General features: G+C 47.2%; 4 pseudogenes; all 4 read left to right on the top strand.

Annotated features, from left to right (window-relative positions):
• The first annotated feature begins 34,495 nt into the window (after nucleotides 1-34,495).
• LOC144133814 (uncharacterized) lies at nucleotides 34,496-35,111 on the top strand (annotated as a pseudogene).
• Nucleotides 35,112-35,370: 259 nt separating this feature from the next.
• On the top strand, nucleotides 35,371-42,735 carry LOC144133815 (uncharacterized; annotated as a pseudogene).
• Nucleotides 42,736-49,034: 6,299 nt separating this feature from the next.
• Nucleotides 49,035-49,650, top strand: LOC144133816 (uncharacterized; annotated as a pseudogene).
• Nucleotides 49,651-49,909: 259 nt separating this feature from the next.
• LOC144133817 (uncharacterized) lies at nucleotides 49,910-52,904 on the top strand (annotated as a pseudogene).
• Nucleotides 52,905-72,089: the final 19,185 nt, after the last annotated feature.

The following is a 72,089-nucleotide window of genomic DNA, read 5'->3' on the forward strand; positions in this document are numbered from 1 at the left end:
CATAGCAGCGCTTATAGCGTTCGCGCGCCCTTTCCAGGCCTTGATGGGCAAGCCTGCATGTTTCTTCCAACTTGTCCCGCAACTCAAGAAAGTAGGTGTAAGTTGTCTTGAGATCTGATGCAATCTCCTTATTAGCCCACAGCTCCTTGAGTATTCTAAGTGGACCTCTAACGGTTCTTCCATACAACATCTCAAAGGGCGAGAAACCAAGATTCGTTTGTGGTACTTCGCGGTAAGCGAACAAAAGAGCTGGGAGATATCTATCCCAATCAGTAGGTCTCTCCTGGCACATTTTCTTGATCATATTTTTGAGAGTGCCGTTAAACCGCTCTACAAGCCCATTACACATAGGATAGTAAGGCGTCGTCAGTAACGGTCTTACTGACAAAAGGCGGTTAACCTCCTTCATTAGCTCCGATGTGAAGTTCGAGCCCCGGTCACTCAAAATTTCCCTCGGGAACCCATAGCGCGAAAACATTTCCACAAGACCCTCCGCCACTTGGATACTGTCAATAGTTCTCAGTGGAACAGCGTCAGGATAACGAGTGGCCACGTCAACCAGTGTAAGCACATATCTATTGCCTTTGCCGTTTACTGGAGAGATTGGCCCCACAATGTCAACCGCCACTCGCTGAAACGGTAGGTCGATGGCTGGCATCTTGCCCAGAGGTACGGAACCAACTTCCCTTCGGAACTGTGCGCTGGCACACGTCACATGAGCGAACAAAGCGCTTCAGGTCAATCTGAACACCCGGCCAAAAGAACTCTTCGGTGATCCTAGAACCCGTTTTTTGAACACCCTGGTGTCCGGCCATAATGGCGTCATGACCTAAGCGCAACACGGTCTCTCGCATATCTCTCGGTAACACCAGCTGTTGGACCCGCCTTCCTGAACTAAATATGCATTCCCTGTGCAGAAGACCATTTATCAATTGATACTCGAATGACATCCGACTCTTCTTTCTTTTCATTCTTTCTCCGACTCTTTCGAAGCAAGCCTTCAAGCTCGGGTCTTCCTTTTGCTTAATTGCACTTTCGCCTGGTGTTACGCTCAGGCACATCGTAACAGGAGCACAGAGCGGACGCTGCGTTGCTCGGGCTGTCGCTCGAGCTCTTGTCTCCACTGCCGACGAAAAACTGACTGCACCCGTGTGAGCTGTCGCTGGCCTTTCCTCCTTTGGATGTTCTTCAATGTCGAGCATCCTCCATTCGGCATCGGGGTCTTCGACACCTCTTGCACCCGTAATGTTCCCCAGGATGAGATCGTAGATGGGTTGGTCTACGCATTTTGCCACTACCTGCCCAGTATAATATGGCGTGGACACTAGAATCCTAGCTTCAGGAAAGTACCTTACTGTGCAGTCTACCAGAGTGACGGCCGACGCTTCCCCTGTGAGATCCTCGTTCTTCACCACGCTTCTACGAACCAAGACTGTGTTAGCTCCGCTGTCTCCAAGCACAAATATAGGACAGTCCCCTATTTGCCCAACCACCACTGGCATTGCTGCTTTCGACTTGGGTATTCCACTCACTGCCTCATTTTCCAGCGGCGTTTGCTCTCCTTTCAGCTGGCGTGACAAGTTCTTCCATTGAGTCGACAACGCATGCAGCGCGGTCCTGCGTTCTGTATCGGCACTCATCCAGAGTATGCCCCCTCCTCTTACAACCTTGACACACAACCTGTGTTTTCTGGGCAGTGCTACTAGTCCGACAGTCAGCTGCACGGTGTCCCACCTTGCCGCAGAGAAAACGCCTTACTGGCGCCTTAGACGCACCGCCATAAGCTCTTGGTTTTGCCGCATCTGTCTCTAGGACCTTTTGGGTTTCCTCCTTTGCCTTACTCAAATTTCTTAGCCCTTGAGCCTCGAGGAATTGGTCTGCAGTGTCGGCGAACTCTTCTAATGAACACTACTTTCTTTCCTTCAGGAATAGCGCCAGCTTTGAGCTGCAACACGCTAAAAATTGCTCTGTGACCAACTTGTCACGCACCTCTTCAAAACTCCTTCCTGTATTTGACATATCAAGCCACCTATCAAAATATTTGGATAGCGTGCAGGAAAACTGCTTAGTGGTTTCCGAATTCTCAGGTTTCGCGGTGCGAAATCTCTCACGAAAACCCTCTGCCGAAGCCTGAATCTTTGGAGGAGTGCCTTTTTGACCTCCTCACAGTCCATGGAATCAGCAGCAGGCATCCTTCCAAATACATTAAGCGCCTCTCCGACTAAACACATGCATAATGCCGTGGCCCATTCACTGCGCTCCCAGCCTTGCCCCAAAGCTATCCGCTCGAATCGTTGCAGATATGCATCCAAATCCTCTCTTGTGATCAAAAGGAGCCATCAGCTTCCGTGGGGAAACTCTGGCTGGTCTAGGAGATTCTGTACCCGCTAAGGAACACTGATCATTGTCCGTGATCTCCTCATATCTTCCCGCGACATGCGCCTGTTTCCACAAAATAAACTCCTTCTCCCGTTCTATCCTTCTTTTCTCCTGTTCTTCTGCCTCGCGGGCTCATCTAGCTTCTCGCTCCTCTGCCTCGCGAGCTCTTTTCGCCTCGCGCTCTTCTGCCTCGCGAGCTCTTTTCGCCTCGCGCTCTTCTGCCTCGCGAGCTCTTTTCGCCTCACGCTCTTCTGTATCACGAGCGTCTGCGCGTGCTAGCGCCCTTTCCTCTCTCTACCTTTTTGACTCTTCTTTCTCCTCGTCACAGAGACGCATCGCTTCTTCCTTGCTTAACCCTAGCTTGAGCGTCAGCTCCAACGTTTTTGCCAAGTCCATACTTTCTGCCGTCGAGAGATCGTAAAAATCCGAGACAAAGCAAAAAAGAAAAAGGAAATACATCCTGGCACAGGCTCGCCACTTATCTTTGTCACGGATCTCTCCGAAGAACACTCAGACCGAATGGATGGACTAGGCGACGGGTGTACCCACACAAACGCACTTTTAATACACCCTACGTGGCACACACACTAGAACACAAAACTTACAAAGCTAACACAAAACACAAAGACTATAAATACACACGACCCGGACACACTGCTACTAGCGTCTACTACTATGTTCTACTATTAGCGGTCGGCGTTCGTGCTCACGGTTGGTTCGGTGTGGCTGCGGCGTTCGCCGTGCTTGGACTGGCGTCGCTGGCTGCGTCGTACAAGCTCCCGGTCCAAGTGCCCGTGGAGGTGATGCCGGAATTGTTGGCGTTGGGGGCACCATCCGGATAGGTTGCAACAGCGCTGGAGACACCCCTGGCCGTAGCAGGTGGTAGCGTCCTCTGTTGACTACCCGGAACGGGCTCAGCCACGGCAGGAGGTCCACGAAGCGGAGTCGTAGAACGCGAGCTCACCGGAGCAGTAGCCGGCGTCGCTCTCTTCCAGCCAAAGTGTCCCTGACCCGCCGGAGCCTCCGCTTCTCTGCTGTTCTCCCCCAGTGCCTCGCTCTCACTTGCCCTTTTATAGCCTCGGTGTTAGTCCACGTAAGCCTTGTCGTCGTCTTCTCTTCGCCACCAATCATCTTTCCCCACCCCGCCGAATGCTTCTGCACCAATCATCTCTCTCCACCTCACCGGATGCTTCTTCTTCCTCTTCTTTATTCTTCGGTTAATTCACGTCGTCTGCTTCACACCATTTTCCTTTAAAATTTAATTTAGGCTCCTTAATATACATGACACACACTTTTATTTATTTAATTATTTACAATACCCTCAATCGCCGAAGCATTGCAGAAGGGAGTGGGGTGAACATTTGCAGTGAACATTTTTGACGAATCTTGGTTGAAGAGGAGCAAGTTGTATATAGCAGGTTTTAGGAGAAAACAGTATTATTAACCAAACTGCAAAAACATTAGAGTAAACAGTAATAAACCATTAAAGGCCCGACATAACATTAGCAACAAACAACTAAAAATGAAAAAAAATGTAGATAACAAAGCACATAGCGAAAATTGGATCTTTCACGAGTACGAAGGCATAAGAGAAGACAGCCATAGAAAAAGAGGAAAAATTTTAAAGCCGACTACTTAAGCATATGATTTTTATGATGTCACAGGATTGCAAAAAAGGTTTTAAAATATCATGACTTCTGTTGAGCAATATAAGTGTAAAATTGTTGCAACACATAGGACACGTCTTCAACAAACGTAAAAGCGGATAAAGCTTTCCTGAAAAGGGGATTATCATTGATGCATGCTTTATCAGTCGGGAGGTGGTTCCAGTCGTCGCATGTACGTGGTAAAGATGAGTAAGAAAATGTGTATGTGTTACAACGAATATATCCAACCTTGTGTTTGTGGTCGACATGTCACGGGCTATAAGCGGGTTCTAGAATGCATGTTTAACATGGATGTGTGAAGTATGGTTTTCACTTGGTAACGTTAATTCATTATGCTATGTTCAAATGTCATGCGTAATGTGGTAGTCGTTCTAGGAAATTTAATTATTACGAATTTAGGATCACAACTATTCACTTAATGAGGGAGTGCCAGACTTGTTTTGTTTTGATTTTTGCGTTGCTCTAGTCTACAAGCATACGGGATCTATAACGGAATGGCGCAGTTCCCAGTGAGTGTTGCCGAATTATGGAAAATTTTCCATATTGTGCGAAAAGCAAGCTGCAAAAAAGGGAAATTTATTTTTATGCCATTTAAAATGTGGGAAATTTTCGGCGTCGCTGAAAGCTGCTGTTATAAATTGTGTTTTCACGGGAAAACGTAGCTACAGTGAAAAGTCTTTGGCGACCTGAGAGTATTGGACGCAGAACTCTGGCCCTTCATTTTCCTGCCCAGCCTTGGCTACAGAACCGCAGAAAGCTGTCCTGGATTATAATTAATCGCTGGCGCGGCAGGTGCACACTGCACAAGAGGCCGCGGTGGGACGCCGGCCGCGTTCACTTTAGGGGAGGTGTGGAGGGAACAGCCAGAAAATTGAAAATTGGTTGCTGAGGAAAGGAAATGGCGCAGTATCTGTCTCACAATTTGGCGCACAGCAGCTGAACCGCGCGGTAAGGGGAGAGATACAGGACGGATTGAGAGAAGAAAGGCAGAAAGCGCCCGATTGCCGTACGTAGCTGAAGGGCTCCTGAATAATTTCGACCACCTAGGGATCTTATCGTGCACTGACATCGTAGGTCACACGGGCGCCTTTACGTTTCGCCTCCATCGAAACGCGGCCGGATTCGAACCCGGGTATTCGGATCAGTATCCGAGCTCCACCACTGAGCGACCGCGGCGGGGAGCTTTCTCATTTTCTCATAGTATATCCCTCTTCGTGCACGCTGATTCAAGGAATTCATTCCCATACCTTATCTTTTTTGCAGTGCAGCAGAGGCTATAGGCAGCTGGTTGTTGTGTCCGCGCGGAGAGTGTGTTGATGTATAGTTGTTCGGGATAGGGTTGAGGGTCGTGAAGGATGGTAAGTTCCGAGAATGATGCGGGGTCGCAAGCTATGTCACTCCCCACGGCACGGGGACAAATGCCTGCGGCGCCCGGATTTCAATTGAGGAAGTACGTAAGAGGCCCTGTTCTGAAAATGCATGAGAAGGCGGGGCCCCTAAACGTCGACATGTTCAACCTCATTTCACACCCTTTTTCATCCCTCCCCTCAAGGCGCCGGTCCGGTATTCCATCCTGAGTGAATGCACTCTTTTCCAGAACAAGCTCATTATTCACCTCATCCCCTGTTCCAGCACGCATCCCAGTTCTCACTCTAAAACGAGCATTCTATTGCGCGTTCCTCTTTAATTTGCCCCTTACTGTCGTCTCCCTGTTCTTTACTTACGCTATATAGTTGCAGCTCACTTGCTCCAGGTTTCGACAGCAGATGCTGCGGCTAGCAACATCTTTTTTCCGTTGTTATTTTATTAATATAGAGCCACTAGTAATGCCCCACATAGACGGGAAATTATTCGAATGCCGTGGCTTCGAGTGCTGCGTCCGTGCATTTCTTCCAGCTCGCAGTGATGACTCTTCATTCCACTGCTACTAACTACTGCCTGCTCTTCAGTCAAACCGTTCCCTCCTTACATCGCTTTGTAAAGTGATTTTCGAAAAATGCTAGGGAACATAGGTGCTGCATACTTAGCCCGATGGCACGGGCCGCCGCGGTGGCTCATGGCGCTTGGCTGCTGACCGGGAAAACACGGTTTCGATTCCGCCGCAGCAGTCGAATTTCGGTGGAAGCGAGATCTTAGAGGCCCCTGTACTGCGCGATATCACTATAGCGCACGCTAAAGAACCCGAGGTATTCGAAATGTTTAAGGCCCTTCACTACGACGTCCCTCGTAGTCTGAGTTGTTAACCATCATACATATGGCACATGCCCACATAGGAAGATTGGCCAAGAATTCGCTTTGGGACGCCAAACCCTCGTAAACTGACAGGTGCGGCATCTGCAGGGTGCGCTACTGTAATCAGGTTCATTGTCATATGAGTGTGAACAAATAAGTTGAAAATTTAAAAGATTTTATTCACACAGCGTGCGTATAAATAATAAAATGCCTGTGAAAAGTTTTGTTTGTTCACTTCTCTATCACCTAGAACATTTTACTCCCAATTTTCGCTTAATTAGCATTTGTCGATTGTGCAAAAGCTGATGTTTGTCTTATCGCGACAATTCATATTCAGGGTATGAGTAAATATAAACGGTGCGAGTAACGTTACGTTGAGCAGACAAGGGGATATAAAGAGTTGTATTCGTTATATGCCAAACGGTGAATGAGCTGTATTGATTATATGCCAAACGGTGACTGTTGGTTTCCGTCATGTATCACTGACTGCCTCGCGAATTTGCAAAAACAGGAACGTGGGGACTTGGTCGGTGCGGTTAGAGCACTGCGAACACTTGTTTCGCACGGTAAGGGCCTGGCTACCTCTAACATGCCATGATAAAGTACGTTGCTTCGACCATGCTGCGAGATATTTTTCAGGCAGGTCGAAAATATACCTTTTAATTTGAACCTCCTAAGTCGCGCATGCGCCAATCTTATCTCAAAACTTATCAAAACGAAGCGATGATGACGATACGGTGAAGCGCAGCACAGCAGGTTTTTTTCGGAGTACACCTTCGTAGTCGCGAGTAGCGCAGGCCGGGCAGCGTACTGTAACGCCGAGTCTGCAGAGAAAGCTGTGCTACAGCTGTGCTGCGGAAGCCGCTTGCGAAAGCTGTCTCTCTGATTTTCATTATTTATGGGATTTGAATTTATTTTATTGTATTAATTTTTTCTAGTGATTTTCTTGGCGTGTTCACTCTAAATTTATTCAGTTTCCAAAAGAAACGTTTTTTGGAAAAAAAGGGAGATTTTTAGATCAGAACTGGGAAACGTCAACTGAACAATGCGGCAACACTGGTTCTTCTACTTCTTTCCTTCTTCCATGCGCTCCGCACTTTGCCAGAATCATTCTGCTCCCTGAACTGTAGATTGTGTATGTTGTCATCGTGTAATGCGTATAGTGTATTTTCGCGGCGACTTTTCCGAAATAGAGACTGCACAAAACGTATTTGTACAGCAGAAGCGCATTGCATCTCCCGAATTCGACATTTTATGAAGGTCGGAGAAGTAGATCTGAACGAACTCAAATAGCAGCCTCTTCCAATGATCTTTCTGTTATTGTATGCGACGCCGGACAATCGTCGAAACACTCAGATGCAGCTCCTTCCAACTTTCATGATGTTGCAACCACCAATTCAACTCTGCGAGTTAAATCACCTGCTCCCACTGAACGTTGAAGCGCTAGAGAAGAACGTTTTTGAAAATCAACGCTCCGAAAACTCGCCATGCAGCGACGATGGATCGGGAGGCGAGCAGCGTGGTGAGGCAGACGGCGGACTTTGGGATGAGGAGCCTGGTGATGTAGACGGCGGACTTGGGGATGAGGAGCCTGGCGATGTGGACGAAGGTCTTGGGAATGCGGAGCCTGGCGATGTAGATGGCGGACTTTGGGATAAGGAGCCTGACGATTCAGCTGAGAGACTTCGGGATGAGCAGCCTGATAATGTGCCGCTGCGAGCTTCTTTCAAAATAGGCGCGAATTTTCTTGCGAATTTCAGCACCGAGAAAGTGCCGAATCTCGGCACGTCCGAGGCCGGCGCCATTGCAATGACAATGTCGTTTGCCATAGCTCACGGACTGACGTGGACAGTGCTAGGCGATCTTGCCACACTCATCAACAACTTTGCCGGGATGCAGGTATTGCCGCGCCGCTCGTATGCGTTCCGGAAACATTGGACTTCGCGTCAAAGGGACATTGTGAGCTATTGGTACCTGTGTGATGAGTAGGGAAGCCAGCTCATTGTTTTGAGCGGGCATAGCGTGTGCAAGATTTGCAATACAAGTGAACCAGTAGCAAAGCCACGGGCTAAGGGTTCTTTCTTAGTAACGCTGAATGCCTAAAGTCAACTTCGTTCGTTGATCGAACGCAACAAGGACGCCTTAGAACACGGTTTAACACAACGAAACCAAATGCAAAATGATGTCAGCGATATTACCACAGCGGCACGTTTCCATAAATTACTTGAAGATGAAGGACTTCCAAACGATGATCTGACTATAACTCTAAACACAGATGGAAGGCCTGTCTTCAAGTCGTCTAAAACATCTGCGTGGCCAGTGCAGTTTATCGTCAATAAACTAACGCCAGAAGTACGATTCAGGCAATCAGTTTTAGCAGGGCTCTGGTTTGGGCCAAAGCACCCCAAGATGCAGACATTTCTTGGACGCTTTTTCACGGAAAGGAGAACTATGCCTCAAGTCACTTGGAGAAACGTAGACTCCGTGTATTGCTCAAGGGTGTTTGTGCTCTTTTATGCTGTTGATGCAGGTGCACGGGCATCAATCCTTAATATGGTGCAGTTCAACGGGGCATATGATGTCCGTTGTGCCTGACTGAAGCAAAATGTTTGGACGGTAAGCACTAGGTTAATATAATTTAATGTCTATTCTATACTTGATGCAGTCTAAATTCAAGTTAATGAGAGTTAATAGAAAAAATGTGGGAGAGGGCTTTGTGGTCCAGCGAACGTACCAAGCGGTTGATGGTGAAATAAGTGTCAGAATAATGTACGCAGCCACCTGCTGGCACAGCCTGGTTGTGGTATCTGGTTGAAAACATTCACCAAACAACGCTAACAAAAGCAGCCATGAGATTTCGCATGGTCAAATTAAGTCTGCAGATTGTGAGTTGCGGCGGCTGTTTGTGTGCATTGAAGTTTTTGCACATACATAGCTTGCATGCAGTGTCATGCGCTTTGTATTGGTGAACCTTGCATAGCTTTCAAGATACAAGCTTGAATAGTTGGCAATAGATGAAACTTAGAGACCCACAGGCTCTCTCACTGCTTCTGGCTTGTCAAAGAGGCAGCTGCAGTGAAGTGAGTGCAAGCCGTCTATCTATAGCCTTTATTGAAATGTAGCCACCATGGCTGGGACTGAATACACAGCTGCATGCTGAGTGCAGTCATAGTAGAATGAAACTTGGTTTATTGACCAAATCAAAAAACAGTAGTTGGCTTGGTCAGTGACCCAAGATTCATTTTAATATGCTACTACCTGATAAGACGGCATTCTCTCAACGCTTTCATTACGAGTAACGTCATGTTATACCCCGCGTGGTACTTTGTTTTTACTTTTGCTAAGTTATTCAGCTGTTTTTCTCTTCTCATGAATACTGTGAGCCATCCACTGTGTGCACCATCTTAATTATAGCCGTTTTGTAGCCAGAATGACCTTTGCTTATTTGATGACCTCTTTTATTTTGTGTGAATGCATTTGTGTATTTTTTAATGCGAAGTGCTGTATGCAACTACTCAAATGTGCAGACAGTATGCGGTAGATTGGTGACGCTGGACTGCCAAGGACACACGGTCAGTTTCTGCAAGACATAAATCTTGCCATTCTCAGGGATGACATCATAAACGGCATCAAGGGGCCGTCATAATTAATGGCTCTTAAAGGTAAGTCATGCATTACTGAATTGTCATATCGCAGGAGACATCTCTAGTACAGTATAGTTGCCAAAGGGGCTGCGACTATATCTGAACAAGGCTAGCATTTTTATATGCAAGAATTCTAAATTATTTCTTGCACATTTCCGGGCTGAGAGCCCTAGGAGCATGTAGTTGTATTAGAGCTCTTGAATTGGGTCAGGTCTTTCTGGTCTACAAAAGTTATGAGTCTGTAGTTTGCTCTTCCGCTATTCAGAAGACAAAAGCGATAGCTATAGAAACTGCGTGCATGCTGTGTTGTTAAGTTCGGTTGTTCAAGCTACCTGCTTGCTATAAACACAATTGCAGCAAAGGGGATGATCACAGGTGCGTTATGCTTCGTGAGGTTTTTCTTGTGATGCAGTGAGAGCATTTATCATGTCGGTTTCTCTTTGCTGTGCTGCATTTTATTGTTAATTTGAAAAGTGCATAGTTTTCAGCAAAGAAATTTTGAAGAAATGTGGTTTTCACTACTGAGAAAGAGGAATATGATTGAGCTGAGAGCCATTGAAATTAACCATATGATAGAAGATGCATCTGAGGCTGTTCTGTACAATAGCACTATGTGAGCTGCCTGCTGATTTTATTTTAACTTGTGATGCTTACAGCAGATGACCATTCTTGCTGGTTTAGATATTACATTGGTACCTAAGCTGTATTTTATGATAATTGCTGCAGATTAACTGTCTTATATATTGAGCTAAGCTTTTCTTAATTTTTGTTAACTAATTTTGCTTAACATTCACTGCAAAATCATGTGCTTTGCTTTATAGCTTTTTTGGCTGAAGCCTTTATGTGCGTGCCAAGGCTGTCATTTATTTAGGTCCAGCAGATGTAGTGTTGCAACCTTCCTTTTTTGTAGCAATATTTACAAGTTCACCTTGTTATTCGTAGGTTTCAACCTGGTGCCTGGCATCAGTGCGGATTACATGCACTGCGTCCATTTGAGAGTCAGCATACAAATTATGGACGTGTTCAACTCGGCAAACTCTTCAGAGATTCTATGTTGGTATGTATTATGCTAAATAAGCTTTGCATATCTTTGGGTAGTAGCGTATTATGATAAATGTGCATTGTTGATGTATTGTGTTAGTGCACTCAAGCAGCATATCAAATTTCCATTTGCTTGTAGTGAGAAAAGAACGCTGAGTGGCATCAAAGATGACTTAACTGCAACTGACCGTGCTACACGGTGAATCATTTCAAGCCATTGCACGACATTGCAATGCTTCACAACCAGTAAAACTACTGAAAGGCTGTGATGGAAGCCATGAAAATTTCATATTATACATGCGGCTGTGTAATGCAGAGCACCATTGGTTTAAGGAGTGCTTCTGTACTCTTGTTAATATGATCAGTATGTTATTTTGTTATGTTCTTTTTTAACACTGTTGTAGATCTTTGAAAAGCTAAAACAAGAGAGGCCACACGAGAATACATGGATACTTTTAGATCACCCTTAACTGATGCCTTTCAGAACTTGTTTCACTTCTCAAAACGTTGATAAATTTGGTTCACATGACACAATTGGGCCAAACGCCAACTCTAACTGAGGCCTGCTGCATAGTGCCATTTCAGCAAGAGGGTATTTGTGATTGATATCAAATATCATTTAATGTCACTTAAGCTGGCGGTCTATATACTTACAAAAAAACACTTTACAATTTCCTTTACTGGCTGGCTACGGACTATTGTGCATACACTAGTATAACAAGCATATTAAAAACATTAGATTCATAACATACTGTATGTTAGCTGCCTCTTTGTCGTACATGTGTGCAGCTATAAACTATGAATACGTTGTGCATGATATGCTACTCTTTAAGATGCCATACTATTTCTGTTCTTTAGGTTGCGTACTGCAGTCATATAACAAAAATTCTGGCTGGGTTATTGTTAGTCATTTTGTGTTATAGTACTATCATTCCATCTTTTGCTTTGTGTTTTTATATGGAGCTGTCAAATGCCTATTTTGTTTTCATGTAGGAGGCCAGGCCTTGGTCAAGTGTTCTATTGCATGTTTTCCTGCTCCTCCTTGATGTGCATCTGTAATGTAAACTATTACTGAACGACAAAATAGCGTGGGGTGTTCTTAACCGCATTAAAGAAGAAAATACTTGTAACGGCTGGAAGTGTACGTTCCCCCAAATATTCTAAAGGACTCCCAAAATTTCAGATCGATTAGTGGGTTGGGTTAATATAATCACATACGATAATCTAATGGAAGGTACTTGAATATTCTAGTCATCCAATTTTCAACTCTGGCAGAGCTTATGATGTCACGACCCTCTTGACCACTCGCGAAATTTTGTTATGGAAAAATCTACTGCTTTTTGAGAAACAAATGAAATGCTGTCACTTTGAAAATTTATTTAGATGTCACAAGCATGACGCTAGGTTGGTGCTTAGAAGTGCTGAAAGTTTTGACCAAGTGTGTCATGTTGCCGTGTGTAATATTGTCACAAACGTTTCATATCTGCAGGCGCTCCTTCTTCCTTGAGGAGGGTCGACAGGCGGCTTTTGAGCAGCCATTGAGGCCATGAAATGCGTAAGGTTATTGTTTTATTACTGTTCGTGGTGATAAGAAATTGCAAATTTGTTTCAGATACCGCATATTTCAAAATAAAGTATTTTGAATAATTTCTTAAGAGCACTACGTGATATGTTGATCTCATGGGTTCAGATCCCACCAAGAGCACATTACGTGCAGTTTGCATTTAGAATAACCATTGGTTGATGGGGGCGAAATTCTAGAGGCCCGTGCACTGTGTTATGTCAGTGCACGTAAAAGCACCTCAGGTGGTCGAAAGTTCTGGAACCCTTGATTACAGTTTCTCTCACAACCTGAGCCGCTTTGGGATGCTAAACCCTCATGAATGTAATCAGATTTATAATTGGCATTGTTTGTGCCATGGGCACCCCTGAACAAGCTGCCTACTGTCTAATGACGCTGGCTTCTAGGGTATTAGAGATTCAGTAGTGTATTTTGGTTAATATACACAAGTACAGCTGAATCTAACTTAAGCGTATTTTTTGGAACAGCATTTTGTCTACTTTGAAGCCTAACAGTAATATAAAAAGCATTGGTCTGGGCAGCACTCACTCTTCTGATTGTCATATGGTTATAAGAAGCATGAATGTGCTGCATGTAGGCTTTACTGACTGGTCTTGTGAGGGGCAGCACTCACTTTTCTGATTGTCATATGGTTATAAGAAGCATGGATATGCTGCATGTAGGCTTCACTGACTAGTCATGTGAGCTCGGTAGCCATGGGCTACTTGTTTGAGATATGCACGTGCGCTCAAAATTACCAAGTGTCCGAAACATAATCATGTGGCAAAAATCACTTTTTAAGGTGTGGAATATACATGTCTGCTTACTAGAATTTTTACCGAAATCTAAAATTTTTTGTTGCAGTTAGTAATTCTTCATGAGCTTTTCTTTTTCCTTTCAGAGCGACTGTTTTCTACCTTTGTGACACGATGTGAAGCATTGTACGGCGTTGCAGCAGCAACCATCAATGCCCACCAGCTGCTGCATTTAGCAAACAATGTTCGACAGCTAGGACCTTTGTGGGCAAATTCTGTCTTTCCATTTGAGGCTGGCAATGGTAGACTTTTGAAGGCGATTACTGCCGCCCATGGCTCTCCTTATCAGGATATTGAGCGTGTAATGATGGGGCAGCATTTGCAACACTTCGTTGCATCAGCACACCTAACAAAAGAGGAGAAAGCTGTTTGAGACAGTATCGTGGGCCACAAACACATATTTGATGCAAATCAAGAAGACAGTGTCAGTCTCCTCGGGCATGCCCAGCATGCTAGCCTCAGTGGTGATGAAATGAAGGCTATGAGAGGCTAATAGAAATGAAGGCTAATATAGTGTCATGAGCGTTTTGTGTACAAGAAGGAAGTTTATCACAGCACACTCTACTACAAACCGAAAATAAGTGACAGCACTCTTGTCCACACTGCAAATGGCTTCTTTCGAATAGAGAAGGTGCTACGAGTTGCAGTCTATTCTGGACATGAGTGTTTGCTGCTGTGCAGAGAGGTTGTCTTTTGAGAAAGCCGACCTTATCCAGACCACATAAAGCCGTTTTTTTTTATCTGGACTAAGTGTTCCAGTTGTCATTAGGCCAAGTGATGTAGACAGAAGTTCTGTGTTTGTAGACTTTTTCTAGGACTGAAAATCATTCGTTGCCATCATCCCAAACATGACTGAAAGAGATTAGAATGCTGCGAAAAATGGTTTGGGTAAGGCGTTCAGTATAGTGTTAGGCAAGAAATTAATCTTCAGTGTTAGAAAGGATGCTGTAGTCAGATAAAACTCGAGTGGTTGTATTTGAGCGTCAAAAAAGGCCCACAAGCCAATACTATGTATCGACTCGGATATCATCATGATTAATCCCCCTGTACTTGCTAAGATGACATCACAAGGAGGTGGAAGATGTGAAAGGATTAACCGCAGGTTAACTGCAGTCATGACAATCGGTCCAGACCATTGGACAGAGGCCTCCTTAGAGAGTACTTCTTTGTTATCAATTTGTATGAAACAATACACAGGATACTTACTACACTTACTACAGGCACTACAGGATAATTACTTTTTTTAATGCAGTAAGTCAGTTTAAGAGAGCACATGTTGACTTTCCTTTTGAACTTTTGGTTTTCCTGCTTCTATGTTAAAACATAATGCAATATAGCATGGCATGGCATGTTGTTGACATTCTAAAGTTACATGCAGGCTATGAGATGCAGTTTTTGTTGCCTCAAAACTTTCTTGGCGATCTTGGTCTTTTGAACATGCACAAGCATTTTGCATAATTCAGGCATACTTGCATATTGGTTTCCAAATGCATCATGTGGCATCATGTGGCTTTCAGTGAAGCCAACTGTCAGATGTATGTTTTTTAGAATGTGCTTTTGTATATATCGGAGTGCAGTGGTACATTGACACTGTGAATAAAGGCGTACGTATGTGTGCATCAGTACTTCTCGACTTTGTCTTTCTATTCCGAATCAGAAGATAGCCGACCCCTCCTAATATCTTTATGCACTGTGGTGCAAATGAGATCGGCATGGAATAACAGCCTGCTGTTCAATAAATATGTTTTGCATTCCGGAACAAGTGCCAATAACCTAGGATGTGGATGTCCCTATCATCTGCCTTATATATGGCAACCATGGGGCCTGAGTCGAAGTGCTGCTTAGCACCGACCTTCTTGCAATGAATGTTCTGCTCTGATGCTCTGTTCATTTGTGGAGACTTAAAATATGGACCTGTGTCCCCACCTTATGCACACCATTAAACCATGGCTGCAGCCATATGGCACACGCTGTTTGACTAATCTGCCTTGTTCTCTGTGTATGGATTTACAGAGTGATGGTCATAAAAGCATGCAAAATTGGAGTAAGGACAGCTCTGCAGTGCATATAAATAAAAAAAGAGCAAGTTTATATTAAGATCTTGGTGTTAACTCGCGCCTTTCTGTTTTGCTAGTAATCATCGAGGGAATATGGCAGAGGGCCCAAACTGAAAATCAAGCAGTGTACTTTATTGTAAAAGATTTTAAAAAATCGCGAATACCTATATTTCTCGCGCTTCACAAACACCTGAAGAAAAATTTTGCCGCAATCAATTTGGGCAAAAAGGTAGCAACTTGCTTCCTCTATTCACGAGATCAGTGCTTGCCAAATATTCCGATATTCGGACTTCACTTGCATTTGCTACAAACTGAACTCTAGAAAGTAGTTTGAAATATCACCGCGAAGAAACCCGTATATATACGTGGGAAAACTTTGATATACCTGTTAGCATTTAATGCGTGTTTTGATTTTTTTTCTGATATAAGAACAATGGAGTTGCCGGAGTTGCCGCACATATGCTAGCTCCGCTTGGTCGTTATATTAACGCGAACGACTTTAGTGGCTCTTCGTTGTCAGTCCGTCCGCAAAATGTGTCACACTATATGGCTCTCAAATGACGTCAACTCGATCAGGAAAAAAATGCCTGTGCACGGCGAGATTCGAACCACCGCCTATAGTGGTCCGCAGCAGAGCGTGCTAATGACTATGAATATGTAGTTCTAGTCTAGGGCAAGGACGCTGGAGAGTATTTGCGGAAAGGTGTCGAATAAGACTGATGCCTCCCAAACTCCGTTCAGCGTGTCCAGATTCACAAACAGTTGTGTACTTAACATCATAGCCACACGTACGTACATCAGTGGCGCAAGCAGCAACACCGCGCTAAAGGCTTTCACCTCACCGCACTTTAGGTCGACAAAGTACCCTGAATTTTTCAAGTGAGTCGCATCAGTTGGTTTGTGGTTTATGGGGGTTTAACGTCCAAAAGCGACTCGGGCTGTGCGAGACGGCGTAGTGAAGGGCCCAAGAAATTTCTACCACCAAGGGTTCTTTAACGTGCACTGACATCGCACAACTAGTACACGGACCTCTAGAATTTCGCCTCCATGGAAATCCGGCCGCCGCGGCCGGTATCGTACCCGCGTTTTAGTCTCATCAATTATTCAACGACCCTCGTGCCTGCGTGATCGCGGACGTAGCATTGAGTTAATGTGTGCGCAGCAGATCAATCCACCCGGCTTGTGCCCGGCATATGTATATGCAGGCACATCGACCTGCCGCCTTCCGCTATCAGGCTAACCCAGAGATCGCTTTCCATGCATTTAAAAATGAGTCGTTTTTAAACCAAATTGAGCACTTCAAACGGGCAAAACCTATCTGCTCGTGAATTCTCGCAGCTGCATGCTCGTATTCGATCAGTCAGCCAATCGCGAGCTGGGCAGGACTCTCGGACGACTTCACCTCAAAGCATGCGCATACATGCCATCCAGAACGCTCGGGTTTTCACATACGTACAGGGATATAGATGCATACATCTTTATCGTAGTGGCTTTTAAACATCAGTCGCTGGCTAGTTTGCAAAGAAATTGCCACGATGGGCCGGAGCCGTGTTGCTGCACCTATCGAGGCGCATCAGCTCAAGACGAAACACGGCATTGACGGCTTTCGGCCCTAATCTCTGTGGACACGACTCCTCGCATCACCAGTGGCCGAACCCAACTTTACTCGTAAAGCTGGTCGAACCGGTACCGCTAGCGGTCTCCCCTCGAACGAGCTACCGCCTCAGACAGGAGGATTGTTAAACACCGCTACAATAAGATGCATGGCACTATATATGTTCTCCAGCAAGCGTTAGGCCTAGTTCTCGAAGCGGGCCCAGCGTTCACAGTGCGCCGACGCGAGCAGTGTCCAAGTGAGCCAAACTGCTCGCATTGTGCCGATGGGAGCAGTGTCCAAGGGAGCCAAACTGCTCGCAGTGTAGCCCGTGAATGCAGCGTCACAAGCGTATCGCAGTGCGGCCAGCGCTGAAATGCGAGAGCCAGTTCTATCCAAGTGCGCCCAAGCGTGTCCAAGTGCAATGCAAGCGTGGATCAGTATGGAAAGTGTCAGAAACGTACTAGAAAGCGCTGCGTTTTACAATAGGGGAGCGTCACGGAATCGCGACGAGTGATGCGTGTGACGGATGCGGTGCAGTGGAAACACTAGAACACCTGCTCCTTCACTGTGCCGCGTTCGCCGATGCTCGTCGCGATATGCTTGCGGCCTACATGGCGCTGGGCATACTACCAGACTCCATCATGACGCTATTGTGGCCGCCGGGAAGTGCGCTCACTCGTGAGCGAACCTTGGTGAGCCTCTGTGCATTCCTCGAGCACACGAGCTTGACGTCACGATTGTTCTCCGTCAGGCAGGTACATGCATTGACCGAACGCTCCGCGAGTTCTAGCTTGAACGATTAATAACTGGACGCCCCACTCCAGTTGTAACCAACACAGTGCTGTGCGCGTGTGTGATTTAATTCCTCTAAAATGAACTAATCACGCGCACAACCTGGACACATTTCTTATTGTGTAAATAGTTGGCGACCGGTTGGCCTACTCGACGGCCCGGCTTGCGTCTTCGGGTTTGAGCTGTTCAGCGCAGCCTTCCACTGCTCGAGAGAAAGGATTTGTTCTAGCTCCGCCGGAGGCGGTTCTTCCTTTGAAGCCCTAAGATGTGGTCGTAAGTGGCGTGTTGGCCACACCGGAAACATTGAGGTTCGTATTACGGAGAGGGTCACTGGTACAAGTGCCGGCAGAGCCATTCTCTCTCGACTACGAATGAGCAACGCACCTGTAAGAGGAGACGCGAAAACTTAGCTACCTTCTTTTTTTCGTTTGCTTCAGTGTGTGCGTGTCGGCCGTAACGTTCCATGAAGTGTTCGATGCCATGTTTTGTAACTTCTGAAGGTGCGAATTTTTTGTTTTGTGGGATTTGCTACATGTGCATTTTTTCAGTGCCTGTTCCTAGCCATTCCCCCCCCCCTCTCCTATTAATTTGTACCTGGCTTCTTGACTTGTTTATTTCTATCTTTAGCCGTTTATATGCTATGTTGTATATTTGTCAAGTTTTCTTTGATGAATCCCCCCTATGTAATGCCCGCATTAGGCTTTTAGGGTATTGAAATAAATAAAAATATTCGAAAAACCTACTCAGAACCACTCACCAAGAGCATGCATTCCGTGCACCACGAGTGCTGTCGTCGAGCCAGAGCACGCGCCTGCACGGAAATAACGGACTACTCTTTATTCTTTCGCTCCCTCCTTTATCCCTTCCCTTGCGGCGCCGTTCAGGTGTCCAACGATATATGAGACGAATTCTGTGCCATTTCCTTTCTCCAGAAACCAATTTAAAAAAAGTAAAAAAACTTGGGAGTGGTGTACGTGGATGAAGCGGAGTGCCCACACAAAACAAGGCCTACGCATCGGTGACGGTGGATGGCCACGACGGACTGCTCGCCACCGCGACTATCAAAACAAGCTCCTTCACGGTCCCGGATCAGGCGACAAAGGCCTTAGATTTAAGTGATACCACCGCTGACACTAATTTCAGTGACTCGAATTTCGCCGTTCGCAATTTCTTGGGGTGGGGGGGAGGCAGAGGGGGCTGGGGGAGTGCGGATAGCACGTATCACCTTTAGCATTCTCAAAAAAGCAGCCCAACCTTCTAGAGAGGTCGAATTGATTTGGGTGCCCTCCCACTGGGATAATGCGGAGAACGAGGCAGCTCACAATGAAGCCCGAGGTTTGGTCAACCGATCAGGGAGCTCGCCTATTGATCCAGAGTTGATCAAGAGCTCGCCTATATTGATCAAGAGACGGCATCACCCCTTTTCATGTCATAACACACCATCACACTTTGGGCAAGCGATATTATCCCCCTGCGGCTAAATCGCTCTCCAAAGCGCAAGAGAAAGACAGAAAAAAATTACTTTATTTTCAACCGTCAAAAATGACGCTGGAGAAGACTATATATAGCCTTAGCTCCGATTCATTCCCCTAACCTTCTGCCGTTATCCCTTAGGACTCGGCGGCGGTCAGGGCGAGACCATTGACTTTGCGTTGTCCTTCTGCTTTGTGGTTGAGCAATAAGGTCTCCCAAGTTTGTACTTTTCTATTCTGGTCGCTATAAAAGGGGCCAGTTCTGGCCATGTGAAATAGAACTGCAATGTTTTTGCGGTGCGTACATCTACCAATAAAGACTTCTGGATGCATTTTACTCTAAACTTTAGGGTTTGCAAACACCCGGGTTTGCAATTTCCTCCACAAGATTTTCTCTTTCCTATTGAGCTGTTTATCTGCTGCCGGACAGATCTTACGACTGAGCTCATAAAAAGAAATTATTCCACAGAATGTTGTGAGTTCGTCATCCGATGGGCGGTGTTCCTCGCGTGGAGGCGGCGCGTCAGCGGCGAACGACCAGAAAGTGAGTCCTCGGGCGGTAGCGTGCGCCTTCTTGCTCCCCCACTGGCTGTGATGAGCCGGGGACCAGATCAGTGAGATCAGCTCTGACGGCACTTTCCCTTCTCTCAGATTTTGGCGGCTGCAGCAGGGATTCTGCCCCTATCATAATTCGTAATTGCTGCGTTAGTGTCACTCACTATCACCTTTTTACTATTTTGTATCATTGCTAGACCAACGGCAACTTCATCTGCCTCAGTTGCACTTTTGGTTTTAACGGTGCAGCACGAGACAGGGTCTTCACTCTAGCGAATCACTACCCCTGTGTGTGTGCTGCCTTGCAATCGTATTCGGCAGTGTCCGTGTAGAGCATATCGGATCGACCTCAAAATTCGTCCTGTGGGGCCACAGCCCCATCTTTGCGTCTACATTCATGAAATAGCGGATGCATGTTCTTTGGCAGAGGTGAAATTTTGAGTGTATCCCTGGTTGCTATAGGTCTTATCTGTCCACTTTGAACACTTCGAGGGTTCAAACCTCAGTCGCTTCATGATTTTCTTTGTAGTTGTGGCTTTTGAAAGCCTTTGATTCTGCTACACCAAGGCGGCTTCTATGAACTCATTCAGAGGGTTAGAGACACCTAGCCTCACAAGTTTTACAGTCGAAGTGCTCAGAGAAAGCCCTAGTGCAGTTTTGATCCCTTTTCTGATGATGATTTCAATTTTGTACTTTTCTGCATTGGCCAGTTTGAGATAGGGGCAGCGCATAGCACTCTGCTTATGACGAAAGTCTGAACCAAACACTAAAGACTGGCCTCCTTCATCCCCGCATGCTTGTTAGAAATGCGCTTGAGTAGCCGGCACTTCTGGCTGGTACTCGCTTCAAGCCTCATGATAGTTACTGTGTTTTTGCCATTTTCTTGTGTGCGCAGCCCTAGAACTCGAATACGGTCTACCGTCGGAATGGCATTGCCATTCACTTTTAAAGCAATATGAGAGTCTTTGCAAGGGGGACTGTTTGTTTTCCTTTTTTGAGTTGACAGAAAAAGTGCCTCCCATCTTTCTGCCAAACATTTGAACCCAATTGGCTCAAGATATTTCTTTATTACTTCTATTGCTGCAAGTTTGCTTTGTATCTGCCCATCGCTACCGCTGTTCACCCACAGCGTCAAATCGTCCGCTTATATGGTGTGATACAGATTTGGAATTCTGTCCAGCCGCCCTGGAAGAACAATTATGGCTGCATTAAGCAGAGTCGTAGAGAGAACGAACCATTGCGCTGTGCCTCTATTCCCCTGTCTAATGCTTTTGATTGATTGCCCGCCCAGGCTGATGGTAGCAGTCCGATATGAAAGAAAGCTACTTGCGTAGTTGTATGTCTTGAGTCCTGCATTTAGCGCGCCAAGGTTCTTAAGTATTGCTACTTGTTTGACATTATCAAAAGCTTTGGAGACCTCCAATCCCACCATGACCCTAGTATCAAGTCTTTTTATCGGTTGCCTCTGCCTTCAGACGTAGCATGACATCGCATGTCGATAGGTGTGATCTGAAGCCTACCATGGCATGAGGATAAAATATTTGATCTTCCATGAATCTATTCAGACTAGTTTGGAACTTTTTTGAATACTAGAAAATACATCAAACACCAAGGTCAGAAAGAAGAGACTTTATTACAGGCTTACTTTTCAGTTGAATTTCTAACTTTGTTCTTATGGAGCAACAGAATGAGGAGGTCGCGATGACCCGCATTTATACGAAAATCTAGTTAGTAGCTGGCTTTATATTAAAAGGCAACGATTGCTGATCCCTTCCTGGTGATAATTAATTGTTTCCCGCAAAGTTATATTAATTTGCTGATCTGCAAATACAAAACACTATTCATCAATATTCACTCTCATGCGGACTACGGCGGCCATGTAGAAATCCGCGGTGACGACCCTGGGATTTCCAGCTCAGAAGGACATGCAAGGACTATGGTAGCCCTGTCGTTGCTATATATATCTTCCCGTATTTTGACATAAGGCTCTTCTACACCCTGATTCGCAATGCCTTGGCGTGTCCTTTCTTATGAATCAGGATATTGTTTGCGTTCTTCCAAGCTTTTGGCACGACGAGGCCATGAGGCGTTGCGCATACAGGGTGAATAGTTTACTGGCAGATTCTGCCCTCCCTCCTTCAACAGATCCGCGGTTACCTGATTCTCACCAGCAACTTAACCATTTTGCACTGCTCCTAAGTCTTCCTTTACTTCCTCTTTCTCTAATGGCGGGATGACGCATTGCTCTGCGCTGTCTCTGTTATTAATGTTCTGATTACATTTGCTACTGTATAGATTTGTGTAGAACTCTTCGCAAGCTTTAGATCCTGTGGAACGCTTTCAGTCAGCCTCCAGCTTTTTTCTGTGATTTTGCGTGTATAGTGCGGGGATGCCGTTCCCCGTCATACAGCGATGAATCTCTACCCTCCTGGGCTTCCGAATAGCCAGGCAGCCTCCTCCTCGAGCTGGTCGAGGAAGCGCTGCAGCCGTCCGAGCGACCCCTAGAGCGATGACACCTTCGAGTACTTCAGCGAGGCCAGCAGTGAGGACGGCTTTGAGGGTTACCTGAGCCGAAAGACCAAGAGAAGCCTTCTAAGAGCCAGATCGTCATCCAGTGAGTCCACTGTAAAAACAAGTGGCAACACACCGGCACACACCATCCTCGTCCCTCCTGTGCAGCCCACCGACAACATGAGGCGGTTTAACAGGCAACTCGTCTCTGTAAAACTAAGGTCCTCGTGCCTAACGAAATCAAAGACGTTCGAAATCAAAGACCATTGTAGCGGTTGACGTCTACCATGCAGCTGCGCTGGAACCACTGCGGGCCATAATTAAGCTTGGTGGTTTATCTGTACGTACTGTTACCCCGCTCCGCGATGACGTCTCCTCTTCTGTCGTAATCTATGATGCCTACGAGGCTATCACGCGAGATGATTTGCCCTTACTCATGAGGCCGGCAAGCAATGGCACCGTAATTCTACGGCTATCAAGTCTGAGCAATTCACGTTGTGTAAAGGTTTTGTTCCAAGGCGACAGCCTTCTATCACACGTGAAGGTGGTCGATTTCTATCATGCCGTGCGGCCATTTATTTCAAACCCCTGCAATACCACATATATTTGAAGCTGGTTCATGTGAACGGGGTCTGCGACAACACGAGAGTGTGCTCTCATTGTGCCGGAGCTCACAGCGCAGAGTCCTGTATTGCACAAGTGCTTAAGTGTTCCAACTGCAGCGGGGCTTATGACGCCCTATGTAAGAATTGTGCGCGCATAAAAAAAGACCGTGCCGTTCTAAAGCATATGGTTCGGGACATTTAAAGGCACCATGAAGCTGCCGGGAGTGTTCGGAAAAGGTGTTATCGCCGCAGGAAAAACTCAAGAAAGTCTATTGCAAAAAGCAAACACACCGACGCGCTCACAGTACCTCCTTCTCAACCTCCTCCCGTGCCACCACGCGCAGGTGTGTCCAGTCAGCGAAATATCGCCAAGGACAACATACCTCTTGCGGATGCTTGGCCAGCGCTTCCGCCGTTACGTCCTGCGGAGCCCCCTCAGCGCAAGATCTCTTCGCCGAGCTCACCTGTCGTTAAAAAAGGGCTCGCAGAGCAAGATCACCAAGCTGTAGTGATCCTTAGGACGGTGGTCAACGCTATTCGCCCTCTGTTACATGCCCTGCAATCGTAAACCACCCCAAGCATCTTACTGGTGCTTGACACCCTCGTTCTAGCACTACAAGATGTCTAAAACAAAATGGCTGGCCAGCTTCCCACGTTTCGACAGGAAGTCAGGGGCGCTGCGGTCTTCCAGTGGAACGCAAAAGGACTACAGTTACGAATCACACGTTTTCGGCAATATGTTTTCAACAACCACTTCCCGATTTTAGTCATCTGTGAACCTAACTTATCCCAAGCAATCAAGCTTTCAGCGTACGAGCCCTTCAATAGGGGGGAGGATCCATAGAGATCCCACTGATAGCGGCGTATGTCTCACCTCCTCTCATTTTGACTGCGAGAGGTTGAAGACAATTATGGAGGCAACCCGGGCTCCTTGGATCATTAGCGGAGATTTCAACACCGACCTCGTACTTTGGGGAAGTGCTCTAGTCAACGCCAGAGGGACAAATTCGTCCTTATTTGCTGCAGAAAATGAACTTTATGTAATGAATGACGGCAGCCCGACATACCTGCCAGGCAGTTCATACAACATTTGCCTAGACCTGACTCTAGTTTCGCGGTCTCTGCGCCGGCGTGTCCAGTGGTTTTCTGATGTGGAGACCAACGGGAGGGACCACATACCCACCTACCTCAAGATTCCAGCCAGGTCTTGGGGCATCCGGCCCAGCTAAACACGCTCGCATCGATTGGACGGCATTTAAAATTCGAATGAAAGAGGCGTGCAAAGAAACCCTAAATTCCTATTTGGAGGTCATTGTAGCATAAGCAATGAAGGCTGCGAGAGCCTTCCTCACGTCAACTAGAATGCGCACCGAATTTGATACAGAATTAGACCACCTAAGTGCTATTTGTCGGCCTGCAGAAAGACGTTACAGACGGACCAAATGCGTAAAGGACCTCAAAGAGGCGCGTCGTTTCCAGTGGAAAATTAAGCGACAAATGAACATGCTGGCGGAACATCGCTCGAAGTCCTTCTGTCAATCTCTGTATCTTCCAAAGCCCATGGCCTTCAATTGACGAACAGTGCGGGGGCTTCGAACGGCTCCATAGTAAAGTCTTCCTTTCTATGCGTCGGCTCTGCATCAAAACCGTCACCACCTTGAAGTTGCAACTGACTTCTGCAGGTAGATCACGGGCGCAGTGACTACCTCGGGTTCCCAGCGCGTTCCTCCTGCATCATGGGATCAAGCGATGGATGTTCTCTTTAATCGTGAGGAACTTGATGCTGCCCTTGCAGAAAGTAAGCGTTCGTCTGCACCAGCTCCAGACAACATTACATATGCTGTGCTGTGCCACCTTGGCCACGACGCGCGTAGAGAGCTACTCAGCCATTACAAGCACTCGGGGCAAGACGGAGTTTTTTCTCCCCAGTGCAAATCCAGTCGTATGATACCATTACTTAAACCAGAGAAATCCCCGCTCGACCTGTCATCATACAGCCCAACAGCTTTGGCTAGTAGTGTGAGAAAAGTCATAGAAAGAATGCTTCTGGCGCGTCTTGAGTGGTACGTTGAGCACAATAGCGTGTGTCCTAAAGTCATGGCTGGTTTCAGACGAGGTCGCTTCTCTCTAGTCAACGTCATTGACCTTGTGCTCACAGGACAGCAGCAGAAACGTCCGAAGCGCATGTGCGAGGCACTTTTTCTTGATTTCAAGGGTGTATACGATAACGTGACACATGAGGCCATTCTTGATGCGCTAGAGGTTGTTTGAATTGGTAGACAGGTGTATAAGTGGATCCAAAGCTCCCAGACCAAAAGGACATTTTTTATTAGGTGACAAGATGGCTCCGCACCCGTGCATTACACCTACCGGGGCGTGCCCAATGTTGGAGTGCTCAGTCCCAGTTTGTTTAATCTAACACTTACAAGACTCCCGGAGTACCTACCTAATGCCGTCCATATCTCTAAGTATGCCGACGACATCTGCACCTGGGCTCCTCTGTGACGCGTCTCCAGGTGCGAGCATGACTTCAGAGGGCAGCAACCGTAACTTCTTCCTATCTCCGGGAGCAAGGTCTGATCGTGTCAGCCGATAATTGCGCTATAGTGGCATTTACTCCCAAAAGCATGACTCTTTATCCGATAACTATTGAAGGGCATGCCATTGCCTATCATGCTTCTTATCGTTTTTAGGAATTGTTAGAGAACAAAATTTATTATGGAGCCCGCACTGCAGCGTTAAAAAAAATCTAATCTCTATCACACACCTGCTCAGATTTCTTGGCGGAAAATCATGGGGCTCGTCGATTCTATCAATGATGCGGCTCTACAGAACACTCTTTTTGGGATTCTTGCGAATAGTGCAGAAGTGCTTTCAAGCACATGAAAGACGAATTGCGGGCCCTCCACACAATACACTGTCAGGCACTTCGCACTTGTCTGGGTCTCTCTCGCAGCGCGTCAACAGTTGCTACCATTTATATCGCCCTGTTCTACCCACTCTCGACGTATATAACCCTTGACACCTTGCAGATCCACATACGGCATCTAACAAGGATTCCCCAGCACCGCCTTGTGTCAGTGGCAGATCAAAGACCAAACGCAGCGTTTTCAAAGGTTATAGCAGCCTAACAGTCGTCCATCCCATCGCAGGTCACCTTGGCAGCACGGCCTTCCTCCGCGTTGTGGTGTCTTGGGGAGCCTTGCGTGCGCCTCACAGTTCCGGGCATAACGAAAACATCAACGTGTCGACACCGGCCATTAAACAGTTGACACTTTACCTACTCCACGCCGCATATAGTTACCACACTCATGTGTATACAGATGGCTCGGTCAGGCACATGTTCAACCTATGCCGTGGTCATCCCTGCGACACCGCCCAGTGTTATCCAGCAAACTTCGCATCGAACAACACCCACCGGGTCAGAATTGGCCGCACTTTGTGCGGCTGTGCAGTACATCGGTACACGAACACCCCACAAATGGGCTGTGTTTTGCGACTCAAAACCAGCCCGACAATGCGCACTCCGAAATGATAGCTGTGAGAGTATCGTTCATTGTATGAATATTAAAATCGTCTTCCTTAGTTAAAACTGAATATCTGTTCTGCAGCGATATCCTGAATTCCTTTATTTTTCCTGTTGCCGCTAACTCCTCAATGGACTTCCTCTTCATTAGCTTCTTCCGTTCCCTCTACAAGTCTAAGATAATTCGAGACCTGCCATTTTCTGGTCGCTACACCGCACCTTTCCTGGGACGTCCACATCCTGAACGGTACCAGGTTGAGAGCATAATATAAAATGAATTTCATTTTTGTCTCATCATTGGGGCTCTTCCAGGTCCACTTACTGTTCTCTCGTTTGCGGAAGAAGGTATTCATGATCCGCAAATTATTTATATAGGCGAACTCTACAAATGGCTCTCCCCTGCTATTCGTTGGACCCTATACCACAGCCGGCTACCGCCTGGTCGCCAGCCTGCTTCTTGACCACCTGCGCATTGAAGTCGCCCATTAGTACAGTGAACTGTGGTTTTACTTTGTTCATTCCTGATTCAACATCTTCATAGAAGGTTTCAATGGTCTGGCCTTCATGACTTGATATAAGCACGTAGCCCGGCACCACCTTCAGCTTATACCTCTTGTTAAGCTTAAATACGATAGCTGCCACCCTTTCGTTAATACACTAGAGCACGTCTATGTTGCCAGCCGTATCCAGATTAATTAGGAATCGCACATCTAGTTCTCGTGGATTCGCTATTCAGTGAAAGCACAGTATGCGCCCGTCCTTTTCTACTGTATACGCCTAACTTATCCTCCCAACTTCACTAAGCCCTCTGATATCCCATGTAATGCCCACTAGTTCCTCGAACAGCACTGATAGGCTATAGGCTAGGCTCAATCGATAAGGTTCTAGCGTTGAACGCTGCCCGGTTCAGATTCCAATGGCGGCCTGTCCGGAGCCAGATATTCTTAGTGCCCTCCGCTGCTTCGCAGGTCTGACCGCCGCCTTCCTAAGTTGTTCCGCAGCCGCTGGGGACTGAGAGCCGACGGTTAATTGGTTTCTTCATAGAAGGTTGTGGCCAAGTACTACAACAGGGTGGCCAAATCTGGTTCTGGTAAGGGAGTGCTTTGTCGGTTCTGGTCACCAAGATCAGGCCCACACCAGGCCTGCTGATGCAATTCTATCGACAGGTGAAGTGTTTTTCTTTTTTTCAGACCTTGAGGAGAATGACACGGCACCTGGATTCGAGCCTCGGTTTTTGCACGCGAGGCGGATGCTCCTCATCTACGCCATCGCTGCTTTAAAACATGGGCTCTATGCAGACAATATTACAATATTGAGTTCCATGGGGTTGTCTTGGGGAGATGGTAGACTGCCTTCAGTAGGCCACCTCCATTGTCAAAGCGTATGCTGCCGACTCTGCTTTCCAATGTGCTCCCTCAAATCCAGAGATTCTTAATGTCAGGGCAAGTCACAAGGACAACACATCAGTACAGATGTCTGCACTGTGTGGCCTCAACAGAGAAGTGGCAGAGCTCCGGATCTTGGAACTGTTCATCAATAACAGGCCTAGGCCGAACTCCACTGTGGCGATATTGAAGCGCATAGGTGAACAAGTACGGCTCATGATCCACCGCGTAACAGACAAGCGCGGTGGTGTGCGGGGCAGGGACGTGCTACGGCTCACCCATGGCTTCTTGGCCAGCCGGATCCTATGCGCCGTGCCGTACCTTCGCAACTCCAAACAGGAAGACAAAGCACATTGACGCCATCATTAGGAAGGCGGCATAGCAAGCACTGGACCTCCCGCCGACCACCTCCAACGCCAAACTTAAGTCGTTGGGCGTGCAAGACTCCTATCAGAAGTTTCAGGAAGCCCACCTCATGAACAAATATACGCGGCTCTCGCAGGCCGCTCCCAGGCGCCGCCTTCTAGGTCGCTTACACGTTCAAAACACGTGCATGCCAGGGGGACAGATAAAATCCAGCTGCTGTGGCGCTGTATGGTGTGGGCCGCTCCACTCCTGCGTAAAATGGACACTTCACCTGAAGGCAGACAACTGCGGGATCGCACGGTTGAGACGCATTATCGATCTAAACAATATGCCGGCACCTTATGGAAGACCTTGAAGTAACGAGCGTTAGCTCTTTGGCTTACTAGTATTGATATGAATCAGATTAATGTGAGGAGCCTCACTTTATCTATCGAAGAAATAACGATCACGTGATTAGTGTAACCTACGCTTTTTTTCCGGTAGATTCGTCCCGACAAATAGTTTGCTACCGGTCCCATTTCTGTATGTCTACCTGCTGTCGAGTTAGAATCCTCTCAAGATACGTCCCAAATGGAAAATTGGTTCGTAGGGGGCCTAGAATTTATCTCCCAGCACGATATGTTTACCTTTCAATTATAATTTCATGTATACAATGTTTGCCTGTAATGCACCAGTGGTTTTATTTATATATAACTACCCATAAGGTTTGACTTACATACCAAATTCGTACACAGCTATCCCCGGGTGGTACCTCTTGTTTTTGGAGCATAGTATATAGCGCAACGAATGTATATATGTATAGCGGTGCCGTAACGGGACGGTTTTATTGCCCCGCTATACGGCCGAGGATACGGGGACCAAGGGGCGTGTACGGGAGCGACTAATTTTAGTGGCCGCCATCTTGGATATGACCTCACACCATGAGGCGCCACCTTGCATTTCGGAAGCCGGCAATATATGCCGACATTCCATTCCCTGACATAATAATCACGTGGGTGTTATATCCGCCATACTGGACGGTGAAGTCAACTTTGGGAGCAGAATTTGGCCGCCAACTTCGATTTTAAATTCCAAAACTGTGCCGCCATCAATGATTGTGACGCAAAAATCCCGTGGTTTCGTGGAGGTTGAACCACATTTATTGGACGTCCCGGTAGCCGCGGCTGGTGAAACGGTCGAGCGGGCTGTTGACGTTGCTGGCTAGGCCAGTTGCCGAAATCGTTCTGGACTGCGCGAGCAAGGTCGCGCTCCGAGCTTCGTCTTCATCAGTGCCGCTACAGATGCTCCCCCCCCCCCCCCCTAGAGCGATGCACGATAAAAAGAAAAAAAACAGTATGCAAAATTTTGTACAGGTTCTCAAATCCAGGACACAGTTAGCTCCGTGAAGGCCGGGTCAGAGCGCGGGAATGCTGTCGGGCGGAAGAAAAGAGCTCTGGCGGTCGAGCCTGACTGCCTCGCTAAGGTTGAGGGGAGCCAAAAGATGAGGATGACGGAAGCACAAGGCGGGAAAAGTCATCGAGGTATGGGAGGCGCCGCTACAGTTTCACATTCGATTTTGACGACATCATTGGCACCCAAATTCGGCCACCATCTTAAGTTATGATGCCATAGACACGTGGCGGCCTTGGAATGATTAATGATGCCAACAATTTGTTTTGGCTGCCATCTTGGATTTATAAGTGACGTGACCAATCAATCAGCAATTGGATATATCAGGGGTGTCACCAATGTATCTCCAATTTGATTAAGTAACGACGTCACCAGTCAATCACAAATTTGGTTGCTATATAGTTTTACTGTTTGGACCGCCATCTTGAATTCCTCGGATTTGAAAAATCTCACGGGGAATGGTGGTGGTAGCAAAAGCCAAGAAATCGGGAAACGTGATGACTAAGAGCTCACGCTCTCAAAAAGGGCGTCTACTACGTGGGTGGAGGTAGGTGGCTAGGGTCGAGAGGTGGTTTGTCTATGGCGGCACGCGCATACGCGCGACTTCCTCACGGTCGGGTTAAGCTACGCTCCATTGGCGATGCTGTGAAATATGCAGCACGCGATAGATTTTCCGGCTCGGCCACGCAACTCACAGCGTTGTTTTTCCAGTGCATGCCGCTTGCTTACGTACCATGCATTTGTGCAAAAGGTTGAACATGTTTCAGTCACTTGTCCAACTAGAAAGGCATCTTCTTGGCGATGAAACACTAGGAGAGGAGTGTTACTTGAAGAAAGTGTCCGTGGAAAAGAGTGTGTTCTTTATAACTGTACATGACGGCACTTCTAGCACTGACATTCGACTCAGGGATAGTCCTAGAATTTTTTCCAAGCATTGAAGTACTGTGACTGAGGCTAAGCTGTGATATATGTTAAGCTGATGGGGTCAGTTCGCGCCGCAGATAGAAGTAAAGAAGGTGACTTGCAATGCAGAGCGCGAGAGTATGCTGCAGTTTAACACGAGCTGTGTTCGGCTGCGGCGGTAGCCTAGTGCTCTCGTGCAGTTTTATGCAAAGCTGAAGTATCGCGACGGCGCGGGTTCGCGTCTCAGTAGGGGATGTTTATTTGATTTCTTTTTAACTTAACATTGCCTAGCTGCTGGGAGGTAATGGCACAACAAAGGTCGAGTTATGGTTCGTTGTGCGTGTTGGTGCGCGTAGGAGCGCTTGCGCAAGTTTGCCAAATAATACAATCTCTCTATGAAATGTATGTACCGATTAGACGCCAGATAGCTTAGCTCGAAAGTTTTGCGAAAATTAGCTGAATGTGCAATCACCCACGTTCTTGCATAAAAGTAAAACAGAAATGACAAGAGCAGCGTCATATCGGCGGTAGCCTCCCCTTTGAATACCCCAGCTTACCCCGTTGTAGTGCCGCACCTACGCCTTACGCTCTCCGGCACTTGAACACATAACGAGTGCGCGGAAATCTAGAAACCACATCAAACACCCGATTCACTTTGAAGATACTTTAATACAAGTTTAATTTTCGGTTGAATTGGTAGTTTGGAACAGGATTAGCAGGTCGCGATGACCTGCAGTTACACAAATAAAGATGCTGGCTTTAGTTTAAGACATGGAATGCTGATTCCTCACTGACGATATATATTTCTCTTTCACGCAAAGTTAAATTAACTTTCGATCTGCAAATCAGCACCGCGAATAGTGCAAAAACCAAGGAACCTCGAATCGCTAGTAGAGCCATAAGATCCTGCTGATAATAGGGTCTATGCCACTGCAAGGAACGCTCGAAGTTGGACTGGCATTGTCAGTGAATGCAGTTATTGTTTTCCTGTTTTTGGCAGCGGGTGAGGACACGTTTCCCAAAATAATTTTACACCTAGTTTCCTCTGCTAAGTGTTATGCATTGGTTCTATATGCCAAGGTCACTATCAGAAATCTAGTAAAATACTGCAAGCTTCACCCACTCAGCATCGAATGGAAAAGAGTGCCAGCTTATCTGAGTGGACCCCTCAGCGGCGTTGTGAGAATTTGTTTTGCTGAAAGGAAAGGAGCAGTTTTATTTTTTTCCGAAAAATTCCGAAAGTTTTTATTTTTCTGAAAATATCTACAGTGCTAAGGACTCTTTACACAAGTGGTCTGGTTCCCAAGCGCTTCAAATGAGCCATCATTGTACAGGTATCGCCCATATGCCGATGACATTTCAGTGAACAATTCGTGGTTTCTACACGAGCTGGCTTAGCGCAGCTTCATTATGCGCTTAAGTGGAATACAAGGAAGGAAAAAATGAGAAACACTCGCCAAACTTCCTAATACGAAAGGATGGGCGTGGACACATCTCTATCACTAACAACAAGGAACCTTGCTGACCAGCGGGGAAGGAAGACCTCCTCACTCAACACGACGAGTTCTTCATTTAAGTCTTTCAGCATCAAAGTTCTAAGGCGGTAAATTAAAGAGAACATTGCTTTCTGCGGGCGTCCCCACAAGAGAGCAAGTCCCTTCATTTTACAAAGTAAATAAGCACTCACACACATTATTAATTCAACAAAGAAATCGCGACTGCGGCTCTGCCGCCGCATGCGCACCTGAAACATGCGCGTTATCAAGCGCCAGGAATTGCGCGCGACTGGGCATTCAAAAACGGCATGGTTCAGAGTTTCAGTTCAACCGCATTGCGGACATGAGGCGGGGTACGCCGCGCCCCACGCCACAAGGCGGTCAGCTGTGGGTAACGCTTCCCATGCGCGAAGCCAAGTAAAATTGGATACATCAGCGGTGAGAGAGGCAAACATTATTTGTGTCCGCCTTTTGCGCACTTTCCTGCGCTGGTCTACATTCAGGGTGCGAAACGCAACATATTCGCAAGTTTCTCTCGCGGACAATTCTTTCAAATCACAATCAGGAAGTGTTCCTTCAAGAGTCACGACATAAGTATATAAAGCTGGCGACTTTTCAGCCGTGGGGCTTTTCCAATTTCATAACTCAAAGAAGGGACGTAATGTTGCCATTAAATATGCAGTGAGTGCTCTTCTTTAGAACGCTGTGTCTGAGATTAGGTCCCGCATGTCCCTTAAAGCCAATACAGGACACATAACTCGGAGTTCCAGGATGCTGAAGCCACCCATGTCGGTGGGCAAGCAGACAAAAACACTTGCAACGCTCTCTGCGTGTCCACCCCAGAAGAAAGATCCACACACTGTGGCCAGCCTCTGGAGGACAAGGCGAGGAGGGCGCGCTATTTTTCCGAGGTAGATTAAGGAAGCTATTATTCTTTTTCTGACAAGGTAAGGTCGTTCAGAGAAAGGTAGGTCGCAGGATTTTGCGACTTTGATACGCTGATGAACCTTGTGTTTTATTTCATTCCAGGTGGCTCGGGCTACTTCACCGCTGGCGAGGAACGTGCACCAATGACTTTTGCGCCACCTACATATCGGACAACATCGGAAAATTGGTCATTAAAAGATCCAAAGCGTTACGCCAGGCTTTTAGAACGATTGAGACGTGCACTTCACAGGTGGCTAAGTGTGAAAGAGCCTCAGAAATGCTCTGTTGCGGTCATTGCTTCTAATAAACTGCTCTATTGCGGTCATTGTTTCTAATAAACAAAAATATCAGCATAGGCTGCTACTTTAACCTCGCCCAAGCCTGGGAGAGGAAAGCCTCGTATCGGGTGAATAATATTAATAATTATTGGTTTTTGGGGAAACGAAATGGCACAGTGTGTGTCTCACATATCGTTGGACACCTTAACCGCGCCGTAAGGGAAGGAATAAAGGAGGGAGTGAAAGAAGAAAGGAAGAGAGAGGTGCCGTAGTGGACGGCTCCGGAATAATTTCGACCAACTTGGAATCTTTAACGTGCACTGAAATCGCACAGCACACGGGCGGCTTAGCGTTTTTCCTACATAAAAACGCGGCCGCCGCGGTCGTGTTCGGGTTCGAACCCGGAAACTCCGGATCAGTAGCCGAGCTCCTTGCAACTTTGAATTTGTTGCAACAGCGGTTCTATGCAAACGACGAAAGAATTGATGACAGTGAGCAGCCATGGCGTATTCAACGGCTCACTGGAATGGAGCCGGTTATCTGATCGTTGACTGCGAGGCTTGCTGCTAAGTCGGTGTACAACAATCTCAAGATGCCTACCCAAGCAGCGCAGGTCATCAGCCCAATATTGCAACAAGATGGTCCCATCCTGGTCCTTTGTAGGGCCAGCTTTGCCCATACAGTTCCAATGTTGGGCCAGTTACTTGTGCTGCTTGGGTATCAGACGCCTTGGGAAGCCAAAGCAGTCTAGAACTGTGAAAAGGTAGTCACGCTCAACACGGTCAAAGGCATTTTCTTGATCTAGACAAAAAAATCTCCCAAAACCTGCGTGCGCCTTGCAGAAGTGAACAAATCGCCGGTTTAAGCTAGTGACGAAAAAATTGTGCGTCCGGGCACACAATATGTCTGACTATTGCTTATTATGTCAGGAAGAGTGGACGGTATGCGATGTGCTAATATTGCAGCTAGTATTTTATTATCGGAGTTCAGGAAGGAGTTAGGCCTCTATGTTTTTGGGTCGGACGGCACATCACCACTCTTTAGAAGGAGCCCTATACGACTCCCGCGAAAAAGTTCTGGCCGAAACCCATCGGTATCCGATAAGGCCACTGTAGCATGACTACGCACCCTAAATGCACAGATGCCGTCGGCGCACGTTCCGCGCCTATAAAATCAAATGCTTGAATAAAGCAATCGTTCTTCTTGTTCTGGCCATCATGCTGTTGCGTCGTCCTTGCTAGTTACATGGTCTCAGAAGTGGCCGCCACTAACCGAAGCCCAGCAGTAACGGCGCGGAATGGACCTACTGAAGGTGCCAGAACCTTTACGTCTATCGGGCAACCTATCGCAAAATTGGCAGCGCTTCAAGCAAAAGTTTGAGTTTTATCTGCAAGGAACGGCAGTAGAGAAGGCCCCGAAAAGTGATGCTTCAAAATCTGCACTCTTGCTGAGCTTCGCAGGAGACGAAGCGCTCGACATCTTCAACAATCTCCAGTACGGCCCCGGAGAAAGCAAGGAAAGCTACGGAACTGTGGTGCAGAAGTTCGACGCTTATTTCTCCGAGGTGAGCAACGAAATTCATGAAAGATATTTATTTCGTACAAGGAGCCAGATGGAGAAAAAACCTTTTGAGAAATTTGTGCGTGATTTAAAGAGACAGGCATCCCAGTGCAATTTTGGGGATCAGCATGATTCACTGATTAGAGACTAAATTGTGTTTGGTACAAATAACTCAAAACTTGGTGAAAGAATGCTCACCGAGAAACACCTAACGCTACTAAAAGCTGAATAATTGTGCAAGGCTGCACAATCGGCGGCACTAAGGATCCAAGTTTTGGTACAAGTCAAAAGACTGCGTTGACAGTATTTCAAGTCGCACAGCCTCGACGAAAAAAAAAGCAGCAACGCGATAAAAAACTGTGTCGCGATAATCAAGGTTACTGCTGCAGGAAATGCAACCGTAAACATAGGCCTAAACAGTGTCCAGCGTTCGGTAAGATATGTCATTCTTGCTGCAAGTTCAACCACTTTGCAAGTTGTTGCCGGAAGTCGACCACCGTCAGTGATGTCGGTAAAGTCGACCAAAATGACTTAGAAATTCCTGAAATAACCTCCCAAAATGTTCACAGGAAGGACTGGACAGTTAAAGTACGTGTAAGTGGCCGCGAAGTCATGTTCAAGGTGGACACTGGTTCGCAGGCAAGCTTGCTACTATTTTCAATATACCGTAAGCTTCAAACCAAAGAATCATTGCAACCTACCTGCTCAGTGCTGCGAGCATAGAACGGGGGTGTAATTTCAAGCTACGGAACAACGTCACAGAAAGTGTCCGTGGGAGCCACAGAGATTACCATCAAATTTTTCGCCGTAAAGAATGAGCGTCAAGGCATCCTAGGACTCGATGCCAGTGAGGCGCTCGGGTTGGTTCAATGCTCGGTGGACACTGTGAATGCCTTCCCTGAGTATGAACTTTTGAAAGATTTTACGCACGTCTTCCAAGGGTTGGGCTGCTTCAAGATTCCGTACAGCATGGTCCTGGAACCAGGCGCAGTTCCAGTCGTTGAGCCGGCCCGTATGGTTCCACTGGCACTTCAGGAACCTCTGGAGAAAGACTCCAGCGGATGACGCGTACGGGAATCATCGTCAGAAAAAGGGAGCCCACAGACTGGGTATGCACTCTGGTCTTAGTAAAGAATAACGACGGTGTTCTAAAGGTTTGAATGGACCCCAGAAGAGTAAACATGTACATCAAAAGGCAACACTTCCCATTATCAAGGCGCGAGGAATTGGAAGCACTACTGATAGGAGCTACATATTTTAGCTGTCTGGATGCAAACGCTGGATTCCATCAGGTGCCCCTGGAGGAGAAAACGTCTAAGATCTGTACGTTCGCTTCACCTTTCGGCAAATACCGCTTCTTAAGGCTACCCTTTGGTATCTCGTCCGCTCGTGAGGTGTTTGAGCAGGCGCTTTGTCAGAAATTTGATGGTCTACCTGGCGAGCTTATCTATACAGACGATATCCTGGTCTGGGGCTCTACGAAGGAAGAGCACGATAAGCGCCTGGTAGCTGTGTTGAAAGCTGCTGAAACAGCTGGGTTAACGTTTAATCCTCAAAAGTGCAAGTTCGGCGTAAGAGAGCTACGTGTTCAGGTTGATATCATAGGCGAGAAAGGCATATCGCCAAACCCAGGGCTCGTTAAATGTTTGGTTCAAATGCCGGTGCCAACATGTTCACCGTATGCTTGGTGTGTTGAACTACTTCGGCAAGTTCGTGCCGCAGCTATCTGAAAGAACGGCGCTATTAAGAGTAAGAGCCCTTATCAAAGCTGGCACGGAGTTGTTGTTGTTGTTGTTAGCCTATCAAAAGATGGCACATACCCACACTGGGAGTTTGAGTGGACGGAAAACCACGCCAAAGAGTGGAAAAACGTCACGAAAATTTTGACCACCGCGCCCGTGTTAGCGATCATCGACCCGAGAAGAGAAACAAAGTTATCTGGCAAGGCATAGCAGAACGGCGTCGGCGCCGCTCTTTTGCAGTGTCACAACAACGAGCGGCGGCTCGTAGCTTACGCATCCCGAGTCCTTACTGAAGCAGAAAATTGTTATTCTCAGATAGAAAAAGTGACCCTAGCAATTTGCTTCGGCTGCGAACAATTTCACCAATTCGTCTATGGGCGGAAAGTGACGATCAAAACGGACCACAAGCAACTTTTGGCAATTGCTCAAAAGGAAGTCGGTGACATGCCGCCTCGTCTTCAACCATTCTTTATGAGTATGATTTTGCCTTGCAGTATATTCCTGGGAAGCACCTTGTGCTTGCTGACATGCTGTCTCGATCGACTGTTGACAACCAAGACAAGGCTGGTGCCACGGACGACGTCGAAGTTCACGCAGTCCAGCTACTAGGCAGCAGAGCCACAGCAGAAACGCAGAAAGAACTGCAGGAGGCAACTGCTACCTGCAGGCTGTAATCACTAGTTTGTCGTCGGGGCTACCGGTACAAGGTGACCTCAAGCCTTTTGAGCAAGAACTCTCATTTGTCAACGGAATACTTTTAAAGGCATCGAAAGTGGTTATCCCGAAAAGCATGTGTCAAACAGTGCTGCAAACAATTCTTGCAGGTCATCTCGGCATGCAAAAATGCAAGGAAAGAGCCAGACATCTCGTATTTTGGCCAGGGCTCAACGCTGCGATCACTTCTAATGTGCAAATGTGTCCTACATGTCGCAAGTAAGCTTACAAAAAGCCGCAGGAACCGCTTCAAATGCGACCCGTGCCAGGTTGTGCATGGTATAGAGTTGTGGCTGACATTTTTTCGTTTGCGGGAGACTCGTACATCGTTGTTTTTGATGCCTTATCAAACTTTCCAGAAGTCCAGAAACTGTCAGACACGTCGATGGATCAACCATTGCAGCCCTCTATGCTATCTTTGCAAGATTTGGCATGCCAGTTAAGTATGTGTTGATAATGGTCCGCAATTTTCTAGCTATGAATTTGCTGTATTTTCAAGGAAATTTGACTTCACACATTACATCCAGCCCTCGTTATCCGCTGTCTAACGGGCTTGCGGAAAAAGGTGTGCAGATTGTGAAGCGCATCTTGAAGAAAACTGCAGACTCGGGGGATGATTTCTGGTTGGGCCTGCTGGCTTACCGCACTACCCCACTGGAGGACGGGCGATCCCCTGGTGAACTCCTGCAAGGAAGGCGTCTTTGTGCCAACCTCCTGGACTTCAGTGCTGTGACTGCGACCGTCGTCGATAAGCACAGTCAAAAACAAGCTGGAAGGCCTTTGCCTCCTCTACAAAAGGGTACCATCGTGAGGTTCAGAGATACTGCATGGTCCCGAAAAGCCCAAGTGATGGGTATGCTCTACCCAAGATCGTACCTGGTAAAAACAGAGGACCAGAAGCTCCGCCGGCGCAACCGCCGTCACCTACTGCAAACCGGCGAACGCCTCTTAGAGGCAAGCGATGACTACCATTCAACAGCGACACCTCCAACCACGCAAACAGTCACGCGTCAACCATCGAAAACGGGTGACCCTGCGATCCCAGTTATACCACCGCCAGCTTTGAGAATGTCGACCCGAACCGTGAAGCCACCGCAACGTCTTCAGTATGACGAACGTTTTAATCAAGTGTATGTATAATCCTTACCTGTGGTGCATGAACGTTCAACAAGTTTTTACTTGTTACCGGAGGTTTTACTTGTTACTGGAAAGGAATGTATCCGATAAGGCCACTGTAGCATGACTGCGCACCCTAAATGCGCAGATACTCTCGGCGCACGTTCCCGCGCCTATATAAACAAATTCTTGAATAAAGCAATCGTTCTTCTTGTTCTGGCCATCATGCTGTTGCGTCGTCCTTGCTAGTTACACAGTCGACCAGAAAGCTATTGAGCATGCACAGAAGATGCACGTGTATCTCCGTGAAGAAAGCTTTGCAAAAAACAAGTGGTAGCCCGGCTGGACCGGAGCAGTAATGGTCTCATTTCGAGGTGAAAAACTGATGGACAGAAAGGAGTGAGTGATAATAATCAGATGTCAAGCTCGATAAGAACAAGGTCTTATTGCGCTATCAGGCAGCTGACCACACAAACGACTGCATGGCCATTTTCTAAGCAAAAACACTGTTGGCCATGGCAAACATCGTTTCTCGAGCACGTAAAAGTAGTTACTTACTGCGAAGGCGTAACCTACTCCAAATCCAACAAAACCTGCCAGAATTAATTATTAATCCGCCGCCAGGGTGGCTCAGTGGTGATGGTGCTCGGCTGCTCACCCCAAAGACGCGGGATGGATTCCGGTCGCGGCAGTACAGTTTTGATAGAGTCGAAATTATAGAGTCCCGTGCAGTGTAGGATGTGAGTGCACTTTAAAGAGCCCCAGGTGATTGAATTTTCAGGAGCCCTTCACTACGGCATCCCTCATAGCCTCAGTTGTTTTGGGAGATTAAAGCGCCATAAACCATAAACAATCACTAGTAATCCATCACAAGCCACCGTGATCTAACTTAATTCATACTACTGCAATACTGCAACTCAATATAACGTAAGCCACTCTTAATTGGACCCAATTTCTCTGAATCCTACACAACCGGTTCTTAACCGCCAGCTTCCGAAATCTCCCGTGCACTTTCCGTACAGAGTATGTTCACCTTTATCCATTAAACAAACATGGTACTCCTGGTGACTATGAGGTGGAATACTCAATTCAGCTTTCCAGTATTCATTAACAATAAAAATAGAAACGTCCAGACTGCACAAAGTGTGCATGCACAAGCTTTACGCATCTGTCTTTGACTGCTTAAATGTGCCTTCACAGTAAGAACTCTTGTCTTCGCCCGGAAACATTCACATACTCCATAAGTTGCGGTTCCCTCTAAGTGGTACATCGCACATATTAGGTATATATTAGGTACATCGCACGTGCCCCCTGTCAGCTTGTCATCAACTAGCCGCCCTTCAGCTAATTAGGCGACGCACTGCATTCGTTAATCATCGATAGTCACCATGCCTATTTTACATCGCAAATATAGTGTACCTAAACCTCAAGTTCACCTGTGTATTACTATATTACGAGGAAAGCTGGTGTGTCACTGGCTCCTATCTAGCAGATCACGTTCGGACATCTGCATTCTAACCAGTGTCACTGCATTCATGTTTACACCGATGGCACAGTCAACTCAACCTGTTCGGCGCGATCTGTTGTGATCCCGGCGAAATCCATCTTGATGAAAGTTAAGACGACCTGATACAATTCCTCAACTAGTGCAGAAGGAGCTGCCCTTCGGTCTGCAGTTGAGGTTTTCAGGCAAGCACCTTCGCGCGTCTGCACTGATTCTAAAGCAGCTCTTTAAGACCTGCAGCTTTCTCTGCGCTGTGGGTCGCATGAACAGCTGGCTGCAGGAATTTCCGAGGTGCACCACTGCGCCTTATCGAGTGGTCTTCATATCATTGACCAATGGCTGCCAGGGCGCCGCGGTATAAAACGAAACAACAACGCGGACGAGGCTGCCCGATCTGCCAACACTACCTTTATCAACAGTTCACGCATCGTGCGAGCTACGGAGGTCGGTGATGGAGCTAGCAATTTTTGTGTGAAACAATGGCTCGGTTTTCAATCGTTCCTTCAGAATTTTGGACCCTGAACTGTGCCTTCGTATTCACCGCAATATACGGCGTGGCGAAGGTACATTCCTTTTCCTTTCTATGGCTCGGTGTTGCATTTTCAAAGCAATGAACGTTCCGGATTGGCGTGGCTGAAAGCCTTGCTTGTGAAAGTTGAGGCTGCGAATAGACGAATATGCCCGCTTAGCAAAAAAATTGAGTTACATGTTTTAACTCCCTAATTTACAGCAAAGCCGTTACGGGACCCCTAAAGATCGACCAAAGGTCGTCCATCCCATCGCAGGTCACCTTGGCAGCACGGCCTTCCTCCGCGTTGTGGTGTCTTGGGGAGCCTTGCGTGCGCCTCACAGTTCCGGGCATAACGAAAACATCAACGTGTCGACACCGGCCATTAAACAGTTGACACTTTACCTACTCCACGCCGCATATAGTTACCACACTCATGTGTATACAGATGGCTCGGTCAGGCACATGTTCAACCTATGCCGTGGTCATCCCTGCGACACCGCCCAGTGTTATCCAGCAAACTTCGCATCGAACAACACCCACCGGGTCAGAATTGGCCGCACTTTGTGCGGCTGTGCAGTACATCGGTACACGAACACCCCACAAATGGGCTGTGTTTTGCGACTCAAAACCAGCCCGACAATGCGCACTCCGAAATGATAGCTGTGAGAGTATCGTTCATTGTATGAATATTAAAATCGTCTTCCTTAGTTAAAACTGAATATCTGTTCTGCAGCGATATCCTGAATTCCTTTATTTTTCCTGTTGCCGCTAACTCCTCAATGGACTTCCTCTTCATTAGCTTCTTCCGTTCCCTCTACAAGTCTAAGATAATTCGAGACCTGCCATTTTCTGGTCGCTACACCGCACCTTTCCTGGGACGTCCACATCCTGAACGGTACCAGGTTGAGAGCATAATATAAAATGAATTTCATTTTTGTCTCATCATTGGGGCTCTTCCAGGTCCACTTACTGTTCTCTCGTTTGCGGAAGAAGGTATTCATGATCCGCAAATTATTTATATAGGCGAACTCTACAAATGGCTCTCCCCTGCTATTCGTTGGACCCTATACCACAGCCGGCTACCGCCTGGTCGCCAGCCTGCTTCTTGACCACCTGCGCATTGAAGTCGCCCATTAGTACAGTGAACTGTGGTTTTACTTTGTTCATTCCTGATTCAACATCTTCATAGAAGGTTTCAATGGTCTGGCCTTCATGACTTGATATAAGCACGTAGCCCGGCACCACCTTCAGCTTATACCTCTTGTTAAGCTTAAATACGATAGCTGCCACCCTTTCGTTAATACACTAGAGCACGTCTATGTTGCCAGCCGTATCCAGATTAATTAGGAATCGCACATCTAGTTCTCGTGGATTCGCTATTCAGTGAAAGCACAGTATGCGCCCGTCCTTTTCTACTGTATACGCCTAACTTATCCTCCCAACTTCACTAAGCCCTCTGATATCCCATGTAATGCCCACTAGTTCCTCGAACAGCACTGATAGGCTATAGGCTAGGCTCAATCGATAAGGTTCTAGCGTTGAACGCTGCCAGGTTCAGATTCCAATGGCGGCCTGTCCGGAGCCAGATATTCTTAGTGCCCTCCGCTGCTTCGCAGGTCTGACCGCCGCCTTCCTAAGTTGTTCCGCAGCCGCTGGGGACTGAGAGCCGACGGTTAATTGGTTTCTTCATAGAAGGTTGTGGCCAAGTACTACAACAGGGTGGCCAAATCTGGTTCTGGTAAGGGAGTGCTTTGTCGGTTCTGGTCACCAAGATCAGGCCCACACCAGGCCTGCTGATGCAATTCTATCGACAGGTGAAGTGTTTTTCTTTTTTTCAGACCTTGAGGAGAATGACACGGCACCTGGATTCGAGCCTCGGTTTTTGCACGCGAGGCGGATGCTCCTCATCTACGCCATCGCTGCTTTAAAACATGGGCTCTATGCAGACAATATTACAATATTGAGTTCCATGGGGTTGTCTTGGGGAGATGGTAGACTGCCTTCAGTAGGCCACCTCCATTGTCAAAGCGTATGCTGCCGACTCTGCTTTCCAATGTGCTCCCTCAAATCCAGAGATTCTTAATGTCAGGGCAAGTCACAAGGACAACACATCAGTACAGATGTCTGCACTGTGTGGCCTCAACAGAGAAGTGGCAGAGCTCCGGATCTTGGAACTGTTCATCAATAACAGGCCTAGGCCGAACTCCACTGTGGCGATATTGAAGCGCATAGGTGAACAAGTACGGCTCATGATCCACCGCGTAACAGACAAGCGCGGTGGTGTGCGGGGCAGGGACGTGCTACGGCTCACCCATGGCTTCTTGGCCAGCCGGATCCTATGCGCCGTGCCGTACCTTCGCAACTCCAAACAGGAAGACAAAGCACATTGACGCCATCATTAGGAAGGCGGCATAGCAAGCACTGGACCTCCCGCCGACCACCTCCAACGCCAAACTTAAGTCGTTGGGCGTGCAAGACTCCTATCAGAAGTTTCAGGAAGCCCACCTCATGAACAAATATACGCGGCTCTCGCAGGCCGCTCCCAGGCGCCGCCTTCTAGGTCGCTTACACGTTCAAAACACGTGCATGCCAGGGGGACAGATAAAATCCAGCTGCTGTGGCGCTGTATGGTGTGGGCCGCTCCACTCCTGCGTAAAATGGACACTTCACCTGAAGGCAGACAACTGCGGGATCGCACGGTTGAGACGCATTATCGATCTAAACAATATGCCGGCACCTTATGGAAGACCTTGAAGTAACGAGCGTTAGCTCTTTGGCTTACTAGTATTGATATGAATCAGATTAATGTGAGGAGCCTCACTTTATCTATCGAAGAAATAACGATCACGTGATTAGTGTAACCTACGCTTTTTTTCCGGTAGATTCGTCCCGACAAATAGTTTGCTACCGGTCCCATTTCTGTATGTCTACCTGCTGTCGAGTTAGAATCCTCTCAAGATACGTCCCAAATGGAAAATTGGTTCGTAGGGGGCCTAGAATTTATCTCCCAGCACGATATGTTTACCTTTCAATTATAATTTCATGTATACAATGTTTGCCTGTAATGCACCAGTGGTTTTATTTATATATAACTACCCATAAGGTTTGACTTACATACCAAATTCGTACACAGCTATCCCCGGGTGGTACCTCTTGTTTTTGGAGCATAGTATATAGCGCAACGAATGTATATATGTATAGCGGTGCCGTAACGGGACGGTTTTATTGCCCCGCTATACGGCCGAGGATACGGGGACCAAGGGGCGTGTACGGGAGCGACTAATTTTAGTGGCCGCCATCTTGGATATGACCTCACACCATGAGGCGCCACCTTGCATTTCGGAAGCCGGCAATATATGCCGACATTCCATTCCCTGACATAATAATCACGTGGGTGTTATATCCGCCATACTGGACGGTGAAGTCAACTTTGGGAGCAGAATTTGGCCGCCAACTTCGATTTTAAATTCCAAAACTGTGCCGCCATCAATGATTGTGACGCAAAAATCCCGTGGTTTCGTGGAGGTTGAACCACATTTATTGGACGTCCCGGTAGCCGCGGCTGGTGAAACGGTCGAGCGGGCTGTTGACGTTGCTGGCTAGGCCAGTTGCCGAAATCGTTCTGGACTGCGCGAGCAAGGTCGCGCTCCGAGCTTCGTCTTCATCAGTGCCGCTACAGATGCTCCCCCCCCCCCCCCCTAGAGCGATGCACGATAAAAAGAAAAAAAACAGTATGCAAAATTTTGTACAGGTTCTCAAATCCAGGACACAGTTAGCTCCGTGAAGGCCGGGTCAGAGCGCGGGAATGCTGTCGGGCGGAAGAAAAGAGCTCTGGCGGTCGAGCCTGACTGCCTCGCTAAGGTTGAGGGGAGCCAAAAGATGAGGATGACGGAAGCACAAGGCGGGAAAAGTCATCGAGGTATGGGAGGCGCCGCTACAGTTTCACATTCGATTTTGACGACATCATTGGCACCCAAATTCGGCCACCATCTTAAGTTATGATGCCATAGACACGTGGCGGCCTTGGAATGATTAATGATGCCAACAATTTGTTTTGGCTGCCATCTTGGATTTATAAGTGACGTGACCAATCAATCAGCAATTGGATATATCAGGGGTGTCACCAATGTATCTCCAATTTGATTAAGTAACGACGTCACCAGTCAATCACAAATTTGGTTGCTATATAGTTTTACTGTTTGGACCGCCATCTTGAATTCCTCGGATTTGAAAAATCTCACGGGGAATGGTGGTGGTAGCAAAAGCCAAGAAATCGGGAAACGTGATGACTAAGAGCTCACGCTCTCAAAAAGGGCGTCTACTACGTGGGTGGAGGTAGGTGGCTAGGGTCGAGAGGTGGTTTGTCTATGGCGGCACGCGCATACGCGCGACTTCCTCACGGTCGGGTTAAGCTACGCTCCATTGGCGATGCTGTGAAATATGCAGCACGCGATAGATTTTCCGGCTCGGCCACGCAACTCACAGCGTTGTTTTTCCAGTGCATGCCGCTTGCTTACGTACCATGCATTTGTGCAAAAGGTTGAACATGTTTCAGTCACTTGTCCAACTAGAAAGGCATCTTCTTGGCGATGAAACACTAGGAGAGGAGTGTTACTTGAAGAAAGTGTCCGTGGAAAAGAGTGTGTTCTTTATAACTGTACATGACGGCACTTCTAGCACTGACATTCGACTCAGGGATAGTCCTAGAATTTTTTCCAAGCATTGAAGTACTGTGACTGAGGCTAAGCTGTGATATATGTTAAGCTGATGGGGTCAGTTCGCGCCGCAGATAGAAGTAAAGAAGGTGACTTGCAATGCAGAGCGCGAGAGTATGCTGCAGTTTAACACGAGCTGTGTTCGGCTGCGGCGGTAGCCTAGTGCTCTCGTGCAGTTTTATGCAAAGCTGAAGTATCGCGACGGCGCGGGTTCGCGTCTCAGTAGGGGATGTTTATTTGATTTCTTTTTAACTTAACATTGCCTAGCTGCTGGGAGGTAATGGCACAACAAAGGTCGAGTTATGGTTCGTTGTGCGTGTTGGTGCGCGTAGGAGCGCTTGCGCAAGTTTGCCAAATAATACAATCTCTCTATGAAATGTATGTACCGATTAGACGCCAGATAGCTTAGCTCGAAAGTTTTGCGAAAATTAGCTGAATGTGCAATCACCCACGTTCTTGCATAAAAGTAAAACAGAAATGACAAGAGCAGCGTCATATCGGCGGTAGCCTCCCCTTTGAATACCCCAGCTTACCCCGTTGTAGTGCCGCACCTACGCCTTACGCTCTCCGGCACTTGAACACATAACGAGTGCGCGGAAATCTAGAAACCACATCAAACACCCGATTCACTTTGAAGATACTTTAATACAAGTTTAATTTTCGGTTGAATTGGTAGTTTGGAACAGGATTAGCAGGTCGCGATGACCTGCAGTTACACAAATAAAGATGCTGGCTTTAGTTTAAGACATGGAATGCTGATTCCTCACTGACGATATATATTTCTCTTTCACGCAAAGTTAAATTAACTTTCGATCTGCAAATCAGCACCGCGAATAGTGCAAAAACCAAGGAACCTCGAATCGCTAGTAGAGCCATAAGATCCTGCTGATAATAGGGTCTATGCCACTGCAAGGAACGCTCGAAGTTGGACTGGCATTGTCAGTGAATGCAGTTATTGTTTTCCTGTTTTTGGCAGCGGGTGAGGACACGTTTCCCAAAATAATTTTACACCTAGTTTCCTCTGCTAAGTGTTATGCATTGGTTCTATATGCCAAGGTCACTATCAGAAATCTAGTAAAATACTGCAAGCTTCACCCACTCAGCATCGAATGGAAAAGAGTGCCAGCTTATCTGAGTGGACCCCTCAGCGGCGTTGTGAGAATTTGTTTTGCTGAAAGGAAAGGAGCAGTTTTATTTTTTTCCGAAAAATTCCGAAAGTTTTTATTTTTCTGAAAATATCTACAGTGCTAAGGACTCTTTACACAAGTGGTCTGGTTCCCAAGCGCTTCAAATGAGCCATCATTGTACAGGTATCGCCCATATGCCGATGACATTTCAGTGAACAATTCGTGGTTTCTACACGAGCTGGCTTAGCGCAGCTTCATTATGCGCTTAAGTGGAATACAAGGAAGGAAAAAATGAGAAACACTCGCCAAACTTCCTAATACGAAAGGATGGGCGTGGACACATCTCTATCACTAACAACAAGGAACCTTGCTGACCAGCGGGGAAGGAAGACCTCCTCACTCAACACGACGAGTTCTTCATTTAAGTCTTTCAGCATCAAAGTTCTAAGGCGGTAAATTAAAGAGAACATTGCTTTCTGCGGGCGTCCCCACAAGAGAGCAAGTCCCTTCATTTTACAAAGTAAATAAGCACTCACACACATTATTAATTCAACAAAGAAATCGCGACTGCGGCTCTGCCGCCGCATGCGCACCTGAAACATGCGCGTTATCAAGCGCCAGGAATTGCGCGCGACTGGGCATTCAAAAACGGCATGGTTCAGAGTTTCAGTTCAACCGCATTGCGGACATGAGGCGGGGTACGCCGCGCCCCACGCCACAAGGCGGTCAGCTGTGGGTAACGCTTCCCATGCGCGAAGCCAAGTAAAATTGGATACATCAGCGGTGAGAGAGGCAAACATTATTTGTGTCCGCCTTTTGCGCACTTTCCTGCGCTGGTCTACATTCAGGGTGCGAAACGCAACATATTCGCAAGTTTCTCTCGCGGACAATTCTTTCAAATCACAATCAGGAAGTGTTCCTTCAAGAGTCACGACATAAGTATATAAAGCTGGCGACTTTTCAGCCGTGGGGCTTTTCCAATTTCATAACTCAAAGAAGGGACGTAATGTTGCCATTAAATATGCAGTGAGTGCTCTTCTTTAGAACGCTGTGTCTGAGATTAGGTCCCGCATGTCCCTTAAAGCCAATACAGGACACATAACTCGGAGTTCCAGGATGCTGAAGCCACCCATGTCGGTGGGCAAGCAGACAAAAACACTTGCAACGCTCTCTGCGTGTCCACCCCAGAAGAAAGATCCACACACTGTGGCCAGCCTCTGGAGGACAAGGCGAGGAGGGCGCGCTATTTTTCCGAGGTAGATTAAGGAAGCTATTATTCTTTTTCTGACAAGGTAAGGTCGTTCAGAGAAAGGTAGGTCGCAGGATTTTGCGACTTTGATACGCTGATGAACCTTGTGTTTTATTTCATTCCAGGTGGCTCGGGCTACTTCACCGCTGGCGAGGAACGTGCACCAATGACTTTTGCGCCACCTACATATCGGACAACATCGGAAAATTGGTCATTAAAAGATCCAAAGCGTTACGCCAGGCTTTTAGAACGATTGAGACGTGCACTTCACAGGTGGCTAAGTGTGAAAGAGCCTCAGAAATGCTCTGTTGCGGTCATTGCTTCTAATAAACTGCTCTATTGCGGTCATTGTTTCTAATAAACAAAAATATCAGCATAGGCTGCTACTTTAACCTCGCCCAAGCCTGGGAGAGGAAAGCCTCGTATCGGGTGAATAATATTAATAATTATTGGTTTTTGGGGAAACGAAATGGCACAGTGTGTGTCTCACATATCGTTGGACACCTTAACCGCGCCGTAAGGGAAGGAATAAAGGAGGGAGTGAAAGAAGAAAGGAAGAGAGAGGTGCCGTAGTGGACGGCTCCGGAATAATTTCGACCAACTTGGAATCTTTAACGTGCACTGAAATCGCACAGCACACGGGCGGCTTAGCGTTTTTCCTACATAAAAACGCGGCCGCCGCGGTCGTGTTCGGGTTCGAACCCGGAAACTCCGGATCAGTAGCCGAGCTCCTTGCAACTTTGAATTTGTTGCAACAGCGGTTCTATGCAAACGACGAAAGAATTGATGACAGTGAGCAGCCATGGCGTATTCAACGGCTCACTGGAATGGAGCCGGTTATCTGATCGTTGACTGCGAGGCTTGCTGCTAAGTCGGTGTACAACAATCTCAAGATGCCTACCCAAGCAGCGCAGGTCATCAGCCCAATATTGCAACAAGATGGTCCCATCCTGGTCCTTTGTAGGGCCAGCTTTGCCCATACAGTTCCAATGTTGGGCCAGTTACTTGTGCTGCTTGGGTATCAGACGCCTTGGGAAGCCAAAGCAGTCTAGAACTGTGAAAAGGTAGTCACGCTCAACACGGTCAAAGGCATTTTCTTGATCTAGACAAAAAAATCTCCCAAAACCTGCGTGCGCCTTGCAGAAGTGAACAAATCGCCGGTTTAAGCTAGTGACGAAAAAATTGTGCGTCCGGGCACACAATATGTCTGACTATTGCTTATTATGTCAGGAAGAGTGGACGGTATGCGATGTGCTAATATTGCAGCTAGTATTTTATTATCGGAGTTCAGGAAGGAGTTAGGCCTCTATGTTTTTGGGTCGGACGGCACATCACCACTCTTTAGAAGGAGCCCTATACGACTCCCGCGAAAAAGTTCTGGCCGAAACCCATCGGTATCCGATAAGGCCACTGTAGCATGACTACGCACCCTAAATGCACAGATGCCGTCGGCGCACGTTCCGCGCCTATAAAATCAAATGCTTGAATAAAGCAATCGTTCTTCTTGTTCTGGCCATCATGCTGTTGCGTCGTCCTTGCTAGTTACATGGTCTCAGAAGTGGCCGCCACTAACCGAAGCCCAGCAGTAACGGCGCGGAATGGACCTACTGAAGGTGCCAGAACCTTTACGTCTATCGGGCAACCTATCGCAAAATTGGCAGCGCTTCAAGCAAAAGTTTGAGTTTTATCTGCAAGGAACGGCAGTAGAGAAGGCCCCGAAAAGTGATGCTTCAAAATCTGCACTCTTGCTGAGCTTCGCAGGAGACGAAGCGCTCGACATCTTCAACAATCTCCAGTACGGCCCCGGAGAAAGCAAGGAAAGCTACGGAACTGTGGTGCAGAAGTTCGACGCTTATTTCTCCGAGGTGAGCAACGAAATTCATGAAAGATATTTATTTCGTACAAGGAGCCAGATGGAGAAAAAACCTTTTGAGAAATTTGTGCGTGATTTAAAGAGACAGGCATCCCAGTGCAATTTTGGGGATCAGCATGATTCACTGATTAGAGACTAAATTGTGTTTGGTACAAATAACTCAAAACTTGGTGAAAGAATGCTCACCGAGAAACACCTAACGCTACTAAAAGCTGAATAATTGTGCAAGGCTGCACAATCGGCGGCACTAAGGATCCAAGTTTTGGTACAAGTCAAAAGACTGCGTTGACAGTATTTCAAGTCGCACAGCCTCGACGAAAAAAAAAGCAGCAACGCGATAAAAAACTGTGTCGCGATAATCAAGGTTACTGCTGCAGGAAATGCAACCGTAAACATAGGCCTAAACAGTGTCCAGCGTTCGGTAAGATATGTCATTCTTGCTGCAAGTTCAACCACTTTGCAAGTTGTTGCCGGAAGTCGACCACCGTCAGTGATGTCGGTAAAGTCGACCAAAATGACTTAGAAATTCCTGAAATAACCTCCCAAAATGTTCACAGGAAGGACTGGACAGTTAAAGTACGTGTAAGTGGCCGCGAAGTCATGTTCAAGGTGGACACTGGTTCGCAGGCAAGCTTGCTACTATTTTCAATATACCGTAAGCTTCAAACCAAAGAATCATTGCAACCTACCTGCTCAGTGCTGCGAGCATAGAACGGGGGTGTAATTTCAAGCTACGGAACAACGTCACAGAAAGTGTCCGTGGGAGCCACAGAGATTACCATCAAATTTTTCGCCGTAAAGAATGAGCGTCAAGGCATCCTAGGACTCGATGCCAGTGAGGCGCTCGGGTTGGTTCAATGCTCGGTGGACACTGTGAATGCCTTCCCTGAGTATGAACTTTTGAAAGATTTTACGCACGTCTTCCAAGGGTTGGGCTGCTTCAAGATTCCGTACAGCATGGTCCTGGAACCAGGCGCAGTTCCAGTCGTTGAGCCGGCCCGTATGGTTCCACTGGCACTTCAGGAACCTCTGGAGAAAGACTCCAGCGGATGACGCGTACGGGAATCATCGTCAGAAAAAGGGAGCCCACAGACTGGGTATGCACTCTGGTCTTAGTAAAGAATAACGACGGTGTTCTAAAGGTTTGAATGGACCCCAGAAGAGTAAACATGTACATCAAAAGGCAACACTTCCCATTATCAAGGCGCGAGGAATTGGAAGCACTACTGATAGGAGCTACATATTTTAGCTGTCTGGATGCAAACGCTGGATTCCATCAGGTGCCCCTGGAGGAGAAAACGTCTAAGATCTGTACGTTCGCTTCACCTTTCGGCAAATACCGCTTCTTAAGGCTACCCTTTGGTATCTCGTCCGCTCGTGAGGTGTTTGAGCAGGCGCTTTGTCAGAAATTTGATGGTCTACCTGGCGAGCTTATCTATACAGACGATATCCTGGTCTGGGGCTCTACGAAGGAAGAGCACGATAAGCGCCTGGTAGCTGTGTTGAAAGCTGCTGAAACAGCTGGGTTAACGTTTAATCCTCAAAAGTGCAAGTTCGGCGTAAGAGAGCTACGTGTTCAGGTTGATATCATAGGCGAGAAAGGCATATCGCCAAACCCAGGGCTCGTTAAATGTTTGGTTCAAATGCCGGTGCCAACATGCAAGGCCGATGTTCACCGTATGCTTGGTGTGTTGAACTACTTCGGCAAGTTCGTGCCGCAGCTATCTGAAAGAACGGCGCTATTAAGAGTAAGAGCCCTTATCAAAGCTGGCACGGAGTTGTTGTTGTTGTTGTTAGCCTATCAAAAGATGGCACATACCCACACTGGGAGTTTGAGTGGACGGAAAACCACGCCAAAGAGTGGAAAAACGTCACGAAAATTTTGACCACCGCGCCCGTGTTAGCGATCATCGACCCGAGAAGAGAAACAAAGTTATCTGGCAAGGCATAGCAGAACGGCGTCGGCGCCGCTCTTTTGCAGTGTCACAACAACGAGCGGCGGCTCGTAGCTTACGCATCCCGAGTCCTTACTGAAGCAGAAAATTGTTATTCTCAGATAGAAAAAGTGACCCTAGCAATTTGCTTCGGCTGCGAACAATTTCACCAATTCGTCTATGGGCGGAAAGTGACGATCAAAACGGACCACAAGCAACTTTTGGCAATTGCTCAAAAGGAAGTCGGTGACATGCCGCCTCGTCTTCAACCATTCTTTATGAGTATGATTTTGCCTTGCAGTATATTCCTGGGAAGCACCTTGTGCTTGCTGACATGCTGTCTCGATCGACTGTTGACAACCAAGACAAGGCTGGTGCCACGGACGACGTCGAAGTTCACGCAGTCCAGCTACTAGGCAGCAGAGCCACAGCAGAAACGCAGAAAGAACTGCAGGAGGCAACTGCTACCTGCAGGCTGTAATCACTAGTTTGTCGTCGGGGCTACCGGTACAAGGTGACCTCAAGCCTTTTGAGCAAGAACTCTCATTTGTCAACGGAATACTTTTAAAGGCATCGAAAGTGGTTATCCCGAAAAGCATGTGTCAAACAGTGCTGCAAACAATTCTTGCAGGTCATCTCGGCATGCAAAAATGCAAGGAAAGAGCCAGACATCTCGTATTTTGGCCAGGGCTCAACGCTGCGATCACTTCTAATGTGCAAATGTGTCCTACATGTCGCAAGTAAGCTTACAAAAGGCCGCAGGAACCGCTTCAAATGCGACCCGTGCCAGGTTGTGCATGGTATAGAGTTGTGGCTGACATTTTTTCGTTTGCGGGAGACTCGTACATCGTTGTTTTTGATGCCTTATCAAACTTTCCAGAAGTCCAGAAACTGTCAGACACGTCGATGGATCAACCATTGCAGCCCTCTATGCTATCTTTGCAAGATTTGGCATGCCAGTTAAGTATGTGTTGATAATGGTCCGCAATTTTCTAGCTATGAATTTGCTGTATTTTCAAGGAAATTTGACTTCACACATTACATCCAGCCCTCGTTATCCGCTGTCTAACGGGCTTGCGGAAAAAGGTGTGCAGATTGTGAAGCGCATCTTGAAGAAAACTGCAGACTCGGGGGATGATTTCTGGTTGGGCCTGCTGGCTTACCGCACTACCCCACTGGAGGACGGGCGATCCCCTGGTGAACTCCTGCAAGGAAGGCGTCTTTGTGCCAACCTCCTGGACTTCAGTGCTGTGACTGCGACCGTCGTCGATAAGCACAGTCAAAAACAAGCTGGAAGGCCTTTGCCTCCTCTACAAAAGGGTACCATCGTGAGGTTCAGAGATACTGCATGGTCCCGAAAAGCCCAAGTGATGGGTATGCTCTACCCAAGATCGTACCTGGTAAAAACAGAGGACCAGAAGCTCCGCCGGCGCAACCGCCGTCACCTACTGCAAACCGGCGAACGCCTCTTAGAGGCAAGCGATGACTACCATTCAACAGCGACACCTCCAACCACGCAAACAGTCACGCGTCAACCATCGAAAACGGGTGACCCTGCGATCCCAGTTATACCACCGCCAGCTTTGAGAATGTCGACCCGAACCGTGAAGCCACCGCAACGTCTTCAGTATGACGAACGTTTTAATCAAGTGTATGTATAATCCTTACCTGTGGTGCATGAACGTTCAACAAGTTTTTACTTGTTACCGGAGGTTTTACTTGTTACTGGAAAGGAATGTATCCGATAAGGCCACTGTAGCATGACTGCGCACCCTAAATGCGCAGATACTCTCGGCGCACGTTCCCGCGCCTATATAAACAAATTCTTGAATAAAGCAATCGTTCTTCTTGTTCTGGCCATCATGCTGTTGCGTCGTCCTTGCTAGTTACACAGTCGACCAGAAAGCTATTGAGCATGCACAGAAGATGCACGTGTATCTCCGTGAAGAAAGCTTTGCAAAAAACAAGTGGTAGCCCGGCTGGACCGGAGCAGTAATGGTCTCATTTCGAGGTGAAAAACTGATGGACAGAAAGGAGTGAGTGATAATAATCAGATGTCAAGCTCGATAAGAACAAGGTCTTATTGCGCTATCAGGCAGCTGACCACACAAACGACTGCATGGCCATTTTCTAAGCAAAAACACTGTTGGCCATGGCAAACATCGTTTCTCGAGCACGTAAAAGTAGTTACTTACTGCGAAGGCGTAACCTACTCCAAATCCAACAAAACCTGCCAGAATTAATTATTAATCCGCCGCCAGGGTGGCTCAGTGGTGATGGTGCTCGGCTGCTCACCCCAAAGACGCGGGATGGATTCCGGTCGCGGCAGTACAGTTTTGATAGAGTCGAAATTATAGAGTCCCGTGCAGTGTAGGATGTGAGTGCACTTTAAAGAGCCCCAGGTGATTGAATTTTCAGGAGCCCTTCACTACGGCATCCCTCATAGCCTCAGTTGTTTTGGGAGATTAAAGCGCCATAAACCATAAACAATCACTAGTAATCCATCACAAGCCACCGTGATCTAACTTAATTCATACTACTGCAATACTGCAACTCAATATAACGTAAGCCACTCTTAATTGGACCCAATTTCTCTGAATCCTACACAACCGGTTCTTAACCGCCAGCTTCCGAAATCTCCCGTGCACTTTCCGTACAGAGTATGTTCACCTTTATCCATTAAACAAACATGGTACTCCTGGTGACTATGAGGTGGAATACTCAATTCAGCTTTCCAGTATTCATTAACAATAAAAATAGAAACGTCCAGACTGCACAAAGTGTGCATGCACAAGCTTTACGCATCTGTCTTTGACTGCTTAAATGTGCCTTCACAGTAAGAACTCTTGTCTTCGCCCGGAAACATTCACATACTCCATAAGTTGCGGTTCCCTCTAAGTGGTACATCGCACATATTAGGTATATATTAGGTACATCGCACGTGCCCCCTGTCAGCTTGTCATCAACTAGCCGCCCTTCAGCTAATTAGGCGACGCACTGCATTCGTTAATCATCGATAGTCACCATGCCTATTTTACATCGCAAATATAGTGTACCTAAACCTCAAGTTCACCTGTGTATTACTATATTACGAGGAAAGCTGGTGTGTCACTGGCTCCTATCTAGCAGATCACGTTCGGACATCTGCATTCTAACCAGTGTCACTGCATTCATGTTTACACCGATGGCACAGTCAACTCAACCTGTTCGGCGCGATCTGTTGTGATCCCGGCGAAATCCATCTTGATGAAAGTTAAGACGACCTGATACAATTCCTCAACTAGTGCAGAAGGAGCTGCCCTTCGGTCTGCAGTTGAGGTTTTCAGGCAAGCACCTTCGCGCGTCTGCACTGATTCTAAAGCAGCTCTTTAAGACCTGCAGCTTTCTCTGCGCTGTGGGTCGCATGAACAGCTGGCTGCAGGAATTTCCGAGGTGCACCACTGCGCCTTATCGAGTGGTCTTCATATCATTGACCAATGGCTGCCAGGGCGCCGCGGTATAAAACGAAACAACAACGCGGACGAGGCTGCCCGATCTGCCAACACTACCTTTATCAACAGTTCACGCATCGTGCGAGCTACGGAGGTCGGTGATGGAGCTAGCAATTTTTGTGTGAAACAATGGCTCGGTTTTCAATCGTTCCTTCAGAATTTTGGACCCTGAACTGTGCCTTCGTATTCACCGCAATATACGGCGTGGCGAAGGTACATTCCTTTTCCTTTCTATGGCTCGGTGTTGCATTTTCAAAGCAATGAACGTTCCGGATTGGCGTGGCTGAAAGCCTTGCTTGTGAAAGTTGAGGCTGCGAATAGACGAATATGCCCGCTTAGCAAAAAAATTGAGTTACATGTTTTAACTCCCTAATTTACAGCAAAGCCGTTACGGGACCCCTAAAGATCGAAAGTTGTAGATAATTGAATAACGGCGGAGCTTGGGCGAGTTGGCGAGTTCAGAAAGTTGTAGAAACGTGAGGGCAATAGCTCACCTTGCTTTAAGCAGATCCATAGCCTAACGTCTGCCATAACTGATTCGCTTCGCGGATTAGAGACAAACCACCTCTGTCCGGTTACATTGGCAAAGACGGTACATCTCCTGATTGACCACCCTGCCGCTGCCACTGAAAGATATGCGCTGCATAGCGCTCTGGGCCGCCTCCATCATCGCCCTTTAGCAGGGGACAAGATCGAGGGACCGTGGCCATTCGACTTCTAAGACCTACAAGCATTGTTTCGCTTCCTAAGAGCCTCTGGCTTGTGGGATGAATTGTGACTGTACCCCTCATCCGTTCTCTCTTTCTCTTCTCAATCCCATAATTCATCTACCCCAGTTCAGTGTAGCAAACCAGAACGCCCTTCTGGATAACATCTTTATGGCTCTTTTCTATCGCCCAAGAGAATTCCCTTAGATATAATACGGCCTGTTGAACTGTCTTCTTGCTAGCTCATTAGAAATTTTTAAGAGGCAGGTAAGACTCTTTGGGCGGCGGAAGGCGAAAGCATTATAGTTGTTAGGCTGTAATTATGACGCATAATGTGCGTACATGCATTAATGTTATTTCTAGGAGTTTAAAAGTTTGCATATTCGTTACGCTCTATAATGCAAATGTTCGGACCCTCTGCCTACATTGCGATGAGGTTGGCTATTGGCATGTCGTGGACGCAAGGTAGGTAAGGATATAAATTTATTGATTTATGAGATAAAAATTGGGCACAATGGAAGCAGGAGTATGATGGGCCCTCGGGCCGCTCTAGGTTACCAGGCAATTTAATGCCTCGGTCGGGCTCAGCCCACTGTCTGAAGCTGTATATTCAGCACCGAGCTGCACAGAGCAGCCTCCAATCTTTCCTGATGTTCTTGACCCTTGACACAGGGCCCTGGGCATGCTCGGGCAATTCAGAAAGATGTGAATAAAGTGAGGCCTAGTGTTAGGAGACAAGTGACTTTGAATAGATGTCGCCATGGTTATAATGACGAGAACGAAAGGCACCGTAAATGACCATTTGAAGTCTGCACCACAATACCTTGTTACTTATAAGAAATTTTGCGGGAAAGTGTACATTAGCGGAAGTTTCATAAAACATGTTCAGGTCATGGTAGATGAGTGGTCGATCCTTAGCCCTGCGAGACATGTCGCTTTCAGCCGGGTAGACGAATGCGCGGTTAAGGTGTGAGCGGGCGTGCTGGGCAGGTGTTCGCCGTGGGCAGGAACCCAGGAGATTGTGAGGGGGCGATTAGCTGGGGGGAAGAATTCCAGCATTTTAGCAGCCATAGAGTGGATTTTGCGGTTGGCAAAAGTACAAACTGGTATTTTGGAACGTACAGTACAAACTTCAGGCACAGAGTTGAAGTGACATATGTGAGCGGTTCGCATCCCTCTCCCCAGTTAGGCTCTAACTTGGCTAGAACATGGAGGCTACGTGCAACGATACATCTTAAGACACCAGCCGGAACGCTTTACGGCAAGCGGTTTGTCACAATTTTGGCACGAATCACCACATGAATGGCGCAACATGGACTTCTGCTAGTGATGGGCATATATACCTGAACATGTTTAGAGTATCTTGAAGTGGTGGTGCTCGGCCTGCTGTACGCGTAATACGGTCGTTTGATAACGTCAACATCATTTGTTGCCATCGCTGGGATTTTCTGCTCCATCCTCGAGTATACACACACACCGCCGGCTTCTCTCGTAATGCGTCTAGCAGCGTCTTTGCATTAATAGAGGGAAAGAGGAGCGGTAGTGGCGTTCTAGACGATATCAGCAACTTTAAGCTGTCGATGTTTTTAAGCGACAGCATAAAGTGTCCCGTTCAGGGAAAATGACGGTGTCGTTGTTTTGGCTAGAAACCCACTTAAGGAATTTCGATAACTGACGTTACGCGGATGGAGAAACCCACTACAGAAGTCGTTTGGGTTTGTTAGCCTGCATATATGACTAGAGTAAACAGAGCGAAACGAGGAGGATGAAGGCAGAAGCTGATATCTTATGTCCCGCCAGGTTCTGTGTTTGCCCTCGTCTTTTCGCGCTGCTTCTTCTAAACGATAAATCCACGTCATTCGTTGAAGTCTGGAATGCAAATAATTGAACAGCTGCCATGTAATGCGAAGTAAAGGTCGGCCCATGTCTCACGCGATTAACCTTTATGAAATAACTCGCTGCACAATTGAATTGCAAAAATTCCTGCTCATTTCATTCCCGATTCCTACCCGCGACGCCGCTAGGAAGAGATACTACCGACTGGGGACTCGCAGGCACCCTTGCATGGTTTGTGTACAAATAAGGTTTTATATATGATCCGTGTGGTTTTCACGTAAAGCGGCATGTTACGAGTATATGCTAATGCATTTGAGTGTAATTAGGCATGTTATATTTAAGAAGTGAGCGAGCAGCAAAGTGCATTTTGAGAATTGATACCCTCTTCGCTTGAAGTGGCATGGTGCTGCCCGAATGCGGCGCTACTCATAAACCTGCGCTATTGGAAGCACGCAGCTGCCCTAAGAGATTGCGCAAAATTTTCTTTGTGCGAAACCTGCGTTCCCGTTGAAAGCTCTTTTGCGGCCGTGTGATTGTCTGTGTAGTGAAATGAACACTAGTCATGTGTGCGTAATAAAGCCACATTAGTGGCGTGAACTGTAGTCTCGAAAAGCTCGAAGAAAAGAATGTAGAAACTGTTTTGGGATAATTGTGTGACTTTGAGCAACGAACACTAAGACAGTGCGGCTTAGTTCCAAGTGCTTGCCGTCCCGGTTAGCTCTTTTGATAGAGTGACTGACTGCTTCGGCGAAGCGGTAATCTCGGGTTCCAACCTAGGATCAGGACAAAGCTTTTTTAACAGCGAAGTTTCTGAGAAAGCTGTATAGCTTTTTGTAGCCATATGGATCAGCTTGGGTGAATGCCAATGAGTAATTACTCACTTATTAGAAATTTACTCCATATTCGGGACTTCCCTAAACATTTGACCAGCACTGTTCCCACTCAATTCGCTCTCGCCCTACCATAAACTTACCGCCCGGTTAGCTCGATTGGTAGAGCGACTGCTGCGGTGAAGCGGTGCGCCCGGGTTCGAACCCACCACCTAATGAATTTTTCTTCAACTGCGAAGTTTCTGAGAAAGCTATATATTTTTCTTTCGAAGCCGTATGGATGCGCTACGGTAGATGCCAATGAGTAATTACTTCCATATTAACTTTGAATTTTGATCAGCCGTTCGTCGTAGAGCATTATGGTTGGTGTCATAACAGTTTTCATTGCATATAGCTTCATGTTTTATTCAAGTTGGAGGCTAGCTTCCGACAGGAGTTCGGACCAATAATATATGCAACTCAAATTACATGCATTCTCAGGCTTGCCACAGGGATTCAGATCGATGGTATATGCACCTTCTGTTGCATGCTTTAAGGTTGGCTTGAGGTGTCCACCGAGATGTCGAGATCTGAGCTCTACAGTGTATTTTTGAGGAAAGGAACTGGCAAAACAATTATGTCACATATTCGGCGGACACGGGCACCGCGCTATAAGAGCAGAGGAAGGTGGGAGTGAAAGAAGAAAGAGCGAATAAGCGCCGCTGTGTAGGGCTCGGGAATAATTTCGACCAACTGGGTATCTTTAAGGTGCACTGACAACGCACAACACGCGGGCGCCTATTGCGCTTTACCGGCATCGAAACGCGGCCGCCGCGGTCAGCTTCAAACACGGGTACCCCGGCTCAGTAATCGAGCCTCATTCCACATTTACTGAGGCTATCTGTATATCGACGCTCCCCTCATTCGCCCTTCCGCCAATTCATCCTGCACTTCCGTGTTTGATACATGATCAGATTGTCATCCAAAGCTCATCTTACTACAAGGACAGCTGCGCATTTATACCGACTTCATGGTGCGAAAACGCCACACACACTGTGTAAAATAGGCGTGCACTCCGGCACTCATAGACGCATGTGCACTAGCAACGCCATGCAACTTTTGAGCATACGCCTACACAAACTGCTGAAATTGTGTCGGTGGCGTACTGCGGATGACCGAAAAGGTAAAATTTCTTCAAAAAAGTCTGATTCCTTTGGTGTGTATATTGAACGTATTTGCTCGTACGGTACATCTCAAGAGCAGCAATCAACCGAGCGGGCTTTCCAGGGCATTTGAATTCATCCCTATTCTCTCAACATATAACGAACGCTTAGAGTTCCAGCGTCTCCAGCGATAGCAACACACTCCTTCTCACAAAAAGTTAGACACCATTACGCTGTCTACTGGCGTCAGATCCCAACGAACACTTTTCCCATATCCACAAACTTCATCTAATGCACCCAACACTATGCCCTGACACACACCTATGGCACCAGGCCCGCTTCGCCCAACAGACTTCCGCACTTCTTGAGGATGCGGGGCGAAACCGAACCACTTACCGACGCATTACACGTCATTTGAGCAGTGGGAGGCGATGTTGACCTGCGATCATATCGATAACCAAATAGCCCTCATAAAACAGGTCCCTCTGACAGCTCAAGCCAGTAGAGCCCTGGAATGAGAACCCCACCCACAAGCCTCAAAAAACAATAATTTGATTTTAATCGCTTAGTTTTCCTACCTTCCTACTACCCCACTGGAAGTACGGGTCATGATAGGAATGCTTCACAGGAAGACTAATCCTTCTCCCATTTCTCTACAGCGGCAGTGGTCGACACCCGTCGCTGTAGTTCAGTGATTAGAGCGTTCTTCTACTGAGCCGTAGTACCAAGGTTAGAACCCTGCCGCAGCAGCGGAGTTTCGATTGAGGCGGAACGCATAAGGCTCCCGTGCCTTGTGCGATGTCAGAGCGCGTTAAAGGTGTACAGGTGGTCGAAATTATTCCTTAGACCTCCACTTCGGCACCTCATTCTTCCTTTCTTCTTTCGCACCTCCTTTATCCGTTCCCTTACGGCGCGGTACAGGAGTGTACCGACATATATGAGACCGTTACTGCGGCCTTTCCTTTCCGCAAAAAAAAAATTTCAATTTCAAATAACTGCTCGCAGTGCACGTTAAAAAGCCTGTGGCGGCAAGAATTATCCGGAGTACTCCGCTCGGGCACATTTTAAAGCGAAACCTTTACTGGGCGCGAACTTGCGATTTCGCCGTGGCGTTGCTCCTAGGAGGCACATGACGCCACAGCGCGTGCCTCGCCAGGGAGCCGAACGGGTCTCGCTGGGCCGGCGGCAGCTGGCGCACTCGGCGCGAAATAGAGACGTGCTCCAAGTCTCCGCCTGTGGGGTCAGACTGCGCCAAAGCCGCCAGACGTATCCGCGGTGAAGCGCATATGGAGTACACAGGGTCTCGCTTTGGCCGACGTGACGTTGCCGTGCAGCGCTCGCGCGCGCGCGTTACGCTGTAGTATAAACGCGGCTTAACAGATCCTGCGCTTAACCGCTAACCAACGTATTTCGTGGCGGCGTCTATGGGAGCAACTAAAAGCCCCCTGCCCCGCACACTTAATGAACAAAAACAACCTGTGCCAAGGCTCGCAATCGATCGAGGGGCTTTGGCGTTTGAGGCAGAGACGCTGCCACTCCGTCACGACGGCTCAAGCTTTAACCGTGAATAAAGGCGTATCTAGTGAATGCACTCTTCCCATGCAGACATCTCCGCGCTTTCGCTACGTACATTTTGGCCTAACAGAGCTAGGCCATCAGCAATTTTTTGCCTCACCATTAAAACGCTGCTTGCTAAAAAAATTCCCCAGAGACATTTAACACTGCTTACGTGCGAGAATGCGAAAGCGTTACAGTCTCTAAGAGCATTGCTTACTCGTAATGCTTGTGCGTAAAAAGTAGTAGCAATAAGCGGTTTTTATTAAAATAATAATAAAGAGGAAGGAAAAGGTTTTTGCTATCCCCGGCATCTGCCTTCGATACTGAAGCACCTGAGCTGGGGCAGCGGGAATACGGGAAAGCAGGCAGAATGGAGAAATGAAATGAAAGAAGTGAGTGGACAGGAAGAGAGGATGGGGGGAGAGGTAATATAAAAAAATATTTAAACAATATGACATATGTCCTGGTTGCGCGCGTCATTAGTTCATAATGGATCGATAAAAACACACGGACACACGGGCACAGCACTATGTTACCTACAACTGGAGTGGGGTGTCCAGTGGTTAATCGTCCAAGGCAAAACTCGCGCAGCGTTCGGTCAATGCGTGCGACTACCTGGTGGACAACAGACGGGACGTCAAACCCCTCTGTTCCAGGAATGCACAGAGGATCACCAAGGTTTGCTAAAATGTGCGCCCACTGCAATGCGGCCACAGTTGGGTCTTGAGGGAGTCTGGTAGTATGCCCAGCGCCCTATATGCCGCAAGCATATCGCGATGAGCATCGGCGAGCGTGGCACAATGAATGAGCAGGCGCTCAAGTCTTTCTACTGCACCGCATTTGTTACACACAGCGTGCACTGACGTTGCACACCACATGGGCGCGTTTGCGTTTGGCCTCCATTGAAGCGCTGCTGCCGCGGTGTGGTTCGAACCCCGGTAACCGGTCAGTAGCCGAGCGCCTGAAGCATTGAGCCCCCGCGGCGGGTATTTTAAAGTGCCTAATATAATAATAATAATAATAATAATAATAATAATATTAATAATAATTGGTTTTGGGGGAAAGGAAATGATGCAGTATCTTTCTCATATATCGGTCGACACCTGAACCGCGCCGTAAGGGAAGAGATAAAGGAGGGAGTGAAAGAAGATATCAAGAGATAGGTGCCGTAGCGGAGGGCTCCGGGAGAACTGGCACTGCATTGTGGTCGACAGGTGGGTAGTATATATACACGAACGACATCTGTAGGATCGTCGGTAGAGGCGGTGCTCGTCTTGCCGTGCGCATCATACGGCTGCTGGATGACGTCACCTTAATTTTCTCGCGATCGCGGGATTTTTTCTGCCATCTGCCAGCACACACACACATATACACATACACACGGTGCGGTATTTTCTCTAAATGGCATTAGTAAAGTTTTTACATTAAAAAAGGGTTAGTAGTTTCTGAGGGAAGCAAATGGCGCAGTAATTGTCTCACTACTAGATGCACACCTCAACAGCGCCGTGACGAATAAGAGGAAATTGGGAGTGAAAGAAGAGAGGAAGAGGGGTGTTAGACCGCTTAAGAAATAATATCAATCGCTTGGTGATTTTTAACTGAACTTGTGTCTCGCTGTACACGGTGTCACATATCATAGGGTGTGTGAAATAAAAGTATGAAGGAAAGGGGTTTGAAGAAGAAGAGGATGGCGATAAGGCCGACGGGGATTGACAGAAGGCTAAAGAAGATGAAAAAGAAGTATTCAGTGAGGTGGGAAGAGATGAATAGTGGAGAAGAGAACAAGGAGAAGGCGACGACAAGGATCACGTGGCCTAACGCTAAGGCTATAAAATGCGAGGGAAAGCGACGCACGGAGGACAAGAACAGAGAAGCGGAGGTTCCGGCGGGTCAGGCACGCTTCAGCTGGGAGAACGATGCCGGCTACTGCTCCGGTGTGGTCTTGTTCTACGGCTTCACACCGCGGACTACCTGCCGTTCCTGAACCCGTTTCCGGGACTCAACGGAGGACGCTACTACCTGATACGGCCAGGGGTGTCTCCATCGTTGTTGCCAGCCATCCGGCTGGTGCCCCAAACGCCACAACACAGGCATCACCTCCACGGACGTTTCGACCGGGAGCTTGTACGACGCAACCAGAGACGCCGCCAGCGACGCCAGCCGCTGCACATCGAACGCAATCTCGACGCCGGCTACTGAACCTACACAACGCCGCATCCGCACCGATCCAACTGTAAGCACGAACGCCGACCGCTAACTGTAGAATGCTCGTAGTAGACGCTAGTAGCAGTGTTCCCGGGTTGTGTGTATTTATAGCCTGAAGTAAAAGCCAACATCGCAGATTAGATCCTCGAGGCCGCCGCTTCATGGAGGCCACCTGGGGCGAAAGTTGCCTGAGGACGACAAATAAAAGCTAATAAAGACTATTCCTCCTCCAGCTTTCCGCCCTCTTATTCCATCCCGGCATGTTGAGTTGTCTACCGAGAGAGTATACACGCCATTCCTATCAGTAAAACGAATATTCATGCCTCGAACCTGACCGCGGCGGCTGCGTTTTTATGGAGGCAATACGCTAAGGCGCCCGTGTGCGGTGCAATGTCAGTACACGTTAAGATACCAAGGTGGTCGAAATTATTCCGCAGCCCTCCACTACGGCACCTCTCTCTCTTTCTTCTTTCATTCCCTCCTTTATCCCTTCACTTACGGCGCGGTTCAGGTGTCCAACGATATATGAGACAGATACTGCGCCATTTCTTTCCACCAAGAACCAATTATTATTATTATTATTATTATTATTATTATTATTATTATTATTATTATTATTATTATTATTATTATTATTATTCTCTTTGTCCTCACCTAGATATATTCGAAAATTCTCTCCCTTCCTTTATTTTGGATGTTCGTGACGTTCCACTTTGAGCACTCTATTTCTCATACATAACTTCCCCTTTCATGCATTTTGTCTTTACTACACTTGTGCGTTTGCACTAGTATTATATTGCTTTTTTCTCTCCTTAATTGTTCATCACGTGTACTTGTTGTCATTAATATTATTTCTTTAATACTGTATACTCACGCCTAATTGTCTGTAACGCGTTCACTAATTACGTTTCTTATTGTGTATGATTGTATTTCTAGTTTGTATTTCAGAGGTTTCATATTCGTTCATATTAGTATTGGCTTTATTCTTGTTTACTTGGCTTGTTACTTGGCTGTTATCGGTCGTTCATTCTCTTTGTTTATTGTTTCATTAGTTATTTATATGTCTGTTGCCTGTTCTAGCTGTTTTCATTTACCGCTGTTTTCGCTTTTTTGCTTCATGCTTGCTGTCACGCCTAGTTTATATGTCTTTTTTTTTTCTATCGCCTTGACTGCTGCATTACCTCCCCTGAGTGTCTTCCTTTGTAGTGATATAAATTTACATTTTGTGCGTGTGAATGGTGTACCAGCACCAAGAACTTTGGGTTGTTCCTGGGCACCGAAAAATAAAGATTGATTATTATTATTATTATTATTATTATTATTATTATTATTATTATTATTATTATTATTATTATTATTATTATTATTATTATTATTATTATTATTATTATTATTATTATTATGTCGCCGTTAAGGTGTCCACTGAGAACTGAGACTACTGCTCTTTTTCGTTCCTCATTATATAATGCCGCGATGTATGTGAAATTGTATATGCTATGCTCGCAACGCTTGCTATATTCTTGATCACAGCCTCTTGATAAACAAACAGTGAAATAACAATTAATAGGGGACGCGAGATGCTGCACAATTTTACGCAACATGCTCGCGAAACATAAACAAAATGTAGCTGCACTTAAAATGCCACTTCAAGTTGAACAGTTTCGTGCAGTGGCGTAGACTGTATCTTCGCCAGTTGTCTACGTTAGCAGTCCTCGAAGGATGCTTTTGTGTGTGTTTCTGTGCGTTTTTTGACGCTGCTTTCTATTTTTAAACACAAATCCACCTAATTGTGGGAGAAATGAAATTCGCTTGGTCCAGCGAACCCGCCGCGGTGGCTCAGTGGTTAGGGCGCTCGACTACTGATCCGGAGTTCCCGGGTTCGAACCCGACCGCGGCGGCTGCGTTTTTATGGAGGAAAAACGCTAATGCGCCCGTGTGCTGTGCGATGTCAGTGCACGTTAAAGATCCCCAGGTGGTCGAAATTATTCCGGAGCCCTCCACTACGGCACCTCTTCTTCCTTTCTTCTTTGACTCCCTCCTTTATCCCTTCCCTTACGGCGCGGTTAAGGTGTCCAACGATATATGAGACAGATACTGCGCCATTTCCTTTCCCCAAAAACCAATTAATATTATTATTATTGGTCCAGCGAGATATATTTCACACTATTCACTTCAAAGCGGAATCCGCATTAACAGAAATGAAGATGAAAAATCGGAGGACGCTTAAGCTTCGATTTAAGAGGGAAGCGACAGCGTGTTGCAGCACTGCCAGGGAGCCCACAGAACGCCATCGCCCGTTCGGCGCAACGCCCTACTCGTTCGACAAATCGCTCTGGTACGTATTACGGTGAAACGGACGCACGGGCGCCTTGGCGAAACGCGTGGGACTCAAGTTGCTGTCGTAGTTCGTCGGCACATCGTTCTCGACAAACCCGATGCCACGAATGCCAGCATATATTCCGCGCCGACCGAACGAGCAGCAAGCTTTATGGTGTACGCGTTTTGGATGTACGCTGCGTTGTTCGCCGCTCACCGCGTGATTCATGCGTGTCCGCACGGCCTCACTGAGCCCTAATGAGACGAGCGGGAGGCGCTGCCATCGCGCTCTATCTGTTAGGGCAGTGGAGTGCATTGCGAGGAGGAGGAGGAAGAGGAGGGGTTTTTCGCTGACGGCCAACGCCGCCGACATCGACGACACCGGCTTTTCGGCGACACCGGGCCCTTAAGGCTGTCGCGTTAAAATTGGTTTTTGGGGAAAGTAAATGGCGCAGTATCTGTCTCGCATATCGTCTGACGTGTGAACTGCGCCGTAAGTGAAGGGATAAAGGAGTGATTAGGAGAAGAAACGAAGTAAGACGTGCCGTAGTGAAGGGCCCTAGAAAAAGTTCGACCACCTGGGGATCTTTAACATGCACTGACATCGTGCAGCACACGGGCGCCTTATCGTTCCGCCTCCATCGAAACGCAGCCGCCGCGGTAGGGTTCGAAACCGGGAGCTCCGGAACAGTAGCCGGGCGCCCTAACCACTCAGCCACCGCGGTGAGTTCCGCAATGTTAGCTTTCACCGTTTGTACACAGCTCTAGAGACTTTATTTTTGTGAACTGCGGGCCATCGCAACGCTGTCATCGGGTTACCCAATAAAGTCACAAATACAGACTCAACCGCAAAGGAAACCTGTATAAAACGTATTTTGCGAGGCGGGTCTTTATCTACATGCTAGCTTCCTGCACACTCGGTAGGGTTGAAACTGAGAGGTAGCAGACGGCCCAAGTGTAGCACTGGAAGTGGATGAAGCGGAAGCGGAAGCACTTGAGTGCAGTGCGGCCATGCAGGGACCCTGGAGCCGGAGTGGCCCTTGTTCCTCGATGGTACCAGTTTTTCCCTATATAACCAGAAGCTGCCAACGAAACAGGATCCAAGAGGGTAGCGTTGCGTGGTGCTTCCCATACCACCTCCGCGCCGAGTCGCCGAGAGCGAAGTAAGCATTGTGGAGCTTCCGCTCCGAATTACAGCATTTGTACTTGGTGACGCGTCTAAAATGGTCCAGCCAGTCCTCTATGTCCTCAAACACCTCGCTGTAGAAAGTCACTGGCGTACGGGGCTGGATGACCAGAAATTAAGCGGATGGTGGTGGTCGCGAAAACATTTATTGGCTATACAAGATAGAAGAGGTATGCTTGGATCAGCCCGTAAGGCACCGGTCCTTACAGGCACTAGGTGCAGGTCCCTAGTTTGGGACCCAGCTGTCGCTTCCGCCGGTAGCTGTAGTTGCGCGTCCGGCCTGCGCATAGCGTGTTCAGCTCTGGTCGTAGAGAATAACGGCCCGAACACGGGTGACTGACCTTAAAGGCGGCGGCTTCCACGGTGGTGGACCCAAGAAAATCCGCCTCGGGGGTGCATAGAAATTGTAATTCACCCAGCACATCCACCGGAAAGTGCAACGGATACCTGCGAATGCAACATCGCGGTAGAACAGAAGACTGCGCTTCAAAAGTATGGCTGACTCTACGTCATACTGCCACACACTTTGTCCTCCTCGTCTGCTCGCCCATTAGCACGCAGCAATATCCATCACCTGATTCCGTAAAAACTCTGTGACAGCTGAACTTTCGGCTGAGTGAAATGCTTTTTCGTACATTATGAAGACAATATACCGGAGCTGGTAATATTCTGCTCATTCCTAGATCACTTGGATAGCGTGAATAAGTTCATTTCTCGAATAAACTTTACGGCCTGCAAGTTTGTCTTCTAGATGACTGAATTCTTAGGTGGACATAACCTTATTAGAGCTTAATTTTGTAAATACAATACAATACAGTGTTTATTGGACATCTCGGGGATGTTTGGAGCACGGGCAAACGGCCAGAAGAAGGCTTGAGTAAGTCCCGTATGCCAATATATGGCAAGCAGTGTGCAGATACATGCTACTGTGGTTAAAAATAAAGATTAAAAAATGGATGCCATAGGAGAATACAATCAAAAGTCAAATATGAGCATACATGAAAATAAAGTGCATTGTAATGAAAAAAATAGTTTACTTGGTGAAGTGTATATATGTTTACCCATACAGAGAACATTATACAGACACCAGCAATTAATAACACAGCAAAAAAAGAAAAACGAGGAAAAAGTAAATGCGCAAACAGTTTGAAAATTTAAGACGTGTTGACATTCCAGTCCTATGCATGTTAATTCCGCAGGCTCTTCAATGGAATAGAGTCAGAATCTGTATTTCTGCTCCTCGCGAAATCATTCAACAATCTTGGTAGTCTAAATTTTAACATTTCCCTTCTATATCCTGTACGGCATTTGCTCAATTTCCATTAATCTGGGTTGCGCATTGGGTATATAGGAGTCTGTTTTTCAAGATTCGCCAGTAACATCAAGGTGTCATTCCCTTGGAGGGAGCGAACAGCTTGGAGGCAGCGAACAGCGAGCTTATCGGTCTCTATGTTTGAGTCCTGGTGTCCTCTATCTTCAAGATTCAAATTGTCTTCGCATTCGTCAAAAATTGCGAAGCGTTCGAGGTCATGATGCACTTCGTATATAGAGCAACCAGTCTTTTCTACCACTGTGTAAACATCGTCCTTCCAAAGGTAGGCACTCACCTGATACTCACCAGCATCTTTCCTCTTCTGCACTGCTTCCAAGGGTTCCTTTATTTCCGCTTTTGTTGCAGGCAATCTCCAAAATCCTTGCTCTCTCTGCCTGCGCCATTGTCGCCTTGATCACTGGGTGAACTTGACAGAGGTGCGAAGAACACATCGGTAACTTTAATTACCTTATCCACATTGGCAGTGACATTGCTCTTCATCTCAGTTTGTGCTCAGATTTTCTTTCTGCCTGTACATAATTTCTTCTTGACCGCTTTTAGGCTTCCCTCATTCACACGTCCATTCTCTATCCTCTCCTTGTTATACTTTCTATTGCCGTGCACCTTACGCTTATTGCAAGCTTTGATAAGCTCGACTTGTTCCATTCTTGCTTTGGATTAGACACATTCTTGCTTTCGCTCTTCTTGATCTTATCTTTGTTCGCCTGCGAGAGCATAACGGTGTTGTGTTTCACTATCCTATTCCACCGTTCGCAATGTTATGTACAATTTTATTATTATTTGAACAATAAGGCCGTCGTCCTCGGTTAAAGGAGAAAACATGTTCTGTGGCAATATCCAGAAATCATTGCTGCTAACTGCTGACTGCTTAAAGGCCTTCTTTCATATTGCTGCTTTCCATTGCTGTTCAAGTCTCGGCAAATCCCAGACCTTACAATCCAGTGTCTCTACAGTGCACTTTGCCGAGCCCCTCTACATCCAGCAATATGTCTAGGTAAGCGTACTCGGGATCTTCCATACGCCCTTCCTGTTCTATTTGCCGAAAAAGGTATTCATAACACGAAACTTATTTATTTGCGCGAACTCTTGTATTAACTTTTCTGCTACTGCTGAAACCTATGCAATTGTAATCAATTCCTGGTCTCCGCACTGCTTATTGTAACCTTGGCATTGACATCGCGCATCAGAGCAATATACTGTGTTTTTACTATACTCATTGGCGATTCCACGTCATCATAGAAGATTTCGGCTATGTGGCCATCATGGATGGATGCAGGCGCGGAGGCCGGTTTGTGCCGTATATTTGCACCTCTTAGTAGACTTATTTACGACAACGGCTTCTCTCGCATTAGAGGAGTAAAATCTTCTATTTTGACAGCTTAAGTACTATTGATCAGGAATCGCGTAGCTAATGATAGTGTTCTATGGAATTCCATTTTTACCGGGAGAGTGCTACATCCCTAGGAAAGCTGAAAAGCCCTGAATAAGCGTGAAGCCTCAAAATTTGACCCAGCGCCAGCGGTGTCTTTAAGCGCATGGAAATGGCACCCCCCCCCCCCCCCCCCCCGCCCTGCGCGCACTGCGGGGCTGCTGAAAGCGGCTGAAGATAACCTCTTACATGCGGTTGCCTTTGAGGCGGTGTTGACTCAAGTGGTTTTATATTTCCTGCTAGGTTTCAGTGCGTTAAGTCACTGCTGTTTTTTTGCCCGTTAGTTCCTCGAAAAGCACTGCTATGCTAGCTTCGCCTCAATCGGCGGCCGCATTTCGATGAAAGCGAAACATAAAAGGCGCCCATGTACTGTGCAATGTCGGTGCGCGGTAATGATCACAAGGTGGTGTAAATTATTGCGGAGCCCACCACAACGGTACCCTCAATTTGTTCTCTCAATCCCTCCTTAATCCCTTTCCTTACATCGCAGTTCAGGTGCCCGAAGAGATGTGAGACAGATACCGCACCACTGCCCTTCCCTAAAATCCTGTTTTATACCTTAGCCACACCTTGTTCTTAGTTGCTGCTTATGCAAAAAAGAAATCAAAATTACATATTGAGGAGGAATAAACATTATTCTACTATGCCTCTTGAGGAATGTTATTTCCTTTGTAGTGTCCCAAGAAGTCTTCTCTGTCGAGAGAGAGAGAGAGAGAGAGAGAGAAACAACTTTATTGTAACACCAGTCGAGCTCGTCCAATTTTATTCAGTGGTCGGTTGCCCACAGTCCAGGCCTCCGCTGAGCAGTGCCGCCCGTGGAGCTCGCTGTACCCGACGCTGTTGGTCTTCACAGTGGTCGATGACAGCAGTCTGTCCCATTGCTCTGTACTCGGGTTTTGTATATTGAGGACCACGTCTATGTTTTGACAGGCCCAAGGTATGTGATATAGAGTGGGCTTTTCGTTGCACCAGGGACATTGTCCGCGTATATCGCAGGGTGCATTTTGTTTACTATGTGTGGGTTTGGGTAAGGACGTGTCTGTAATTGTCTCCAAGCGACAGCTTTCTCTCTGTTCAGATATTTGTGCGGTGGGAGATGTCGGATTCTTCAGCCTCTGTAGTTTTGTAGTATGGCCAAGTATTCCTTGGGTGCTGGAATGAATTCCACGGTTTTGACGGATGCTCGGAAAGTATTGTATCCTCGAGCTATCCTGTTAGTTTCCTGGTTTCTTGCCACCCACGTGTGTGCCGGTACCCACACAATATTTTGTGTCGTCTTGTCGTTTTCGTCTTCGTGTTCTTTCATTCTGGCGCTCACTGCGAGGAGTATACCGAGCGAGTAACGACCTATCCTGCCATTCGTGTCATTTCGCAAGGCTGCTTGAGAGTCCGCAAGTATAGTTAGCGACCGCCCAGTTCTATAGCCCTCCGCCACCACCGCTAGAGTAACGGCTACTTCCTCTGCCTCTGGTACCGTGCAGTCTCGCATAGATGAGCTGGTTATTTCACGGAGAGACGAATCGACCACCATGGCCACTGCAATTCTTGTGTCTCCTCCTCTCGAGGACGCGTCTGTATAGACGGTAATGTCGTGAGATGCATTTATTTTCCGGATCAATTCGGCCCTGTCTCTAGGAGCTTTTGTATTTCCTCCTTTGCCTTAACTCATATTTCTCCCGGTCACTGCGGCATCGCCGGCAACGAAGAAGCTGACGACCTCGCGACAGCCGCACATCAACTACCTGGCAGCGATCTGCCCCTTGCGCTGGAGGACATGAGTGCAGTTATCCATGACCATCTCCGAAAGCAGCACTCCAACTCACGCATCGCAGGAGGTGAGCGCATCGACAGCATCACCGACTGTCGCGCACTTACGCGGTCGCAACCTGTAATGATCCTCCGCGCGCGCATTGGCTGCGTGTGGCCCGCAGGGAACGACGGGAGCTTCAGGGAGTCGCGACGAATGACGTGTGTGACGGATGCGGTGCAGTGGAAACAGTAGAACACCTGCTCCTTTACGGTGCCGTGTTCGCCGATGCTCGTCGTCATATGCATGCGGTCATATGCATGCATAGGGCGCTGGGCATCCTACCAGACTCCCTCAACACGCTATTGTTGATGCAGGGCAGTGCGCGCACCTGTGAGCGAACCTCGGTGAGCCTCTGTGCATTGCTTGTCGTCCCGTCTGTTCTCCGCCAGGTAGTTGCACAGAGTGACCGAACACTCCTCAAGTTCTACATCGAACGAATAACAACTGGACGCCCCACTCCAGTTGTAGTCAACACAGTGCTGTGCGCGTGTGTTTTTATTGTTCCATCATGAACCTATCACGCGCACAATCTGGACACATTTCTTACTGTGTAAATAGTTTGTGTATATTACTTCTCCCCCTGTCCTCTCTTCCTGTACCCTCACCTGTTTCATTTCATTTCTCCATTCTGCCTGCTATCCTTCATTACCGCTGCCCCAGATCAGGTACTTCAGTATCGATGGCAGATGCCCGGGCCAGCAAAAATGTTTTCTTTCCTTTTTGTTACTATTTTCATAAAAGAACGCCTACTACTACTACTCATATTTCTCAGCCCTTGAGCGTAGAGGAATTGATCTGCAGTTTCGGCACGGTTTTCTAATGAACTCAACTTTCTGGAATATTGCTAGCTTTGAACGGCAACATGCTAAAAACTGCTCTGTCACCAGCTTAGCGATTTCAGAATCCTCAGTTTCCTCGGTGCGAAATATCTTGCGAAAACCCTCTGCTGTAAGCCTGAATCTTTGGAGGAGTGCCTTCTTGACTTTCTCGTATGCCATGGACTC

Source organism: Amblyomma americanum, chromosome 5 (genome assembly GCF_052857255.1).
Source record: "Amblyomma americanum isolate KBUSLIRL-KWMA chromosome 5, ASM5285725v1, whole genome shotgun sequence".
NCBI lineage: Eukaryota > Metazoa > Arthropoda > Arachnida > Ixodida > Ixodidae > Amblyomma > Amblyomma americanum.